The sequence below is a fragment of the Juglans microcarpa x Juglans regia genome, chromosome 5S, assembly GCF_004785595.1.
Source record: "Juglans microcarpa x Juglans regia isolate MS1-56 chromosome 5S, Jm3101_v1.0, whole genome shotgun sequence".
Classification (NCBI taxonomy): Eukaryota; Viridiplantae; Streptophyta; class Magnoliopsida; order Fagales; family Juglandaceae; genus Juglans; species Juglans microcarpa x Juglans regia.
The window spans coordinates 648,355-719,535 of NC_054603.1; the positions used below are offsets into that span (position 1 = coordinate 648,355).

Consider the following 71,181-nt stretch of genomic DNA (forward strand, 5'->3'; position numbering starts at 1 on the left):
AAAAAATGATAATAAGATTTAAATAAATAGATTAGGAAAATATTAAGAAAATAAGAGCACGATATTTTTGAAAAGAATAATATTATACGCACAATTCTCATCTTACTTTTATTCTATTATATAATATATGATACATTTATCACCATTATATAGTGAGATAAAAATAAAATAATAATGTGATATATAAAATTTTTTTTTTTAAAAAAGAAATTTACTATTCATCATCTTTACACATTACACTTATTTTTTTTTGAAAAATAATTCTTTAAAAATTAAAATAAAAAATAATGAATTTATTAAACAAAAATTTAATGAAATTTAATAAGTATGTTTATTTTATTTTATTTAAAAATTGTCTTCCCTCTTCCTCAATACGCCCCCAACAGCTTTATATGGTGGGCCCTCATCTTCAAAATAATCAGAGCCGGTATGAAAGAAAAACAGTAACATTGTACTTAGCTTCTCTCTCTCTCTCTCTCTCTCTCTCTCTCTCATTTCGCCCACCGCTTCAACCTCACTTCTACCTTTAGGGTTTCTATTCCTTACTGGGATCCTGATTCCTTCCCCATTCCTCAGATTTCATGAATAAAGTTCTGCCTCAATGTATAAGCTTAACCGGAGTTGATTCTGGTACTGTTCCGCTTTCCGATCTCACTCTTCTTGCACTGCTTTAATTCATTTCATTACATATATTCATGTATGTGTATGCATTTGTATAGGCAAGTTCTTAACAAATACATATACTGTGTTGGGACTTGTTCGAGGTTCCTTTGTCGAGATTTTGGTTTATGCAGATATTTTCAGAGTGTTTGTTTTTTCCTGGGCATGGATTAGCTTTGAATTTTCATTATCTGTCTAACCCATTTCTCCTTGATTTGGTTGAAGTTAATATCGATTAGTTTTCCGAGCGTTTCTGCTTTGATTTGACTCGTTAGGTTAGTGAATCCCGGATGTGATTCGTTTTAATCAAGCCTAACTGGCAAAAGCTAAAAGTTTGGCTGGTTTTTTGCTCCACGCTATTTCTGATCTATTTATTTGAGCGACCAATTGAATTCATCATCGGAAAATTTCGTAGGCGTCTTAAGTGCAAACGCGTCTACTGGCTTCTTCCTTTTCGTTGTTTTGCTTTTCTTTTCATTTTGTTTGCATTTATTTATGATTTGCTATTTTCGGAGCAGACTGCACGCCATATAAATTTTTGATTCGTGATTAGATCACCGGACTGACCAGATATTATTACTAAAGTATTCCTACTTCGTAAAAACCAAGATTGTATTTTCATTTAACATTTTGGTTAAAAACAAGTTATAGACGCTGCCTGGTTAGATTCAAGCGTCTCGGATCTGGTACTAGGACGAGGGTTCTGTAAATTTGATGGCCGCTTTTACGTGCCATCTCAATATTTTTTTTGTTGTGTAGCAGTGAAGGTTCTAAAAATGTGAGCAAACGGGTAATTAGTTTATTGATGGTGTATTGGAATTTCATGGTTGAATTCGAAATTAAACTACTTGAAAATGCTCGTGAAAGAGATGTTAATGTATGCCATCGATAAGTGCACCTTCTGTTATGGTCATCAACCAATCATATCTCTGTTTTTTTGTTTTATCATGTAGACTTTTTGTTAACTAATGTTATCTAAAACTCGGTTGTCATTTCAGGGTTTGGATGCCACTGTTGGAGCCAGTGAAAGAAGTGGACAGAATGGACCGGCTTTGAACTTTTGTGAAAAAAAGATTTACATGCAATGTGTTTTTAGGCAGCTGGCAATTTGTGTCTAAAATGCTTCAGGGACGAATATAATAAACTTAGAAAACTAAAATTACACGTTGTTTGGCACCACATCCAAACAGCTTGAGCAGAGTAACCCAGTAATGGGTTCATTTTCTGGTACTTGTGAAATTGTTGAAGCAGGGGAAGAGCTGAATTTCGCTCAACATTCTAGGAGATCTTATGACAAAGATCAGAAGCTTCATAAGCTAAAACTCGGATATAAAAATTCTCTTGAAGATGATATTAATCATCTTTTTGAGGCAATTAATCTTAAAGCTTCAACTAAGAGTGTAGTTCTTTCACAACACGAGGGATCGAGTCCTTTAAGGAAAATTCCCTTGAAACGACCAATTACGGTTGGAACGCCCCGTTCACCAGGAATGGGGAATTCAGAACCTGTGACTTTGAAGCAGGCATTAAGGGAGCTATGCCTTTATAAGGCATCAGAAACTGCTGCTATGAAACGGCTGTCAAAGTCAACCAGTTCTCCTGGAGTCTCGGAAGCCGGAAGGATAAAAACACTGTATGATGCTGTTGTAGTGGAAGCTTGTGGATCCGGTCTGTCCTTAGATGATGGTAAAGGGAGCGGGGTTGAAATATCAATCATGCCTGAAGAAACGAAATCCAATTCTTCTGGGAAGATGCCCGAGAATCTTCAAACGCAGACAATGAAGTCATCAAGCCAAGGTTCTCAGAATTCTCCTCGTTTTGCTGGTTTTACAACACAGAATAGTACTGGGAACATAGCAGTGCATAGTGGGATTATTTCTTCATTATGTAAATATGTGGGTCATGCACAAAAGATAGAGCTTGCAAAGAAAGAGAAGCATACATCTGCACCTTCCCCACCTTCTCCTAGTGCCAGTGGCCACCTATCAGAGCTGCCTGAAAAAGATCCTGCCTCGTCCAATATGACAAATAAAGCATCGGCACCAGATCTTGTACGGAAAGACAGGTTGAAAGTAGCACCTTCTTCTAGTTCACTTGTTGGCAATAGGGTAAGCAAGTTATCCAGGAATAACTCCCGCTCAGTCAAACCGGTTGTTAGAAACAAGAGTTCTGTTAAGAAGAAAATAAAGCAGAATCCAGGTTCTGCTGCCTGCACTTCCGGTTCATATAACAGTGTTAATAATGACTCGAATCCTGGTAAAATTCCAGTGGTTTGTGAGAGGTGCCAGTGCACTTTGAAGACTGAAAGTAAAGAGTTCATACCAGATTCTCTTATTTCCCACTCAACCAAATCTAATGATGAAGTAAACCCAAGTAATGGGAATTCTGTAGCAAGTAAGCCATGCATCGCTTCAAACAGCTGTAATAAAAGCAGAGCTGTTGTTATGAAAGTAAAGAAAAACATAAAATCAAAAGAGAAGGGAGAATTTTCCCAAAGTTCAAAAAGTAGCCAAGGTGAGTATAGTAGTAGTACAAGTATTAGTGATGAGAGTAATGTGAGTGGGTCTAATTGTGGAAACAGACCTCACATGTCAAAGGATGTGAGATGGGAAGCCATTCGTCACGTACAAATGCAGCATGGAGCCCTGGGTTTGATGCACCTAAATCTTTTAAAGAAGCTTGGTTGTGGAGACATTGGAACAGTATATCTTGCTGAGCTGATTGGTACAAGTTGCCTATTTGCTATAAAGGTCATGGACAATGAGTTTTTGGCTAGAAGGAAGAAGATGCCAAGGGCTCAAACCGAGAGAGAAATATTGAGGATGCTGGATCATCCGTTCCTTCCAACACTTTATGCCCAATTCACATCAGATAATCTATCATGCTTGGTTATGGAGTATTGTCCAGGTGGAGATCTTCACGTCCTTCGGCAGAAACAGCTTGGCAGGAGCTTTCCTGAACCAGCTGCAAGGTAGAATACTCGAATGATGGGTCCACTTAAACTTTGTTTGCTTCTATTTTTTCCCCTCCAGACATCACACACAATCAAGCTCTGAATTTAAAATGAGATATTTCCAAGAAACAATAATTAAGCTAACATATTTTAACTCATTATACATAGGCTAGTTGATATGTGTATTTACTGGATTATGAGTCTTTTTCAATTTACAATTTGGTAACTCTTGGAATATATGTGTAACGCCCCAATGGAAAGCCTAACTCACATGACCTATACTCTAAAAGTACTAGTCAATGATACAATTGCAACCACATTGGAACCATTATAAAAAGCGAGAACTTCTCATTCCCAAGCATTGTGGGATCTCATATACCATCTACCGTTACACATCATATGGGGTATCATAATTTTCCCTCTTAAATTTCTGACGTTCTCGTTGGGCTAGTCTATTGTAGGTGGCATGGCTCAAGTCCCACATTTCTGGTTGGGATAAACTTTGATACCATTTGTAATGTCTCAATGAAAGGTCCAAGTCACATGACCTATACTCCAAAAGGACTAGTCAATGATACAATTGGAGCCCCATTAGAACTATTATAAAGAGCAAGAACTTCTCATTCCCAAGCAATATGAGATCTCATACACTACCTACCCTTACATATCATATGGGGTATCACAATCTGATATGTGAATTAGTTATTGAGTACACTATTTTACGCTAGGTGGATTCTCTTACATGCTTAAAGTTCTTCATATCCTTATTTTTCGGTTAATTTGAAGTTAATGAAGCAACAATGATACTCATTTGGTGATCGATATTCACCTGTTTATATTATCACTCATTCCATGCACATTTGTTGATTCAGTATGGTAAAATTATTTAAACGGTTGCTGCTTCCTGTGCACTTTTCTATTTTAGTGTTTCTCTAGCCAATCCAACATGGATGCATCTGTGTCTGTCCGTCTCTCTCTCTCTCTCTCTCTCTCTCTGTTTTTTTTAATTGGTAAGTCACATGTGTGTCCAATGGATCTGGAACCCACTTCTTTGGGGAAAGGGAAGAAGTACCATTTGATTTGGAGCTGACTAGCACTAAACCGAGCCATTTTAGATTCAAAGGAAAATATGTCGTGCCTCCACCTTCAGCTGACAATATGTCCCTCTGCCATGTTGCATCTTGCTGACTTGCTTCTTCACTGCCACGTTGAAATTAAGCAGCATTATTGCTAGTGCTCTGAGATACTAAGATGCTCACTGCCACCAAGAGCACCTGCATCTAAATTAACTCAGCACCTTCTGACCCATCTATGAAACCGCTTAATTCTGCATTCTCCACCTTTAGCCATACTTGGCAGGATCTAATGGCCACTAATTCAGTAAGAATGTTTTGCTTATCAATGTCCACTGTTCACCAAATTATGTCTTTACCTATGATATGACTGCTTTTATGAATTGCTTCGACATCTGCTTCATCTGAAAATAGAAAGAAACCCTAAATTCTAGTGACACATTAATTTGTGTTAGATGCTAACTTCTGCCCCGCATCCTTATCATGAATGCTCGGCATGCAGAGCAGCTCTGAAGAGTTTCGATAGCTGTGCATATCAATTGGGCAACTGCATATCGAGTTTGGGTCCTCTGAGCCTCTATTTCTGAAGTATATTTGCATCTGTTTTGTTCGTGAGCATTGATGCTAGGATTTTATCTTAGCAAAATTAGGCCAAATGGAGACTTTCTAATAACTTTTCTTATTAGGATGTGTTTGGATAGTGAGATGAATTTTTTGGTTTTGGATGTAAGTATAAAATATTACTTTTTAATATTATTATTGTGTTGGCCATCTACATCCTTGAAAACTAATTTGAAGTTCCTCTGTAATTTCAGGTTTTATGTTGCTGAAGTCCTGCTTGCTTTGGAGTACTTGCACATGCTTGGCGTTGTGTACCGGGATTTGAAACCAGAGAACATTCTTGTTAGGGAAGATGGTCACATTATGCTCACGGATTTTGACCTCTCACTCAGATGTACTGTGAGCCCTACTCTCCTGAAATCATCTTCATCAAATGCAGATCCTGTAAGGATGTCCGGTCCATGTACAGGTTCTAGTTGCGTTGAGCCTTTCTGCATCGAACCATCCTGTCAAGTCCCATGCTTCAGTCCTAGTTTTTTACCTGCTGCTGCAAAAGAAAGGAAGTTAAAAGTTGATCTTGCTGCCCGGATCAGATCATTGCCACAGCTTGTGGCTGAGCCTACCGATGCACGATCCAATTCCTTTGTTGGCACCCACGAATACTTGGCCCCTGAAATCATCAAAGGAGAGGGTCATGGAGCTGCAGTTGATTGGTGGACATTTGGTATCTTTCTTTATGAGCTTCTTTATGGAAAAACACCTTTTAAAGGTTGTAATAATGAAGAGACATTAGCCAATATAGTGTTGGAGAGTCTCAAGTTTCCCGACAGCCCACTCGTCAGTTCCCATGCAAGAGATCTTATCAGAGGGCTGTTGGTAAAGGAGCCCGAGAATCGGCTGGGATTCGAGAAAGGTGCTGCTGAGATTAAGCAGCACCCGTTCTTTGAAGGCCTGAGCTGGGCATTGATACGCTGCACCATACCACCAGAGCTACCCGAGTCTTGCGAATTTGGATTTCCAAACACTTCTCCCCACGAAACAAAGAGCAAGTATTTGGGCTCCAAAGCTACTGAAGAGCACTGGGAGTTTGACTTGTTCTAGAGAAAAGCACCTGCTTTGGGGAAGAGAGGCTATGTGGGTTAGGTCAGTTCTTTATTCTCAACTCTCCTCCTTGTTGTACCTAGTCTGTTGCGTAAATGTAAATGTGCTGGTATATACTTGGGTAAAAGCTTGTCGGTTAAGGTAGAGAAAGTTGTAGCTGAGGATTTGATATACGTACGATGTCGTTCTCCGTCCAAACTCACGGAAATGTCGACACCATTAGACACTCTAATATCAACCGATCGAATGTCAACATTGAATAGACATTCATATTCGCAGCGAATACCTTCAGATGTCAATTTAGTTGCGTGAATTTCATGGATATGAGATCCTTAACATTCGTTAAAGTGAAATGTTGGGAGACATGTTTGGCAAGGAAGTGAAGATTTGAGTTTCTTCTTAGAATTGGTTAAAGAGTAAAATCCGGATGTCCATGACGTGTAACTCTTATAATGTTTAACGTCATCTTATGAATTTTCCAGAGAATATTTAGGATCACCTAGACTTTTAAACCTTAAATTCTAGGATGAAATTCTGAAAAGAGCAGAAAAATGCAGTTGACCTCCAATTTTAGCCTAACACTTACGCTAAAAAAAAAAAAAAAAAAAAAAAAAAAAAAAAAAAAAAAAAAAAAAAAAAAAAAAACAAAACAAAACAAAAAGAAAGATGCAATGATGATGTTGAAAAATGGATACATGAAAAACCTGTTACAAAAACTTTTACGAAGTGTTTGCAGTTGACTCATCCAAAAACTAATGCACTTCACCAGTTTTTAAGGCCGACCAAACTATTGTCGGTTGCACCACGGGATAAGATTAAGAACCATATTGGTGTAAAAGGAATATTGGTCATAATCACAACCCTTATCATCATCGATGACGTCAATTTTGCCGTTGAAATTGACCATGATGTTCAAATTGGTAGTGCCTATGCCTTTACCAAATCCTCTTGATGTTTCATGCTTGAAATTTCGACACTTTGAACCAAGACTCTCTCTCTCTTGGGCATTTTCCACTTTTCAAATAAAACCATAGCTGAAATTCAGATATTATTATAGTTATACAAGTCACAAAGAAGTTTCATTAAAACAAACTTATAAATTATATAGATTTTTTTTATGAAATATTTTTATGATTAAAATATTTTTTATAAAATAATATTGTTGTTTTATATATATATATTTTTTATTCGAAGATTTCTAACATTAGTTAAACAAATATTTATGTTTTAACTTGTGAAAGTTGTTCTAATAATTTCAGACCTCGACAGCCGAGATAACAATAATAGAGCACTAGCTTTATTTTTACAATACATTTCATTTTATCCGATGATTATAATTTTTTTAAATTTTATACTAATAATAATATTAAAAAAATATTTTTTAATAATATTTTTTTTAATTTTAAATTTTTATTTCAACCCGATTTAATTAGAAAATATAGCACCAAACTTTTTTTTTTTTAGAGAGAGAGAGAGAGAGCACCACCTGCTAAAGCAGTCCTGGAATGTTTCGTTCAATGATTCGCCACGTGGCTATATTCCGTTTACACACGGCTTCTTCAATTCTAAGCCAATGAATGATAAAAACCAGCCGTCCTATAAATATAAACAATTCCAAATATCTGGCCACTCCCATATTTCTGATACATAAATTTATCAAATTCTCTCTATTTGTCTAGCGCACAGCACAGAGCAAAAAAGCTTTCCCAATACTCATCAATGGCGGAGAAGAGCTTCAAGTACGTGATCCTTGGTGGCGGAGTCGCAGCCGTGAGTTTCTCGATCATCGACTCGTCTTTCATTTTCGTACTCAATTGTCAGATACTCTTGCTTGTCCTTCATACGGTTTCCTCGGTGCAAATTCCAGCGTTTTATATTTATATGAATTTTGGATCGCTTATTTTTATTTTTATTTTTCTGTTTTGTTCTCAAGCCTGTGGTTTTGGATTATGACTAATTTAACCTAACCGCGTGTTTGGTTTGTACTTTATACATATATGAATGAATTTTTCCCAATTGTATTTTATTTTTCTTTGCTTTTTCGGTCAACGCTATGCGTTCTAGTGGTTCGTAGGAGAGATGTATTTTTAAGAAAGAGAGGTTAAATTAATAGCGCTACCATTGATGGAAAATGAAGTAAAAGGGAAGACTTGGTCTTCGTTGTCTGTCGGTCGGTAATCTACAAATTGAAAAATTGGTGTTGGTTGTAATAATTTAGGCTTCCATTAATTTTTGTTTTCTTTTTCTGAATTATGCATTGTTGACATAATAGGGATATGCAGCTAGGGAGTTTGCTAAACATGGGCTTAAGCCAGGCGAGCTGGCGATCATTTCCAAAGAGGCGGTACGCATTCCTATACCTTTGATACTCAAGTAATTTATAAACTTGTGGTTGGATGTTTCCTGATTTATGCTTGCTTATGTTTCCAGGTGGCTCCTTATGAGCGTCCAACACTCAGCAAGGGTTATCTTTTTCCCGAGTGTAAGTAGCATTGTCTATGTGCTTAATTTGTTTAAGCTGAATCAAAGTTTGAGTATTGCACTTATGAGCGTCCAGCACTTAGCAAGGTAAATTTCCAATTTTGCAGCTCCACCAAGACTCCCGGGGTTCCATGTGTGCGTTGGGAGTGGAGGAGAGAGATTGCTTCCCGAGTGGTACAAGGAGAAAGGTTTTGGCTCACCCCTTGTTTGAGAATTTTAATTTATTAATTCATGCGTCAAATGGAGAAAGGCCTAGGTAACATGTTGTCATGGAAACTCTACTGATGGTTGCAGGAATAGAATTGATCCTAAGTACAGAAATAGTTAAAGCAGATCTTGCTGCAAAAACCCTGATAAGCGCTTCTGGAGAAACTTTCAAGTATCAGATTCTAGTTATCGCAACTGGTTCAACTGTAAATACTCCTGATGTTTCCCGAAAAACCCCTTTTTTGCTTGCCTTCTCTATCTGCCAGAGTAATGGTTTTTGCTGCTTTGCAGGTTGTCAGGCTGACAGATTTTCGCGTACCAGGAGCTGATGCCAAAAATATCTTCTACTTGAGAGAAATTGATGATGCCGATAAGCTTGTAGAAGTTATTAAAGCAAAGAAGAATGCAAAGGTCGTGGTTGTTGGAGGAGGATACATTGGCATTGAGCTTAGTGCAGCTTTGAGAATCAACAATTTTGATGTCAGCATGCTTGTTCCTGAAAGTTGGTGCAGTATGTAGTGTTTAAAGCACTATCGTGTATAATTAATTGGACAATTCAATTGATTCATTGTTGGAATTCTTTTGCAGAGCATGTTTTCCTTATTAAAGCTGTGTTTTTTTGCAGTGTTTAGACTTTTCACTTCTGACATAGCTGATTTCTATGAGAGTTATTATGAAAAGAAAGGAATCAAAATTATTAAGGGATCAGTTGCTGCTGGGTTTACCGCAGATTCAAATGGAGAGGTGAGTACTCAATCATATACAGTCTAAATGTAGATCGCATTATCTATGAGACAAAGGTTCGTTGGCAATGTTTTCCCTATCATTCAGGTAAAGGAAGTCAAACTTAAAGATGGCAGGGTGGTAGAAGCTGATATTGTTGTTGTTGGCGTTGGTGCAAGGCCCCTTACGGGGTTATTCAAAGGTCAGGTTGTGGAGGAGAAAGGTGGGATCAAGGTTAGTGTGACTTCTGAGAGCCCTTGTTTTGGTAATCCTAGAATGGAATTTCCGATTAGAATCTCCATCTCAACATATAATGATTGCTGTAAGATGTTTCGTATAGCTGTTTAAATTTAGCTTATCTCACTAGTTATTTTATTGCAGACTGATGGATTCTTTAAAACAAGCGTTCCGGATGTATATGCTGTCGGTGACGTGGCTGCTTTCCCTTTGAAAATGTATAATGACGTGAGAAGAGTTGAACATGTTGACCATGCACGCAAATCTGCTGAGCAGGCTGTGAAGGTGTGTATCTTCCAAAATACTGTGCCGTTTTCATTTGAGCCCATTTCATCATCAAGTTGGGTTCCCATGCTCCTTACCCACACAATCCCCGTTTTGCATGAAGAAATGCATGCCACTTAGATCATAAAAAAAATTTCCAAACATTGGGGATGACTTCCAACTCTGTATTGTATTCGTTCTGTTAAATCTTCTCGCTCTCTTCAACTCTCGGTAATTCTGCACTTATGTGCATATGGTTATATAAAAGGATTTGTTGTCGTATTGTTTCTGCAGGCCATCAAGGCAAGTGAGGAGGGGAAGACAATTGAGGTGTACGACTACCTTCCATACTTCTATTCTCGAGAGTTTGATCTCTCATGGCAATTCTATGGTGACAATGTTGGTGAGACGGTGCTATTTGGGGACAACAATCCAGCATCCCCAAATCCAAAGTTCGGAACGTACTGGATCAAAGATGGGAAGATTTTTGGAGCTTTCCTGGAAGGTGGGAGTCCTGAAGAAAACAAGGCTATTGCCAAAGTTGCAAGGGTTCAACCTTCTATTGAGAGTCGTGATCTGCTAGCAAAAGAGGGCATTGCCTTCGCCTCTAAGATTTAATTATTAATGGTCTGATCTTTTTGGCATCGGTTTTCTTCGATTTATTATGTTAATTACATATGGTTTGGCTGTGTAAGTTATTGGGATATATGTGTAATGGTTCTGAATATATGGTATTGTATTGCGGGATGAATAAGGTAAAATGGATGTGTTGGCAATGGAATGGGGATGAATGCAGGTAATGTGTTTGTGAAAATGACAAAGAAGGCTTTTGGAAATAGAAATGATATTAGGGTTCTTTCCAAAGAATCCCTTAACCTCCTAGCAAGAGTCCAAATTCAGGAAAAAGGCAGTTTGCTTTTTGACATTGCAGTGCCTTCCTTTATATTCACGCAGGGATACAACATAAGCAAATAACATAAAGGCACGTGTAAAGGGAAATAACAAACTTCGGAATGAAATAACAACAAAGAAAGCAAGTAATGCTTCTAGATTCTTCAGTACCCAAGATGAAATGGTGCACTTTAGTTATCTTTCAGCTATACGTTTTTGTCCCTGACTCCTTGCTCGACGTTGTGTTTTGATGTTCTTCAGCTATGCGTTTTGAGTTGCTTGTTGAGTCCAAGTTCTGAACCTTCAGCTCTCGAGTTCAGTTCCTTCTGGCTTTCCACTTCTCTTCTTCTCACTTGCGAACCCTAACCCTCTGCCCTCCACCTCCTTGCCATCACAGAGGACCATACCAATGTGGTTACGTATGCAGATGTTCCTTTTTGTTGTTTTGACTTGACTGTTAATGTTTTTGTCCAAATTTGTAGTGCTAGTTAGTTTCTATAAATTTCCCTACAGTCGAAGGAGGAGGTCCAAATTGGTCCTCTAATGCTCGATAGGATTCTATAGATAACTTTTCTAGAAGTCGAAGGTCGACGCTAAGTATCATAGATAGGTCTGAAAATCGAACTGGTCGGTTCGGTTTTGGTCCAAAATCAAGATTGACTGATTGACCAGGTACTTTTATCCTTAAAAATCGGTTGAAATCGATAGGTGTAGAGGGGTGAAATCGGTCAGACCGGTTTGGGCCATTTTTTTGGACCTTTCTTCTTGCCCAATTCAACAATTCTTTGGGCTTTTTTTTTTCCCTCAATTCATTATCCAATATCTTTTTGAGTTTTTTTAGTTGATTTCAAATTCAAATTTACTGAATTTTTAAAACTCAATTTAAATAGTCAATTCATTTTAATTTTAATATCATTTGTAATTTTATACTATTACTAACTATATTACTTATTACTTGCTACATAATTAAAAAAAATAAAAATAACTTCACTATATGTTTAGTATTACATAATACATATTACAAAAAAAAGGCAATGTCTTAAGCATAGAAAAATGCAAGTAAACAACATAACATAAATAAATGAAAACAAATTTTCTTAAACATAGCAACATTATATATATATATATATATATATATATATATATATATATATAACATAGATAAATGACAACAAATTGGGAGTGATCTTCATGTTTGCTGCTTTAACCTTCAATAGTTATCACGTATAATTGTCCGCCCAACTCTATATACAAATATTAATAATAAGAATAAAACATCAAATATTAGTGAATTTGAATTATGAAAAATATTAAAATTAAATTACAATGAAAACAAATAAAACATTACTTGATTCTACTATAAAACTCTCACATTATTCATAGCCTCTCAGATTTCAATAGTTGCTGACGGACGTCTTAACCAATTTTGAGTACAAATAAGTGTCAATGGTTCTCGGAACCAACGAACTCCGAAAAGGATCAAGCAAATGATCTCCCCATACTAAATGCTGACTCGGACGAAACTGTGGAAACATGAATGGCTAAGAAGTCTCGTGCAATCCTTGCGAGTATAGGATAGTTAGGCTTATTAATTTTCTACCAAGTCAACAAATCAAACGATGGACTGAGTGCCTCAAAACCATCTGATAAATATTAATCTACTTCTGTTTCGGCAATAGTAGATCCCATGATGGAAGGTGCTTTATACCATTCGCAGAACCATTTGGTCTCACGTTTGCTATCGCCATCATTCATGATTCTACATGTCGGAGGGGGTTCATGTTCTTGGTTACTCGTGGTAGAACAAAATGTAGCATTATACTCCGCATACAAATCTACTAATACCTGTCTCACACTTGCCTCCAACTCCTCAGCACGAAACTCATCATGAACTTTCATCAGGTGGAAACTAAGAAGCCCTAACTTTTTTCGTGGATCAAGCACAACTACAATTAACACGAACAAGTTCATCCTGTCTAATGACTCCCAATACTTATCATATTTTGTTCTTATATTTATGGTCGTACTTCTCAAACAACTATTAGTACTCACGCTCAACATAATCAACTCATTTTGGAGATCACAAATCTCTAAAAAATTGGTGTTGGCTGTCACATTTAAAGACTCAGAAAATCTATTAGTGACATCATAAAACATTTCAAAAAACTTAACAAACACCCCATGTCTTCCACTCCCTAGCTTTAGGATGCCCTATGTGCCCAGGCCAAGGCTATCATCAAAGTAAGAGAGTATATTATAATCCTCATTTTCCATTGGCTTGAAAGTCTTCTTAAACTTCTCAGCCGCCTTCAACATCATATATGTTGAGTTCCATCGTATCTGTATATCAAGACACAACATTTTTTGTTTCTTACAATCAATTTTTTCTTTTTTTGCACATCTCTTTGTCTATCTTGCGGGGAATGAATGCACATATCTAACTGCATTTCTAGCCATTGTGATGGTGTCATTGTACTCCTTCAAACCGTCATTCACAATAAGATTCAATATATGAGCACAACATCTCATGTGCATATACTTACCCCCAACACATTTCCAGCCAAAAACTATTTCAAATATGAAATTACAGTATCATTTGAACTTGCATTATCAACAGTTATAGTAAATATTCTATCAATGCCCCAATCAAGTAAGCACAACTCAATATATCTCCCAAAAGTATCCCCTTGATAATTAGGGATTAAACAAAAATTAATGATTTATTTATGTAATTTGCAATCTTTATCAATGAAGTGTGCAGTTAGACACATATAATTCAAATTCTGTACCGATGTACATGTATTGGTCGTCAACGAAATCCTCATGCCACTATTTTTAAACACTTTTTTAAGTTTTTCCTTTTCTAATTCATACAATTTCATACAACTTCTTACAACTATGACATGACATGGCACTTTAAACCAAGGTTCAAGAGACCAACACACGTTCTTAAATCCCTGTTCTTTAACAACTCTAAATGGTATCTCATCGATAATAATCATCTCTGCAATCGCCAACCTCATAGTCTCTTCACTATATTTGTGGGTTACAAGACTCTTTAATATACTTCCATCACTTTCTTCAACCCCCTCCTCAGTTGTTGCCTCACCTGTCAATGTTTTTTGGTACCTATCTAAAAGCTCAAGTTTATGAGAATTTTTAGGACATGAAGGCAAATGGTTTTGCATTGTTAAAGTTCTGTTCCTCTTTGAGTGGCAAGCGTACGTCTTGTCACAATAATTACATTTGGCCTTTGGATCATCTACATGATGACAACCCTCCACCTTCGTAAAATGGTCCCATACAATTGATGGATTATTCCCTTTCCGTTTCTTAGGTAATGGACAAGTACTATAAGTAGGGGCACTAGGGGGTTTTGATGTTTGGGTCTCACGCAAATCATCTCCCAAGTTAATGGTTGGTTCATCTAAATCAACATCAGTCTAAATCGACAAAGAATCCATCTAATTTATAAAACAAAACATAAATGTTACAAACTTACATGTGTTATACATAGTGCATAACACAAATTGTAATTACAGAGTAACTAGTTTGTAACATGGCAAACATCACAAGTCTATGACTCTAATTTAGGTTTTAGTTCATTCGTTTTTCCTCAATTTATATCAAACTATTTTTACAATACATTTAGAATATCATAAACTAACAATAATAATTTTTTTAATTCAAAATAAATATTAAATCGAACATATTAAGAACACTCACAGTGGGGATTCGAGAATAGCTTTCGAATTACTGTTCATACTTCACAGTTCCAATAATTCGCTCCAAAAATTTAATGTATGTCGCTTTGTACATAGTCATGCACAAATAAATAATTTTAAATTAGTCTCAGATCTTCCCATATTTTGTATAAATCTCAAACATAGAGAAAGGATAACAATTTGATTAAATCCACGGTCCACCAACAATCACAAGGATCAGAAAAGCAACAAAGATGTTTAAAAGTTAAATGATAAAATTATGAATCAAACTTGAAAAAAAAGGCCACTAGACGGAAAGACGGAGGAGAGGGAAAGAGATGAGAGTGCTCACAGTTGCCGCTCGGTCACAAGATGTCAGATGGACTATGGAGGAATTGGGAGTCTGAGAGAGGATAGATCCATTGGCCGTGACATGGTAGCCGTGGGGTGTGGGGGTTCGTCAGCGGCTGAGATTGAATGGGAGGCTGAGAGAGGAGCGAGAGAGTCTGAGTGGAGACTTGGAGTTCGGCAGAAGAAGAAGGGGAGAAATCATGCGATTCTTAACCCTAGCCCAGAAATGACACGTCATTTCCTTTAATTGTTTTTATACAGTTTAAAACAAAACAACACTGTTTCATTTTGCTGACTAATTTTTTATTTTGGTGCATTAGAGTTTGAAAAAATTCATATTTTATTATGAAGTTGTAAAATGGTTGTGTAGTGATTATTAATTTATTGTTTATATGAAACATTATTTATAGTGAAAACGAGTATTTTCTAAAGAATTAAAGGAGTGATTCTACTCGTCCGCCTTTACACCCCACACCTGGTGCCACACAGCCGAAACAATCGAAAACTGCTGCTCATCCTACACAAGAATTTCACAGACACCAACAAGATTTACTCATAATTACCTGCTAGTCTATCAAAACGTCTTCTCAAGGCCTTCATCTTCCTGGAAATTACTAATGTCGTAAGAGTTGTCTTCCACTTCATCTTCTTGCTAGAAATAGTCCTCTCCGACTTCTTTTTTTTTTTTTTTTTTATAAGTATTTTTTTTTTAACAGAAAATGGCCCAACATCATAAGCCTTTCAAGGTTTCTACGATTGATCGCAGAAAAGATTCAAAGAACCTCAAACCAAACAAAGATTAAAAAAATACCTAAAATTAATGCATATAAAAAACGTAGTGTTGCTAGCCCTACTGTTATTTTCTCCTCCCTATATATCAACCCCTTCGTCATGCATGATCTTTCCCCTATTCCGAGATCTTCCTTTCTTGCTCCATCTATAGCTCTCTCTCTTATTCTGTTTGCTGGCCTGCCCGTCTCTCTTTCCCTCATGATCCTCTCCGACTTCTTCTTTCCAATGCTCTTCAAAGTTGTAAAGAACGTTCAACAAGTTTTATTGTTGATGTTGTTGTCCGATGGATTCTTGATGATGATGATGTTTAGCCATCTTCCCAGAAGAAGAAATTTGGGTTTGATTTCATTATAGTTAAGTAGAGAAATGAAATCATTAAATCGGGTGATGAGAAGATTTCTTCTAACATAATGGAAGCCCGGTTAGTTTTGCCTGGTTCCGATGTGATGTGAGCCATCAGTAAATTAAAAGCATTCATGGCCTTGGGGTCTCTAATTTCTTTCGCTTTCTTCCTTTGGATTTCAGGGAAAGAGAATAAAAAGAAGTTCAAAAAAATAAAAAACTAAACGATTAAAATAAGACAAGAATGTAGGCCAAAACTTCACACATCACTAGTTTATGTTGAAAAACATCGTCTCGTGGATATTGCATGCAATATGGTTCTTTAACAAATTAATGTGCTTGGTCAAATTAAGATCGAACACATGACAGACAAATTAACTTCTTGATGCTCTCATTTTCAAAAGCCCCGGCCCTACGTACGTACTTCCCATCTCACGCGTTGTATAGACTATAATAACATCACTTTATAAAGCCCTTCTCTATCTCTATCTTTCTGTGTGGATGAAGAGTCGAAGACAACGACCAAAGCATTAGCTGGTCACTTCCACGTACAAGGACTATCTAGGTCATGTTGTTGATCTATGACCAGTAGTAGTACATCAATACACAAAGACTACGTACTTAATTTGAAGGAGCAAGTCAATACTTTTCCAAAAAGTACTCGATGAAAACATTAAATCATTTAATTTCCCAAAAGCTAGCTAGGTTTCCTTTTTAAGCTTTTTCTTGGAAGTCAAGTCTTGCTTTCCGTAACTCCGTTCAGGGTTCATCCACATTAGATAAGCATTTAATTAGTTACTTCATTTTCGCAATAAGCAGCATTAATTTACTCACACTCCATTTACACGTCACACACACGTATACGGCCTAAAACTAATTAATTACTAATATCACTGCCATTATTCTTTTCATAATTATACGAATTACATATATAGACGTTTGAACATTTTATCTGGCCATGCAATATTCTCTTCTTGTTTTTCTGATCTAATAAGGTATTATCAACCAGAAACTTTTTATTTTTTGAAAATTATTTATTAAAGCTGATGATCACATTAATCCAGCTTCCTCCCTGTGTCTCACGTACGCACATACCATTCCACTTCCAACTTGCGTAGTCGCCGAGTCAATTAAGCCGCAGAACTTGATCTGCATCTACATGAGAATACGATCGAAAGTGGACCACGTGAAAATCACAAAGGATCGCATGCATATGAATATTAATTAAGAAAATGATCAGTATAAATTTAATCCATACATGATTCCCCGCTAAAGCAACTAACTGAATTAAACTCCAAGAAACCAGAAAGTAGTAGTACCCTCTGATCAGCCCTCTCTCTACGACACAGTATCTTACAAAATGGATCATGCTCACGCTGCTGTTAAGTTGCAGAACATGTACCGGAGTTTTCGCCACCGGCGCATGCTAGCAGACACCATTATAATGGAGCTCTGGTAAGCGCACACATGCATATTATATGTGCATGTGTGTATATATATATATATATATATATATCTTTCTGTTTGTTTATTTATTGAATCCTAACTGAAAAATGAGGATGATAACGAAGGGGGCACGCGATAGACTTTGCCAGACTGAATATCAGTACGACTTTCTTCTTCCAATGCATGAACGAGAGAAGTTCCAATACTCGGTGGACTCGAATTGGCTTTAATGCTTCTGTGGTAAATCTCATGCATATGACTACATATATAGTACTATAATGTATGTAGGAGCTAGGGCTGAATATATAGTTAAAATTATCATTTCATTGTAACCAAAAAAAAAAAAAAAAAAAACACTCCTTGTTATAAATTTATAATCGGTGACAAGCTGCATTAACCTAATTTAAGTTTTTTCATGTGAAAATGGAACTTTTTGGGTAGGTGGGCAGAGGTGTGTCTGAAAATGACAAAGCGCAAATATTGGCTTTTCAGCATTGGATTGAAGCTGTAATAGTTTCTGCCCTAAGCCCTCCCTCTCCTCTTTGCGTATACTAGTTTTGACCATCGATCTCCTATTTCCTGGTATCACTATATATATGTGACTTCATCCATACTCATCATGGTATTTTGAACCGTAGATTGATCCACGGCATCGTTATGGACATTGCTTACGTTTGTACTACAACCAGTGGTGCAGGTCGAATGCTGGTAATCAGCCCTTTTTTTATTGGTAAGCCATTTCCCCACTTAAAAGGAATAGTTACTCATACCATGCACGCATGTTGCATATGAATTGCATGCAAACCGTGAGTGCAGCGTATAATTAAGCTTTTAGCGGACCAAAAATATATGAATTAAGAACGATTGCTATATATGCTACCAGAAAACCGACAATAAGCCAGAATAGGAAGGGAAAAAATTGTAAGAAACCTCTTATAAAATATTTCGTAAATTAAAATCAATTCGAGGGCGCCATTGTTAATTTGTTAGGAAGGCGCGCTTATGGTAGTAAGGGATTGCGGCAGTTCGTAGCTCAGAAGTTTTGATATTTTTGACTTTGCAGGTTGGATGTAGGAGATGGAAAAGTGATCGATCTCCCAGAATGCTCAAAATCAGTGCTTCAAGAACAGTGCGTGAAGTATCTTGGACCTGTATGTGTGCATCGATCCGCATGCATAAAGTCAGATCTACTGTGTATTAATTTGCTTGATAAATGAAGTACTTGAATTAAGGGCCATATGAACTGATCTCAGAGTGATTTGTTTTTTTGTTTTTTTAATTTTTTTTAATTTGGTGGAATTAGCTAGAGAGGAACCGATATGAATACATCGTTTCTGGGGGGAAAGTTGTTCATAAACAAAGTGGAGGCGATCTTCATACACAGCTTGAAGGAATATCGCGAGGCCGGGACAAGTGGATATTCGTTGTGAGCACCTCGGGGAGACTCTACGTCGGTAAGGTAAGAGATTATATTATTGCAAACCTGAAAAAGGCATATATATATATATATATGTATACGTGCGTGACAACTGACAAGCTGGTTAATTTCTAGCTACGTGTCAGTACTACTGCAACAGCTAGCATGTCATGTCAGGCACCATGCGTACTGTATATAATATGCTGGTTACATTTGTTATAATATCAAAAAACTAGTTACTTCTGAGATTCCTCTGTGATGATAATTTATACATGAGTACAACTCCCACTAGATCTCTCTCTCTCTCTCTCTCTCTCTAACACACATGATATTTGTTCATATCGTAAAGAAAGAAAAAGGCAGGTTCCATCATTCTAGCTTCTTGGCTGGAGGGGCTACAGTAGCTGCTGGAAGCCTAGTTGTAGAGCACGGAATTCTTAAGGTACGCGCAGTTCATACGGATTCATATATACATGGTTATTGGCGGTGCAAAATAAAGGGGCTTCTAAATAATGTATTTCATGTGTTTTGGTATGGCATATATCTAATCTCCTTAATTCGATTATTGCTGTGATATGTTTCAGTACATATCTGGATATAGTGGACATTATCGGCCAACGGACGACAGCATTTACCGGTTTTTATCCTTTCTTGGAGAACATGGAGTGAATCTTAATGGAGTCGAGGTAACTCTCGATCGACGTCTGTCTCATGACCATATTGTCTTCGGTTCCATGTATATACACACACACACACACACACATATATATATATATATATATATATATATATATAGTCCTGAAAAGGTTAATCCCAGTTGACAACCCAGAATATGTATGGATGGGCCTATTAATCCTAAAGGAGATCCATCAAAATCCTGAAAATAGTCGTTCCTTGATTCAAAGCTGGACTGTTAATTACTTTTTCCGGCATGAGTCACATGATACATGGATTTTAATCATTATATATCCGTGTTCGTGATAATATTAATCGTGTCCGTTCTTCGTAGTTTAGGTGCCATCAACTACTGTTATTTTATATATATAATGTGGCTTTTTCTTTTTTGCATGTTCTCAGATAGACAGGGTTACACCTGTAATTGCATGACTGTACGCATAGTGTATGTGGCGCTGGAGAGGAGTATGATCGTCACGATAGAGCGAGGTCCACAATTAAAGGGCCGAGGGAGATTGCTGCATGGAGTTCAAATAATATGTACGTACGCACAACATGGTTAATTAACTAATTAATTAGTGCAAAAGTGTTCAGAGACTCTCCAGATGTTTTATTAATAAAATTCAGTTTATGAGAGATCGTTTACATGCATATGTAAAGGCCAGCTAGCTAGCTAGCTCGGGCAGGTCAACATGTACGTACGTACTTCTTCAAGTGTGTTATAGTCCGATCGAGTCCGACTGGCTGTTTTGCAAAATAGCTGGTCTCCAAAGAAAGCTTTTAATTCTGAGTAATTAATACATTCGATCCATTCTCTCCGTCTGAACTCTGAAGTATAGAAATAGAAAATGTTCAGATAACAAGTAGTATGAAATCATTACCAGTGCTGCTCAAAGTACTTTAGGGCCTAGGCTGCTCTCAAATTAAGAAACTATATTAAGGTAAGCCCACCAAACCCAAAATCCTCAAATATCAGCCCAATATAATGGATCATAGGAGTCGGACCACTGATTGACTGGCCCAGCCTCTGACCACTGTGAAACGACAAAAACGGAAAAGGCACAGCTGTCGCATACAATCTTTAACCAGAGGATTACTTTTTGAAGTGTGGTCCAGTGCGAGATAACACGCACCCCCATTTCTATCCGTCTGGTATCACTATAAAGTACAATGTTACAATGCCTTAATTGTATTTTTTTCTTTTTAAAAATTATTTTAAAAATATTTAAAAAAAATACAAATTTTTTAATAATCACTTTCTTAATCTTTATATATAAAAATAAAATATATGAAAAAAAATATTTAAGAACATGAGAGTGCATTTTACTAAAGATTCGTTTGTTTTCAAGAGTTGAGATGAGATAAAATGAGATTAAAATTAAAAAGTTAAATAAAATATTATTAGAATATATTTTTTAATATTATTTTTATTTTAAAATTTAAAAAAATTAAATTATTTATTTTATTTTATATAAAAATTTAAAAAAATTATAATAATAAAATAAAATAAAATGAGATGTTTTTTAAAAACGACCAAGCCTAACATAAAAGCGTAAACTGAAAACTGAAACGCACTAGAATCAGCAAAATACACGTGGGCGTCATCCAAACAACCACGTAAACCGACTCTCACTTTGCATTGTTTTCCTATGCCTACGGGTGAGATTTTGCACGTGCAAGGTCGCCTACGTGGCCAAGCCCGATACGTGGCGCTCAGGGATACCGGGCCGCGAGTTTGCAAAGATGTCTGGTCATGAGCTGTCGTGACACGTGTCAGTCCGACACAGTCTCTAAAAAAACCAATTCCCCGAAACACAAACACACACGAACTCTCTCTCTCCCCAATACCTTACTGTTCTTTGAAGGAACGGCCAGTTCTCTCTCTCTCTGTCTCTGCATTTGAGCCATGGGTTCGGAGAGATGTTATGTTTGGAGCTCGTTGTCATGCTCATCTGCTTCTACGACGACCTCTTTGACGTGTGCGGCGGATGGTATGGTGAAGATGGAGCTGGAGGCTGCAGAGGCTCTGGCCGATTTGGCCCATTTGGCGGTGCAAGAGAGTGCTGGCAGTGGCTTGCGCAGGAAATGGGGGAGCAAAGGGAAACGGGCCGCGAAGCGAGTCAAGAGTGAGTCGCCGCCGGGTGACTCCGCGTTTAGGTTGAACCTGCTGGACTCGGTGCCAAGCTGCTCGGATCTGGCTGAGGTAATTAGTTTGAATTAGTTCCTACATACCAACTCTGAGTTCTCGTCGCTCTTATTGGTTTTGTCCTGTGTTCATGTTCGTGTTTGTCGGCTGCGTTTGATTTCAGTAGTAAAAGAGCTCTGAGCTGTGCGGTTCCAAACTTCCATGTAGTTATTTCCTTAAATTTGGTAAATTGTAAATAAGGGAAGTACAAAAAATACTTCAATAATCAAATTTATGATTTACATAATTCAAGGACGGGGGGTAGCTTCTTGGCTATATTTGATTTATATTGTATTTAGTGTTGAGGAATAATCCACATTACTGCCCGTGGACAAGATCTTGAGTATATTTATAAGGAATAGGTAATCATCTCTTTTGTAGAATCAGTTTTATAAGATGAGTTAGATCCATGAATTTATTTATAGTATTAGAGTTTGCCACGGGACGAATGGGGCCGACACTACTTATCTCATTACAAGGACCAGGAAAAATATTGGCCTGCACGTGAGGGAGGGTGTTGAAGAATAATTTCACATTGCTTGTGGACAAGATCTTGTGCATGTTTATAAGGAATAAATAATCATCTATTGTAAAACCGATTTTATGAGATGAATTAGTCTCATGAATGTCTTCATTTAGTTAGAGTTATTCTATTTTGAGCGCACCATCCACATGAATTAGATAGTATGTAAAATTCAAATTTTAAAATTTATCAAATTATTTCATGCAAGCATTTTATTGCGGTTTGAGAATATAATTTTTCATTTAGTTTTCATCAAGGGCCTGATAATATATAGATTCCAAAGATAATATCCACATTTAGAAAAACACTAACAAATACTCTTTCTTTTCTATTTTTGAATTTGACACTTATTATACTCTTACCCTCTTTTAAGTTAGTAAGAAGCCAAAAAGTGAATAAATAAATAAAAGTTAGTTAGAACCCTCTTTTGTATAATATGCCTTTAAATGTAACAAAAAAAAAAAGTGGAACCGAGATGATTTTGTATTTCTATTAGAATTTTGTAATAGTACAGGTGAGGGATACATCATAAGAACTTGAACTAGCCGCACATTTCACTGAAAATTATGGAGGAGTATTAATTATTAAATGAAAACCAATCAGATATGAAAAAGTGGAAATTGAAATGATAGAATCCGGCCTTTCCCTTTCATGGAGGTAAATAAATATACTTACTATCCGATTCACTAGGGGAGGTATACTGAACACAGACCCACTAAAGAAAAGACACATTAATGAATATGTTTCTACCTTAACTCATCTATAGGGATTCCATGGGAACGAATCTACAGGGCTATCACCTTCTTTGGCCAGATCTTCTAAATCTGAAAAGACGATCAAACTTAGCAGTTGAAATTTCTTGTTTAAAATTTCTGAATATTGAGCTAGACAGCTAACAAAGATGATACAGAATGTAGCAGTCCCAATTTTTCGAACAGTTCTCCTCACTTTTGTTTTATCATTAGGTTGTTAGATTTATATGTCTGTATTTGGTTGGCGAGCTAAGTAAAATCTGGATTGAAATATCTGTGGCACTGTCGTCACCAAGTCGCACTATTTTGTGCAGGACTTGAGAAATATTTTTGTTTATAGCAGGATCGAGCAAATGCAAGTCAGCAGCAATGTGAAAAGATACGCCCAATTGTGTTCATAGAACAAGAAAAGGCTAAGCAGGTTCCCGGCATTACAGAAGTGAAGCCTGAGCAGGATTCTGAATTGGCTAAACCAACTCCCAACTGCAACAGAAGTTATGCACCATTTGTTTTTCGTAAAACAAGACGAAAGTTGACTGAGGTAGTACAATTTTTGAGCTTTTCTTCAGCAGTGCTGTTCTGTTACTGCATCTTATTGAGCCTTTCCCGTTCAGGCTGAAAAGGAAGAACAGAGAATACGCAGGGTATTGGCAAATAGAGAGTCAGCTAGGCAGACAATTCGTCGTAGGCAGGTAAGCAACTAGAAATAGAGATAATGACCTTAGTGAGATCTAGCCTTATCCTTAATATAGGCCGAGAACACTTGAAATGCATTATTTATTGTTATTTTTATTTTTATCGTTATTATACTCCAAGTGGCACTTCTTACAGGCATTTACTGTATCTTTCTAAACTTATCCAGCATTAATAATGGACAGCCATTGTTATTCTTAAGTGTTCTCATTATGTTTTGGTAGTAATCTAGTAATCTACACATTGATCTTTCTATAAGCCTCATGCTTCAGTTATTTAACATAGATGATTCAAATCGCTTGACTTTGTCGAAGATTAGATATACAGTATGTATAATTGATTTCATGCTAATTGAAAGACATTCCTTATGTTGTATTACATCATTGCAATTCTTCCAAATGAAACACTGAAACATATGTTGCTACAAAGAATACCTAAGAAAGCCCATTTTACGTCACAAAATCATGAAAATCAAAATCCGGTATATGAAAATTGATGCCCTTACAAAAAAAATGGACTCTTTGCTTTTAGCCGCCACAAAGCTAAATACATGATTCATTCTGGATGCCAGCACCGCAAGCTAAATACATGATTTGACCTGCTTTTGGGTGCTTAAAGTAGGTGAAAAAAATGGTTTCTTTGTTAAGTCAAGTGAAAATATGCTAGCCATAATGTAAAAGTATAAGATGTGTCATCACCAATAAAAAATTACCAAATAATTAAGTTAGCTCTATAAGTGGTTTAAACGAAGTATTCCTTCCTCTAGAAGAATAAATAAACCCTTGCCTTTCTTATCAAACACAAACTTTCTAGTAATTATGTGTGAAAGCACAGGATTGCATTGATACGTTAAATTAATCACATCGTGCATACTGCATCATTGATGAAACAAATGCATTTATTATGTGGTAATGACTAATTTTTGTATTAAAAAATACTGTTTTGCTTCAACTAGACCTTAATCGAAGTTTGTTTTTTTTCTGAATTTCATGATATGGGTCCTGTCTGCAATGCTTTCATATTAAAGTTTTAGTGAGAATCATCCTCTTACTTTTTTCCCCTCCCTTGGTGGGCAGGCTCTGTGTGAGGATTTAACCAGGAAAGCTGCTGATCTAGCACGGGAGAATGAATATTTGAAGAGGGTAGGGAATAGTCCCCCTAATATATTCTTATATATCTTCTTTCACTTCTCTGTTTCTCTCTGATCACGGAGAAGGGCAGTTTACACCTCTTTTTTTTTTCTCTCTTTCTCTCTCACTTGTGTAAGCATCATCCCATTAATTTCATCATGTTTTGTGACATTTATAATGAGAAGGACAAGGAGTTGGCTTTGAAAGAGCATCAGTCCTTGGAGACCACAAATAAACACTTAAAGCAACAGGCAAGTTGTTGATATTTTGGGAATGTTTAATGTTGTAAGAATATCCACATATTTTGACATGCTCTCTGATTTTGCAGATGGCAAAGGTAAGAAAGGCTGTGGTTGAGGAAACTCCAGGTGATTATTCAGCAGATGTGGCAGCCTCTCTCTCTTCATCCAGGAACTGTCCGTGGCACTTGTACAACCACCCTCCATTACTGCCTGTTCTATGGCCTTCTGTCATTCAATCTTCAAATCGTGTTCAATCACGACATGGGAGGCAAAGTGCAATTGTCATTCCGTCAAACATGCCCATGCCAGCTGCTTGTAGGCCTGATACCTCTCAAGAACAAGAAAACCGCATAGATGTCAATGGGAAAAGAGCACCATTGTATGTATTGCCATGTCCTTGGTTCTTCCCTCTTCCTGGTCCTGGGAACAGACTCCAACCTCTGCCCTCTACTGGTATGAAATATGAACAAGGCGAAACTTCTCGTAGTAACCATAACTCCAGTTCATCTTCAAAATCTATTGCACATGTAGAAAACCGCCATTGCTCTTTACCCATTGAAGTAAAGACAGAAGCTTCAGGCTCATCAGAAGCCAGGCCTGCTAATGACTTGAATGAGACCCCAATTGGGTTCCCTCTGGATGGAGTTAGCCAGCATACAGGAGCTAACTCTGAGGAAATTCTCTATACACCTGCATCACTAGATTGTTCCCGACCTGCATCTACCATCAAGCACGAGAACATGTCCCAATCAGCCTATGCTCCCAATATTGAAACAACTTCTACAGCCCGTCTTATTGCAAGTGCTTTGCCAGAAAAGCAAGAATCAGCAGTTTTCCCAGGTAAGAAGCTAATTGATGCGGTTGCTGCAGCAGGAGTGAGAAAGAGGAGGAAGGAACTGACAAAGCTAAAGAATCTCCATGGTCGTCAATGTCAGATGCATTGTTGAGATTAAGTCAAGGTGAAAAATAGCAAAGTAGGTTGTGTATTTCTTAGTTTTTACACGGGCTTAGTGCCTATTTCTAAAGAAACCCTTGGAGCCAGCCTGCGGCACTTATCGATGACAATAGAATTCCTTTGAAGAGTTGCCAGCATGTAATCTGGTGTCCGTTTCTGAGACCGTTGCTAGGTTTTCTTTAGGTGAAATGTGATGTGAGCGGAAAATATGTTTGGGTCCACGTGTCAATCTTCAAAGGAAGAGAAAAGAGTGGTTATTCAAGAATGTGTTATTTTCCGAGTGGTTGATTTATTCAGGGAAATGCTGCGAGGAAATGAGCATGTTTAAATTGGAACGATGCTGTCATTTGCGATGGGCATCCAAAGAAAAAAACATGGTTCTGACGTGTTGTAATTATACTTAATGGCTTGTATTCCTTCTGCAGCCAGATCACGAGAAGAGTTAATTAATTGACGAGGTTGACTTTATGGTATTTAACCTCTCATTTTGGTTTATCCATACTGTTTCCATGTTCTGCAGGATTCTGGATTTCATTTTGTTATTTCTTTATAGGTAAATGAAGGGAAATCTCTCTCATTCTTAGAGGCATCTTTTTACCAATTAAATCATGAGTTACAGTAGAAAAAATTAAATGAACGAATTGGAAAACTAATTAGCAACTTGGTTACAGAAAGTGAAGCGGCTAATAACTAGCTACACGCATGACTACCACTAAACAGACTTATGCTAATGGCCTATAAATAAGGATATGGTTCGTCACACTGTGCTTGGAGTCATTCCACTCAAGTAAAGCTGACAGTAACTGCTCAGTTCCATTCCGCTTAAAACTGCCCTTCACTACGACCTTGAAGTTCATCTGTTCGTGTAACCTGCTAAACTTCAAAGTTGCTGGGGAAACTCTAATAGAAAGACCTCTTGGTGATGTCACCTTTGCCTTGTACACTGAGTTACCATTACCCATGTTGGTCACAGTCCGGTGGAAGGTGGCAAAAATGTCTGAACTCGCACCCATTAGCTGTGCATGCATTGTAGGGTAATTAAGGCCGTCAGTTCCTTGCGCAGGCTTAAACTCTGAGCAGTTACGTTTCTTTTTGCCTCCAAAAAGTAGAGCGAGGGATGTGCCGTTGTAGCCTTCCTTGCACAGGAAACTGGCATAGGAGCTGATGGAAATGTTATAGATGAGACCAGGGTGCACTGCCTGGACTGGATTTATCTGTCCTGATCCGGATCCCAGCGCGGCATCGTCGTCTTCAATTCTCATAGGGATGGCTACATGATGGAGGTGGAGAGAGAGAGAGAGATCAGAGGCATTAGAGATTGATTTTGACAATATTTTTCAAAGCATACTGTACTGTCAAAGTCGAGGAGAGATTGATCAAACAAACTTTTCACATTGCTGAGGCAACAAAATAGACTCAACAAATAGATTTTTGGTAAAAAAAATTTCGTTGCCGATAGATTAGATTGAGGCGATTTCTTCCTTTGTGGTGTCTAATCTGCTGCTATAACAGTCATCTGATCTAACTCAAGACAGATGAGCTATTAGCCATATTCCACAATATCGAACAGTTAATTGGACTTTGGAGAATTCGGCACTTGCACTTTTCTTTTCAAATGGATTACTTGGATTAATATATAAGATGCAGCCAGAATTTGGTTAAGAGAAAAGCAATTAATATTTAATTTACTGATTATAACTTGAAGGAAAACAAAAGGAACCGTAGGGCTAGAGGTAGATATGAACAGGCCAAACAAGTGACTCAAAGGAGTCCAAAACTTCAGAATATTTAGTTTAGGATCCGAGGTCTTACCAGTAGTCATGAGAGCAGACTTGATTGCAGCAGGAGACCAGTCAGGGTGGAAGGACTTGACATAGGCAGCAGCTGCTGCTGCGTGAGGGCAAGCCATAGATGTTCCTGATATTATGTTGAACACAGCATGCCGCTTATCAGTTGGGTCCCCTGTTACTGATGCCAGTGTTGAATAAGCAGCTAATATGTCTAGTCCTGGGGCAGCGATGTCAGGCTGTCCATTGGCAATTAGTAAATGAGAGAGAGAGAGAGAGAGAGAGAGAGAGAGAGAGAGAGAGAGAGAGAGCGCTGTGGGAGAGATATTACTTTACCTTAAGGATGTTGAGGTTGATTGACTGAGGGCCTCTGGAGGAGAAAGAAGCCACAAAAGGAGCACTGATGTTAAGAGTTCTTGTCTTTTGTATTACAGCCTGAGGGTTCCTGCAATCAATTCAACCCGAGGTACTAGAGATCAGTGGTCAATACTGTGAAGACCCGTCTTTGGTATTAGTCAGTAGTCAGGTTGGTTATAACATATGTCTTTGAGCATTTCTTGTAGGGTCGGGTTAATGGTGATATTTTCAGACACGGGCGTTGATCATCTCTTAGGAGATAATCTGCTGAGGCAGATATTTCGTTTCAAGAGAATCCAATGGTCAAATCCAGCACTACCACATCCCTTTATAGCTGCAATGGTGCCCTTCACAACAGGTATCTGTTTAACAGATACAACTCTGCTCACAATGACCAGACATCTTCTACAAAAACTCATGGAAAGCATACAATTCATTCTCTCAAACTAACACCTACTAAACAAACAAAGTTGTTCGCAACATCTGTCGTGGATCAACATCTTCCATGGGCCATATTCCTTTTTTTCTTTTGTTTTTCTTTAAAATAAGGTTTATTTTGTTTTTTGAAAATGGGTAGTGACTATATATATATATTTATAGTAGCACAGTTCAAGGAAAGTAAAAGCTGTATATTGATCTATTATGTGAAGGTGCACGGTATTGAAATTAACAAACATACTTGGTGGAATTAATGTACTGATCAATCTTTTTGCCATCCTTGGGGAGGACAAATGTCCCTGGGACTAGAGTGGTGAAGGCTATATCCGTCTCTTCATCAAGCACCATGATCGTTCCGGCACCACCTAACTCTTTGATGGTGTAATCAGGGCCGCTGCTTCCCTGACAGAACACGATCTTTCCCTTCACCTTATTCTTGTCTAGAGTCCCATAGTCACAGGCACTATCATGATCATTTCACACTCAAATTATTAATTGGATTCATCATCAACTTATAATTAATTATAATACTTTAAGAACCATTCAAAAAGTACGTGATTTTTAAATTTCAGCACCATTACAACTCAATCTGAAATCTCATACCTGGCATTCCCATAGAAATCTCCACTGATATTAACTGAATGGGCTCCACTTGTTAAAGGGTACGTCTTTTTCTTTGGGGTAAACGTATTTATAGCAATTCCCTGCCAACAAACGAATAAAACAATACCCTATAAGTGATGATCTGAAGCTTATTGCAAACACGGATCGAGAGAGAGAGAGAGAGAGAGATAGAGAGTTACAGAAAATTTCTCGCCACTACCCAGATTAACCTCCGTCTTGAATTGCCTATCAATGCCACTGGCAGCCACGGTCATGATCCAGGGAGCAACATTCTGCACCGTATAACTGTAAGGCCCATCGTTCCCGGCTGAGCACGAAGTCAGAATCCCTTTCTTCATAGCATGAAAAGCTCCAATGGCAATCGGGTCCTCAAAGAGGTCCCTGGGCGGACCTGCTATAGAGACCGATATCAAATCGACCCCATCAGCAATGGCTTCGTCAAACCCTGCCAAGAGATCCATGTCGCTGCAACCGACGGACCAGCATACTTTGTACATTGCTATACGCGCTGATGGTACGCCACCACGTGCCGTGCCTTTGGCTATGCCATACAGACTGGCGCCCCTGACATGTACGCCGGCTGCAGTGGAGGAAGTGTGAGTACCATGGCCATCGTTATCCACCGGACTAGGATTCCCCATATCAGGGTCGCTGGCGTCCAGGTTGAAGTATTTTGCACCTATCACTTTTCTGTACGTAAGCCCACGAGAAAAAAAAAAAAAAAAAATTTGAGAAAAACTATACATCAGGTACGTGGCTGGTTTGGATGACAGGACAAAATATAAAATTCTCTTCTCATTTCATCGTTATATTTTTTTCAAATCTCCGTATAAAATATAATAACAAATTTAATTTTTTCAAATTTTAATCTAACTTTTTTAAATTTTAAAACAATAATAATATTAAGAAGAATACACGTGGCGTGCTAAGACTAGCAGAATGACTCAGAACAATAAGTTTACCTATTGCAGCTAGTGAAGTTGGCACCCTTGACACATTTGCCCTTCCATTTAGCTGGGATTGGCCCGTAGCCTTTATCGTTAAAACTTGGAGATTGAACCCAAATTCCTATGAAAATAATAGATCATAAAACGTTAAAGTTGGTTAATTTTTGTCTGAGAGAAACTCCCGTATATCTATGGTGTCGAGGAGGAAAATATTTTAAATACCAACCTGTATCCAACATGCCAACAATGATATTGCTTTCTATTACGGAGTTTCTTTTTTTCAATGTTGTGGGCATTCCCAAGAAATCCCAAGATCTCGTTGTATGAAGTTGGCGCAATGTGTTTGGAAACACCGATACAACTCTTTCTTCATCTGCAAGTCAATTCAAGCTTATATATATCTAGTGTATATATATCAAAGAAAATGATAACATCATCAATCTTGGGACTTGAGATCTCGGGCTTAATTTCTTTTTATATATACAAACCTGATAATCTCTTTACTTCCTGGGGCAATAGCCTGGCTGCGAACCCATTGAAGCTCTTTCCATAGCTATATATTCTGGATTCTCTAGCTACTTTCTCACTGCAAAAATTAAATATCAGTTAATAGTACTGCAGAATGATTAGAAATTTAGAATTGCTCACTGAAAAGAATTTAACAATATTGCAAATAGTTTGAAGCAAGGTTCCGATCCAGTACTCTCCAATCGCCGTGGAAAGCAGGTTGTGGTGATCGTCCATGGCCGAAGTTTTTGCTCCAGGCCGGAGTTCTCCCATGTACACGATGTACGGCTGTTGTTAATCAAAAGTTAGTTTTCAAATTCATACTGTTTTTTCAACGAAGAGAGAGAGAGAGAGAGAGAGAGAGAGAGAAAGAGAGAGAAGGATTCAGCTACAGTCCAGTTGGTCAACCAATCACTAGTCCATTCCATGCATGCAGAGAAGTGCTCAAACTCTAAAGATGTACGTACGTACCTTTCTTTCATGGGCATTTGGGCCACGGGCCAACGATATCGTTACGAGATGGAGACTTAACACAAGCACCAGCATATTTTGCAACATCTTTTGTTGTAATATCGACAGTCTCTCAAAAGTAAAGGTAGTAGGTGGTGTTTTCCTCAGAGTGATTGGGAGTGTAAGATCAGCTTATATATAACTGTACATCACTGCTCCTGCGTTATATATGATGCTACGTACGTAGTTCTTACCTCACTGATCTCTGCGAAAAGTATGCTGAGGAACCAGATCATCTTGACTGATGAACGAACATAGTGGCAAGAGAATACTTTCTGTTTCAGATCGAGAATATGGTGGCTTAGATTTTGGATCTTCGGTCCATAAATAGCAAGCTAGATTCATTCGCGTGAAAGTGAGAAAGCAACTAACCAAGAAAGAGACTTTTTCACGGCCAGCTCCCACTTCAACTACGGCCAATAGTACTACACACAATTAATTAGGTACGCACGTACGTATAACTTGCATGGTCCTGCCTCAAAATAATCTAAATCTTATATGTTCTTAATTTATCACGTAAATTTCTTTAGTTATATATTGACAGACATTTTTATATAAAATGAGTCATTTGAAATTTATCACGTAATTATTTATTACTGTCTAATATTGTTCACATAATAAAAGAGTATGGATTTTTTAATCTTAAATATGTTTTATTCTCCATAAATCATATACATGCGGCCCAATATTTATAATGAATGTGATAATTAATGTTCTTCATTAGTTAAAAGGACGTTGAGATCAATTTACATATTAAATATTCTTATTTTTTGTTCTACATTCAAACTTAAACTTACTGTATACTTATATACACTTTTAACTAATCTTTGATTTTTTTTGTATCTACAAATTTTTATAAGAGAAATTATTTGTATAAGTCTCAAATAGAACTCAAAACCCTTATAAAAAAGTACACCGCATCTAAAAAAACGTAGAAAAAACTATTTTTTATTAGTGCACGAGACCCATTATTTTATAAATAACTTATATAAACTCATCTATTTGAAGTTTGTATCCAAGGTTACTTTTTTTATAAAACCTTCTGCCCCAATGCATAAATCCTGCATACAAACAGTCAATGATCAGTAATATTACAGTTCACGCTTGACAGTACTACCAGACAGCTAGCCAACGAGTTTAATGTTGTACAACAATATCCATATCGTTATACGTACGTTCAGAGCCAATTACTCCTATATATGAACGGTTTCCACAGATGTATAAGCACCGCCGGTCAAGACGGTTCCTCCTTGATCATCAATTGAGTATCCGTACGTGCAATTAGTCAAATGGTTACATTCACGAATTATATTGGCAGAAATTATTTGTATAACGAAAAAAGAAAAAGGAAGATCTAATGTACTTTAAGAACAGCTGCAGATCAAGAAAATTAATTTGTACTTCCCTTAAATGCTAGCAGCTTCCTCCGCATGAGCATTAATTAATAATGTTTTTCCAAATTACGATCTGCATTCCTATCTAGCTCAATCGGATTTATACAAATTATTATTGTATATATAATTAATTATATATTAATTATGCATGCATGTAACCGAGCTGAAAAATCGTGTCCGTGGCCCTGAAGTGATTACCATGCATGCACCAATGATCGACGGGGAAACCGTAACCTTGGGGCCATTGCCGCAATCCTCAGCACGCCGAGCCCGTTGGATTCTCTGCTACGTTCATGGTCCTCATCGTCGTTCATTTGGCACGTTCATCCATAAAAAAATCTTTCCCCCATACGCGCGCGCGCCCATGGTGATTCTCAATATATATTCTTTCTACTTCTCGGGGTTTTTTGGGGTTTTGCGTTTCGAACCTAGAGTACCATTCCCCTGGCATGCTGAGGTGTAACAGAAAATGTAATGCCCTAGCTAACTTAGCTAGGTTAATTAATAACCACATAGCGAACTTTACTTGATCTCCATTAATGTACAGAGACTGTTATCAATGGAAAAGAAAAGGAATTCGAAAGATAGGCCTGACAGTACAACATCTTTTAAGACTTTAAGTTTAAACACATGACACACACACACATATATTTATATATTGGAAAAGTGAACGAAATCGGCCACTCACTTTGGCAGGGAGGGTATTCTTTATATATTAGATCTAGTTAGTAGCTAGAATAGAGAGTGGTTCACTTTAGCACGGAAAAGTGAACCACTCGAAATTATATATTCAACATGTTTAAGTTAGTAGAATATTCATGAAGATTCTTTCTTTCTCTGTTCTTTTTAGTTTTAATTTGAAGGTGTGTCGGATTACGCAGGTCCAAGCTCCAAACAAAATGGTATAATATAGGCGGAAAGAGAAGAAAACTCGAGTGCAAACAATCTCCTGACCTTAAGATCGGTCCTATAAATATATATATATATATATATGTATATATATATATATATATATATATATAATTGCGAACAAAAGTTCAAAGATAGAAAAAAAGAAAGTTACACGATCACGCGATTCACGCGATCAGATCGCGCGAGCAGATGCATACGGTCAGATTATTGGCTTTCTATGCATGATCATCATGCATCATGCGCTATTATATTAGCTCAATTAAGATCATTCATTGAATCCCAAAAAAGCCATACAAGACATGAGATCATGAGAAAGATCTTGCATTAACTACTTACTCTATTTTTCTTAAATAAAAAGAAAAAACATGCATTTAGAAACAAATAATTGCTGTTAATTATATATGTTCAAATTAACGACACGTCGATGGATGGCACTTCGAACCTAGACGATCATCAATCACAATATGATATATATAAGGAGTAACCATTAAAATATTTTTAACGGTTTTTGATTCCTTACTCAATTTATCAATAATACTATTATATATAAATCTTAAATATATAAATCGCATACAAACTCTTTATAAAAAGTGAATCTAAAAGTACAGATTATTTCTCATTCATCGATCATGTCAGACGACTTTTCCCACCCAATACTTCTCCCCAAGACTTCATCGGTCCAATGGTTACTTTTAATAAAAGTAGGAATATTGTAGGATTTGTAGCAAGTCCTGATCGATCGCCAAATAACCTAACCTAATTATGCGGACGTTTGTCAATTTTTAACAAAAACTTGACAACTGCTTCTAATTATCACTTCAAGAAAAAACCGTTTATGCGGCTAAAAAAAATTGTGGCCAGCAACAATTAGACAGCAAAAGCGGTTTCTTTTATTGTATCCATGTTTTTCTTCTATAGAGCGAAAAAATTACTACTAAAAAGTCTATTTGCTACTATAATATGCCGCCGCAAATAGAATCGTCAGATACAACCTCGACATAGCACGTTATGAATCTTTGACGACAGCTATATTTGCGGCGATTGTTAACCGCAGCAAAATGTCATGATAAAATCTTACGCGAATTCCCCTTCTTTCTTTTTCCCATTATTTCTTTTCCTTCTCCCCATTTTTTCTTTTCCCCCAGCTCGATACTCCCTCTCTATTCTCTGTGAGTTTGTTGCCGCCCTTCCTAAGCCATGCCTGCTGCCGTGCCATTGCCACCTCGCTGAGGAGGTGAGTCTCTCAATCCTCCATCTGTTTCTTTCTCTATCTTCTGCTCTATATGTGCGCATATCTTTCTCTCTCTCTCCCTCTCCTTTATCTCTCTCCATCCGTTTCTCTCACTCTCTATTTCGCCCTAATTATCTCTCTCTAGATTTTATCATCGTATGTGGGGGATCTCGACCAGAATGTGGATGAGGGGCTGCTGCTCAATGAATGGGTCTGTGTTTTTCAAATTTTTTCCCTCCCATTTTAGGTATATGTATTGCAAGCATTTCATCTGAGCAAAGTGTTATTGCCTTCATCTATGTTTATTTTGATTTCATAGATTTGGAGTTCCTGTGTACTGTTTGGGTAAGTTTGCTTTTTTTTTTTGGATATTCTCCATGATTGATTGTGAATCTACTGTTACAAATTGATTGTGAATCTGCTACGAATTGCAGTGCTTTATCTACATTAGAGACTTTTTGATGTTGAAGGATGGGTTTGGATTAGTTTTTAGACACTGATTTAGAATTGATTTGGGGTTTTTGGAGTTTTGTCGAATGTTGTTTTGGGAGATATACATCTGAGAGTTCATGAAAGTGGGTTTTATCTGGTTTTAGTTAATATAGGGTTTTATCTGATTTAACCCTTAAAATTTTCTCAAAGGAAACCTTTGAAAATATACTATTTTTACATCTTCTATGAAAGTAATTCCAATAAATAACAAGGACATGAAGTGGATACTAATGAACATGGGAAGCTACTGCATGCATCTGCCAAATATTTAATATAATTTCCTTCTCCATGGATTTTGGGATTGTGCTAGCTCTAGCTGCAGTGAAATATTGAATTCACATGTAATCAAATAAATGCACGCTGAGGAGGGTAGTAATCTCTAGAAATTAAGGTTGTTGCCCATTACTACACTTGATCAGGCTCATGTGCAGAAATGTAATTTCTAGCAAGCATACACTTGGGTTCTTGGTGACTTCTAGGACCCTCTAATCCGTGGTTTGTGTGTACTAATCTTTGTAGAGTTTAATGCCACTCTAGAGCCTCATGTTTGGATCCTAACATAATTTGGCTCTAACAGAGAGTTTTAGAGTCTCAAAATGTTACAACCAGCCCTGTGGTGGTGGAATTTCACCCAATATATACAACTCCAATACATGTTGAGGATATTTAGGAAATTTGAGAGACATTACAAGGATGAAGATCAGGGTCTAAATAATGACTTCTATTGGGTCACAATGGTAACTAGTCGCACTATGGTCTCAGCATATTGGACTGCTGTAGTATTACAACACTGTCTAAGACCTATTGGAGGATTGGTTGTATGGAGAGATAAAGGCCGTAATTTTATCAAATAAAGAGTAAGTAATACCATCTTTTGCTACCCAAATCATGGGGCACCACAAATGACAAATGATGATGTTCTCACTACTTCCCAAAAGCAGAACATGATCTTGAGGATGTAGCCAAACTACCCTCGCTAAGGAGGTGAGTCTCTCAATCTAATTTTGCTGGTTTGGATCTTGAGACTTTCATTTTACTTTTGTTTTCTCTTGTAATTCTTGTATAATTTTGATGATCTTAAGGATTTTGAACAAACAAGACTTTGGTTTAGGCTCTATAGTGTGTAATATATAACAAAATAAGTTGGTTTTTTTTAATGTTTGTATCATTCAGTTTTTATGTTGGAGCCTAAAGTTTTATGTTTGTTTTGGTTGGACTCATTGCATTCTCTCAGACTTTTTCATTCAAGAATCATAAACAAGAGGTTCAACATCTAAAAAGACATGCAATTTTGTTGGTTTAATGTTTGTATCATTCAGTTTCTAAGTTGTCGTGACTATATGTGAAACTCATATGTGCACATTATAGCTTTGATGTTGTTTCTTTTATTCATCCATTGCATTTGTTTACACAGAAATCATGTAGACCAGATGCTAATTTTGAGCCAACAACTAATGGATGAAATAAATTTAACCGGAAGCAAAACTTATCTAAGATTGCATTTGGTGAATCTATTGCAAACATATTTCTAAGGATGTTTTGTCAATGATACGGATGAAATCTATGGCATGTCATGTTTGCATCTTTAACTTTTATATGATGTTTACTTTTTAGAGGACATTTAGTTTTATTCTTTTGGTTAATTTTTTTTTGTGCTTGGATTTTTATTGATTTTCCTTGAAATATAAAATTAGTGCATGGCTTGGATTTTGATGAATACGGTTTTATGCATTTATATATATATATATATATATTGGGATAATTGTTCTTTGCAGTGAATTAGGATTTGCCGCAGATATTTTTTTAAATGTTTATCATTATTTGCAGTGAATACTACTCGCCGCAAATAATTGTTTCTGGAAAACTAAGCTAGCAGCAAAAATGCTTCTACCTCTCGTAAAAAGTATTATTTTCGATGAAATGTTTTCATGGCAAAAGATATCCTATATGACGAAATCCAAAGGTCACCTTAATTGATCAACACATATGATTTATTCTCGGCCAATTTGCCGCGAACGAATTTCGGTTGGGTGAAATGTTTTGCGGCAAAAAGTATGCTTTTTGCGGCGAATAGTACTCACCCCAAAAGGGAAAATTTTTTGTAGTGCATTTAAGAAATTAATATGACTAATTAGGTAGCTAGGGATCGTTGATAAATTAAAAATCAAGTGGAAAAAAGAAAATCAGAATATGATCTAGGGACTAATTATCATGTACCTAACCTAAGTAATAATTACTCTTGAATTATATATATATATATATATATATATATATTAAAAGTCTGCTCTAATGATTCCAATTAAGGTCAATTGTTTGGAATTATTTTAAGGCAGCGTTGGGTCTAAAATTTGGGCCAACTTGTACATAGGGTGGTAAAATTCATCAATAGATATCCAAGGCTCAGGCAGTCTCACATATCAATGTAGTAATTGGCATTCTTTCATCTTTAATCAATTGGTTCCTATGGTTATATAGATGTACTGAAGCTCAAATGGAAGAGATTGTTGAAACAAGAGAGCAAGTGTTTAATAAAGTCAAGAATTTGTTGGCTCAAATTATCCACACAAAAAAAGAATAAGTCATTCATTAAATGCTCAGATGATGTGATTTTATAGCAACTAGGTCTAATGAAGACGCTTGTACAGAGAAAGAATATTCAGGGTTTGAAGTGGATGCGCCGAACACATGGTTTTGTGAAACTTAATGTTGATGGAAGCAATCTTGGTAATCCAGGCAGAAGCGGAGGTGGTAGTATTCTTCGAGATGCGGATGGCAAAATGATCTTTGCTTTTGTTAGGTTTTATGGTATAAATTTCAACAGTGTTGCTAAGATCAAAGCCTTCTCAGATGGTCTCAGATTATGTGCTCAGATGAATATAACCCACATTGAGGTTGAATCTGATTCAAAACTTGTGGTTAATTGGTCGGAAAAAGATGGGTAAGTTCCTTGAAAGAGTTAGAGGTACTGAAACGAGGCATGATTGACAGCTCAATGGAGGGTGGTGAGGCTACATCTTACTTTTAGGGATACAAATCACATTGCTTACAAATTAGCCAAAATGGGCACTAAAGGTATGGCCTTCTTATTTAATAATAAAAATAATCTTTCCAAAAACATTATGAGAGCTATTCGCATGGATCCACATGTTTCCTTTTAATTCGCTATCAATAAAGGTATGCTACAAGTTTTCTTTATCTTGATTTTCATGCAGGTATGTTATCTTATTTTGGTTTTTTATTTATTAAAATTTTGCATTTAATATTTTATATAATGTTTTGTGATTTTACTTTGGGTCTTGTATTTTTTTAATACCTGAATTTGAATATATTTTTTTATTATTTGTAATCATCAGGCGTTCGGTTGATTTTTTTTCTATTATAAATTAGAATTGATATACTCTCATCTTCTTAATATATATATATATATATATATATGTATGTATGTATATTAAAATCATTTCACATCTCCAAAAAGGATTGATGACGACTTGATCATGAACCTCTGGTCCGATTAGATCAACAATTCTCAGTTGAATGCTAAAGTCGCGTATCCTACAAAACAAAGATGTGATCTGATGAGTGGCCGGGATTCAGGAATATTTGTCCTCTGTAATCATGAGGCCGGCACACTAGTACTCTAATTAATTAGTGGCAGGTCTCCCGAAAATGAGAGGCTAGTGATGATAGGAGTTGGATACCTGGTCATGTCACGTACATTTATGCATGCATGGGCCATTATTGTATCATGATCATCATCATGTAGTTAGAGGATCTGTTTCCGTGTAGCATCCAATTAATTACAACTTTACAACGTACAAAACTTCTAATAGATTATAATCAAACTGTTTTGTTCTGGCCAGGGATTAGTACCGACTTCACTTAAGTTTCAATGATAAATTCTGGAGTAATATTAGAGAGAAATTATTATAACAGTATATATTTTACACTCATTACATGACTGCTTTTAATTTTTTATTTTTTTATTTTATATTTAAGATATGTGTGGTCTAGATGATGCCACATTAATATACAAAATGGTTATTCTTAACAGTAACTTCTATCCATATTTATTTTAAATTCTAGAGTTACCAAATTATAATCAATATATGGCTAGCATGCGGAGGCTAATTCGAATTTTAATTGTTTGGTGAAATGCCAAAAGCTAGCTGTAACTGGCAGCATGCATGTAGTCGTTCTACATGCCAGATACGTGCGCATATTATATATTCCCAGATAATAATCTCATTGTAACACGTGTGTGGAGCATGAGATAAAGATACAAAATTTTCATCTCATTTTATCTTATCATTACAATTTTTTTAAACTCTCACACAAAATATAATAAACAATTCAATTATTTTAAATCTCAATTCAATTTTTTTAAATTTTAAAACAATAATAATATTTTAAACTTTCATCTAAAATAAAAAATTCTCATCTCACAAACCTAGGGTCTTCGGTATTCATTAGTGGGGTTGCAGTAAACATAATCCAAGATTAAAGTTCCAAACAACAATTAATGATGCGTTTGGATGTTAAACTGAGTTGAGTTAAGTTAAGTTCTCTATGAATAGTAATGAGTTGAGATAGTGTAGTGAGTTATGTGGAGCTCACCTAAGATGAGTTTAAATGTGTTTGTATATTAAGATGAATTTAAATGTATTTAGAAGAAGTTAAAAAAGATTATGGATCACGTGTGTAAAGAAGTGAGTTGAAAAAGGTTGTGGTCCTGTAAATTTTACGTGTAAAGAATTTTTGAATTGAAATTAATTTAATAACTTAAAAGTTGAGTATTTAAATATTAAAAAAAGTCTAAAGCTAAACCAAACTCAGCTAAGTAATATATACACACGCACATACATATACACAAGAATCACACGATCGAGTACACGCTTTATATATTAATTTATATATATTCATATTCCTCGCAACCTAATAAGTCAAATTTTGGAGCTTATGAAGTGCACTAAAATTGGCAGAACGTCTAAAAGATTCCATGAAGGAATGTCTTATATATCTCTACCTGCACTGTCAAGAAACACCAGCTACACAATCATACGGTACAACAAGATAAAAGTCCGGCCGACTCCAACCTGCAGACGTGTTTCTGGTACTTGATATATGTAGCCCATGAACTTGACCATAAAATCCCACGTCACATTTCTCTCATACACTAAAACCTGATACTTCATTGTTGCTCAGCTACACACAATATTTTCAATCTTCAGGAATAAAACTTAATACAGATAGATATATTTGTGAATTATAAAGGTGTTTCTGATCTTTCCCGTACCAAGACCGGTAGTCCGCCTCTAAAAGAGGAGGTGAGCCCGGGAGAGAACAGGGGAGAGCGGCCCGGTGTCGCCAAGTCGATGTGGAATCTCCTAACCAATGAAAGAGCGAGACATTTTAGCTCCACCAGAGCCATTTCTTTGCCCAAACAGACCCTAACTCCAGCTTGGAAAACTGGGTACTTAAAAGGGTTTGCTGGAAAGAATACACCATCCTTCAACCACCTTTCTGGCCTGAATTCTAAACAATCTGGACCCCAGATTTCTTCAATCCGACCCATTGCGTAGGGATGGTAAGTAACCCTAGTGCCTCCCCTCACATACGTCCCATCAGGAAGGACATCATCCTCTTGACAAAACTTTGAATCGTATTGTATCGGAGGATAGAGTCTCATACTCTCATAAACTGCAGCTTGTAAATAATGGAGCTCTCGCAGCTGTTGGAAGCTTTTGAGCTCCTGGTTTGCTCCGATGACTCGGTCTGCCTCGAGCCGGATTTCTGACTCCACGTGCGGGTGGTTTGCCAATAGCCAGAAGAAGCTAGTCAAGGCTGATGCAACAGTGTCACGGCCAGCTAAGAGGAAGCTTATGACGATGTCTCTCAGATATGGTTCATCATTTACAGCGCCCATGAACCGGGACAAAAGATCTTTATGATTGGAAAATCCCAGTGTCCGCTTCTGCCTTATGACCTCCTGTGCCAAGATGTTGATCACTCTAACAGCTTCTCTTAATTTCTTCTCACTGCCTATATTGAGCTTCCGTTTGATCTTCCATAAAATCGGGGACACAGACATGGCTCTCTCAGCAGACAATTTTGATGCAAGGTCAAAGGAAACAGCGAATTCAGACATGGGTAGTGACAACTCGAGGCAGCTAGGGTCCAACCCAAATGAGAATTGGCATATGCAATCAAAGGAGAATCTTCGAAACACGTCTTGTAAATCCAAAACTCCATCCTTTTTGCCTGCAACCAAGTATAAAAGAGGGACAAGTCGGCTTTTAATCTCGCAATTGAAAATATTGAATGCATACGATACTATGGAGGACTTGTTGAGCTCTAGATTCGCCATCTTTCTCTGGAAACTCCATAGGTCCCCGTCCACGTTGAATATACCTCGACCCAGAAAGTCACCCAAGATCGTGGAGAAAGGTTTGCCTTTTGGGTAATTCTCAAATCTTGTTCTGAGCATATACTCGACATTATCGGGGTTAGCAGTGATCGTGTTTCGGAGAACATGTATGTGGATGGTTTTACTAGGAGAGTTTTTCAGAAGATGAGCGTACCAATCACAAAGATTATCAAATTGTTTGGACCAATTCGACGTGAGATAACTATGACAAATCTCACAGTTGCACCAAGGCTTTAGTCTAACCAGGTAGAGCAGGAGAGAATTGCATATTACGAAAGAGAATACAAGAAAACAATAGCGGGGTTGAAGAAACTGCGAAAACCAGGAAGCTTCAACTTCAAGATCCATCAACAGAAGGAAAAAAAAAACGAAGGAAAAAAAAAAACAAAGTAACGGGGGAAGGAGAGAGAATAAATTATACCGAGAGAGACAAAAGACGGACGGGAGGTTTATGTATTGGACGCTATAATTATATATTGTCGGAGAAGTGATTGAGTTGATCAGCGGTATATATATATTTTTTCGTTTGCAGTGGCCATCATGTAAAACTAGAAAATAGAAAATAATAATAATAATAATATAAGAGCAAGTAAAACCCGTGCGCAAAAGAACAGATTCAATTATTTCTCGAGTAGTATTACTGTGCCGTCCTGCTGTGAGGTGTGTCTATTAGTATAAATTTTATTTTATTTTTTATTTTTTTAATATTTTTAAAAACTAAAAGATACATTAAATATTTTCTTAATTAATAAATAAATAAATAAATTTTAAAAATAAAATAAATATATGAGCACTCAAAATGAATAAATAAAATGAAGCGGATATATTAATAATATTGTTTTATTACTAGATGCCACTTCTGCGTCACATAATGTAATTTGGGAAGAATGACAACGTGATTTGGTTGATCTTATCCGTACCAGTTTGTCTCTTCCTTATACCACAGAAATTGGGTGCATATATATATTAGTAAACGTAAACGGATATTTTGTCGATACAATTCTAATATTATCAATTCTGTAAACTATGACTATATATCCATACTAATTACATAGATCAAAAATTGAAGAATTATTATTTTCATTAGTTTTAAAAAATTGTTAGAAATATTAATTAGAACAAAAATGAGAGATGGTATTACGAATTCCTCCAATTCTAATATTATATTCGTTAAAATCTATACATGTAAATACAATATTCTAACTACTTCACCACCTGCATGGTACTCTTTTTAAGATAGCAAATGTTGTAATTTATTTTTGTTAACGTGAAGAAAACAAACGCATGCCTACTACATGAAGAAATTCCTCATCATACAGAGTTATTTTCATTGAGACCTTTTGAGGTCAGTTTTTGTACATTCCAAATCACAAAGTATTGCGGCATATTTATAGAGACTTATTACATGTCAGAGAATTATTCCGGCTAGAGAATATTTCATAACAGAATTTGTTACAAGAGTGATCCAGAGAATTTCATTGTGCCTTTCCCTTTCTGTTGTACCGTGTCACTGCTTCTAGAGCCTTCGGGTATTTGTGTGTTTTCATGCTCTGCATTATTCTTCAAGCGGTACCATGGCAATGGTGAGACTTGATCGCAGTAGATTGAACCGAGTCGTTGAAAGTGGTTTTGTGAGAATATCAGCAAGCTGATCCTTGCTAGAAATAAAGGAGACTTTGAGAGTTTTGGCAGTCACTCTTTCACGAATAAAGTGATAGTCAAGTTCAACATGTTTAGTTCGAGAATGCATAACAGGATTCATAGATAGATAAGTGGCCCCCAAGTTGTCACACCATAATGTTGGGGGATCCGAAAGAAAAATACCAAGTTCTTTCAAAAGAGATTGTAACCACAAGACCTCACAAGCTGTATTTGCAACAGCTTTATACTAGGCCTCAGTAGAGGAACGAACAATTGTAGGATGCTTTTTAGATCCTCAAGAAATTATATGTTTACAAAAATAGATGTAGAAGCCTCCTGTGGACTTGCGATCATCAGGGCAACCTGCCTAGTCAGCATCGGAGTAGGCCGAGAGTGTAAGGGAAGAAGAAGAGGAAAAATGAAGACCAAAATTTTCAGTTAGCCGTAAATAACGCAAAATGCGTTTCACAGCTTGCCAATGAGAGACACAAGGATTATGTATATACTAACAAACTTTATTAACCGAGAAGGATATATCTGGCCTAGTGAAAGCCTGATATTGAAGACTACCCACTACACTTCTATACAAACCAGGATCTTCAAAAGAAGGACTATCTAGTGCAGTGAGTTTCAGAGTTGATGACATGGGAGTCAAGACAGGTTTGGACTTATGCATATTAGTGCGAAGAAGGAGATCTGAAATGTAACGAGACTGAGACAAGAACAAACTATAGGCAGTGCGACAGACTTCAATACCTAAGAAAAAATGCAGAGGTCCTAAATCTTTGACAGGAAAATAAAGTCTAAGAGTAGTGATAAACTCATAAATAACAGAAGAATTTGTACCAGTCACAATAATATCATCAACATAAATTAAAATGTAAATGGCAGTGGAAGCATTTTGAAGAATAAAAAGAGACGAGTCAGACTTAGAACTCTGAAAATCGAGTGTGAGAAGTCGATCACTTAGTTTTGAAAACCAAGCCCTGGGGGCTTATTTAAGTCCATAAATGGACTTTTTCAACTTACAAACGTGTGTAGGCAGATCAGGATGTACAAACCCTGAAGGTTGCTGCATGTAAACAGATTCTTGCAAATCACCATGTAAAAATGCGTTCTGTATATCTAGTTGATGCAACAGCCACTTGGACGACACAGTAAGGGAAATGAGTAAACGGATAGTGACAGGTTTCACTACTGGGCTAAATGTATCAGTGTAATCCAAACCGGCTTGCTAATGATATCCCTTAGCCACAAGTCATGCTTTACGACGTTCTAGGGTACCATCAGCAAGTCTTTTTGTTTTAAGAACCCACCTAGAACCTAATACATTGAAAGAGGAAGAGAAAGGTACCAACTCCCACGTTTGATTGCTGAGAAGGGCTTGAAATTCGGCCTCCATGGAAAATCTCCATTCAGGATACCTAGAGGCCTCAGTGAAGGAGGTAGGCTCTTCTGGAATGTTTGTGGGTCTAGAGACAGTGAGAAAGAGAGACGGTTTAGTGGGCCAAGGTACCGTGCCGTCGGATCGTTGAAGAGGAAAGGTCTTGTGAGCTTTGAGACGGGTAACCATCGGACGAGAAGGCTGAGGTGTGTTTTGATTTGGACGGCATGAGGTTTGTTCGGTGGGAAGAGAGGTCGGTGCAAGAATATCAGGATTAGAAGGAATGGGAGCAGATGAAGGAGAAGATAGAGTTTGCGATGGGGATGATTGAGATGGATCGAGTAGGGTTTGAGAGTATGGTGAGATGGGTTGAGAAGAGGATGGGCTTGAGGGAGAGTGGACTTTAGTGATAGGAGGAGGCCCAGGAGCGGAATGAGGAAGAGTAGGTGAAATGATGTGCAGAGGAAGTGATGGGCTGGACTGAGGTATATTTGGAAGAGTAAAAGAGTGAGGCCCGTGTGATGGGGAACCCATGCTGGGTAGGTGGGCAAATAGGAATAGAATTTCATCAAACTTCACATCTCGTGAAATATATACACGGCCTGACGGGATATGCAAATAATTGTAGGCTTTATGATCTGGACTATAGCCCATAAAGACACAAAGTTGGGACCTAAGTTTTATTTTGTGTCTATTAAAGGGGCGCAAATGAGGCCAACAAGCCGACCCAAAAGTCCTCAAAAATTTGTAATCAGGTATTTTATGGAATAATTTTTTAAAAGGAGACATGTTATTAAGAATAGGAGTGGGCATTTGATTAATTAGAAAAACTGTCGTTTGGAATGCGGTAGACCATTATTTGGTAGGAACTGACGCATGTGCTAAAAGAGAAAGTCCGATTTCGACAATATGATGATGACGTCTTTCAATGCTACCATTTTGGGCATGTGAATGAGGAGCTATGATTCTCTGATTAATCCCAAATTTTTTTAAGATTGCGGAGAGGGGACGAAATTCACCTCCCCATTCTGATTGCACAGAAATTATTTTAGAGGAGAAACAATTTTGAACATAATTCAAAAAGGCAAGAAAAACAGTTGAGACATCAGATTTAGATTGAAGAGGAAATATCCAAATGTATTTGGTAAAGTCATCTACAATGGCTAAATAGTAGCGAGAGCCCAAAGTGGATATTATGGGTGCTGACCCCCAAACGTCCATAAACAAAAGTTCAAAAGGTGTGTGAGATTGTGAGGTGGAGGGGGGTGGGGAAGTGCATGTGATTTTGCTTGGGAAGAAGCTGAACAGGATGTGAAGCTCTTGCTACTAGTTGTTGGAAGCTGAAAGTTTTTAAGTGTAAATGAGGTAACACGAGAGGATGGGTGACCAAGCCGGGAATGCCAAATGTTTGGAGTAGTCCGTTCATCCAAGTAAGCTTGTGGAAAGACAGTGGAGTTAGTGGCAGTGGCATCAACCGGAAGTACATAGAGCCCATCTTCAACGGTTCCCTGAAGAACTACCTCCTTGGTTTGTAAATCATTCACAAGAAAATGAGAGGAATGAAATTCAAAATATAAAGAGTTATCAACACAAAATTGATGCATAGACAATAAGTTACGGGAAATAGAGGTGATGCAAACCAATGAGCTGGACATGATGATCATACAAGTGGGAATGAAGCTGAATTTGCACAAGACCCTTTGTCACTTCCTAGTGGCCCTGTTACAAGACTTAGAGCCAAACGTTTCAAGGAAGCACTAAATGGGCTAATCCAAGAGAATTGGGCTGATTCTAAAAAGATCAAGATGGGCTCAAATAATATTCAAGACTTAGTCCATGTCATCAAGGCAATTGAAGAGGCTAATTAGCACGTAGAAATATGATGAATGATCTGTCCATTAAAGGACGTGAATTTGTTAAGTTTCAAGAATATTAAATAGGTGAATGAAGTTGGTCTTGTCTGGGTACCTGAAATACATTGAATTTAGTCATTTAGTCATTTCTGGCTGCCTCTAGAAGTCCAAGAGGCCTAAAAATCGTGGGACTTGTTATGTTAATATTTGTGTTGCTTTTAAAGCTGTAGTTATGACTTTTCCTATTCTTGGAGGGTTGTTCCAAGTATATAGAGGGGTTATTTCGAGTTTTAATATCAGATTTGAAATTTCAGAAGCTTATTTGTCTTTGTGAGGTCTTGTGTTCCTCTTGGTTCTTCAAAGAACTCTTTGAACTTATCAAGTTAATCTTGTGGTGTTCAAGCTCCAAACTTATCACCTTGATTCTGATTTCTTGGTGTGGCGTTTTCAATCCTTCGTAGTCTTGGTTTTCATCTAGTTGGGTGACTGGTCAAGGCTCAACAAATCTTGTCAATACGATCTTGGGGTTCCAAGCCATCATTGTTATCGGGTTTCATCACAATTGTTGGTGGAGTTCATATCAAGAGAGAACATGAAGAAGTTTTCTAAGTAGAAATTTGCCAGAGGTAGTGGGAAGATGCACTGAACCAATGTGACTGATTGGAAGAGAGGAGCCATCTCCAATGCTAACTTGATCAGGTCCATGATAAGCTGCTGAGTCTAGATTTAAGTTGGAGAAATCTGCAGTAAAATGGTTAGTAGCTGCAGTGTCAGGAAACCAAGCATTCGGTGGAGCTGAGGGAAAATGAAGGGTGGTTAAGTGAGCAGCAAGTGAAGGAGGAGGGGCTGCTTGGTATGTTTAGTTGAAACGGTGCCAGCAACTAACTGCCGTATGGCCAGGTTTTAGACACAGTTGACAAACCATATTGGACCGAGTGTCTGACTTAGGAGTAAAGAAAGGAGAGGGACTACAACCCATCCCCCGACCGCTTGGGCCACAACCACGAGTGCCTCGACCACGAGAAGGTGAGGGAGATTTGAACAAGGTGGTATTGGCAGCCAAAGAAGTATTGGAAAGAAGGGATTGCATTTGGTGAGCAAGCCTTGATTCGTGATTGAGCAAAAAACTATATATCTGCTGAGGAGTTAAAGGTTCGGGTCTAGTAGTGAGAGAGGTGACTATAGAGTCATAGTCAGTACCCAACCCAGCAAGGAGATACACAGAAAATTCAAAGGGGGGAGAGGTTGCCCTGCGGCATTGAGAGAAGAGGAAAGATTCGTGGCTTTTTGAAAATAGGTGGAGATGGAATCAGAACCTTTCTTGAGAGTGGTTAACTGGTATTTGGTGTGCATTATATGGGCACAAGATTGTGCAGCAAAAAGGGAGTGAAGAGTAGACCATACTTCTTTGGCCATGGTGCAATCAAGCACCTGGGAAAGCACTTATTCAAAGAGGGACGCATTTAGTGCAGACACAATGAGCTGGTCTTGAAGAAGCCAGCGATGGTAAGCGGGATTAGGAACGTTATTTGTAGTAGGGGAGGGTATAGGTGTAGTGCTGTCGAGATGACCAAAAAGCACATTGCCTTTGAAGAAAGGGACGATTTGAGCTTTCCATAGCAAATAGTTTTCTATGGTCAGCTTAATCGTAATGAAGTGAGAGACGAAGTTGATGATGGAAGGAGGTGGTGGGGTGGTTTCGGTGGTTTTGTCTGAGCCAGAAGTCATGTTTGGTTTGCTGGAAAAAGGAAAGAAGAGAGGAAAAAAAAAAAGGAAGGAAAAGAGCTAGACATTGGTCTTTATGAGGCTCTTGATATCATGTTAACGTGAAGAAAACAAACGCATGCCTACTGTATGAAGAAATTCCTCATCAGATAGAGTTCTTTTCATTGAGACCTTTTGAGGTCAGTTTTTGTACATTCCAAATCACAGAGTATTGCAACATATTTATAGAGACTTATTACATGTTAGAGAATTATTCCAGCTAGAGAATATTTCATAACAGAATTTGTTACAAGAGTGGTCCAGAGAATTCCATCGTGCCTTTCCCATTCTGTTGTACCGTGTCACTGCTTCTAGAGCCTTCGGGTATTTGTGGGTTTTCATGCTCTGCATTATTCTTCCTATTAATTTTTAATCAATAAATAAACTTATGCCATGGTTATATTACCATTAAGCATATTATAATGCCCATTAATTAATATAAATCGAGGTCATACACCAAAAGTCAAAACCATGGTCTTTTTCATTTTATATATATATAAGGTGAAATATTCAAAAACCCCAGATCAATTATCACCCATTTTTCAATTATCTTTAAATTAACCATTTACCGCACAAACTATTATGAAATCACAATGTATCCCTTTTTTTAAAAAAAAAGAAAATAAATATATAACAACACAACGAAATAAAAAAGATTGATTTAGAGAATTTATTAAAAATAAAATATTTATAATTCTTAATTTTTCTAAAATGTATACATTTCTTAATTATTTTTTCTTGATTATTTTTAAATTTACTTGTAAGTTTTTTGAAATATTTTAAGATTTTGTTTAAAAAAAATTTACTTATTATTTTTATTTTGCAGCTTAATTAGAAAATTTTGGGCTTTTATTTCTTGAATGTATTTTAGTGCTATATATTTATAGGTTATTTATTTCTCAGACGACTTTTTGCTGCTATATATTAATTTATAAAAGACTTTTATTGCCCGATGTCTTGGTGCATAGGGCCAGCTTCCTATGTACACTGCATCTAACCCAAGCATGGTTGTCAATCATGTTTAAAGGTAAATAAAACACGACGACTTCAATAATAAAATAACCCATGCATGGCCAACTACTTGGCGATTGCTCAAAAATATTATCCGCTAAATCATGTGATGCACAAGCAAGTCCCATATATATATATAATAATAAATATCAATGACAAGTCATTTTAAAGTATAATTAGTGCATATATATTATAAATAGAGCTTGCGGTTTAATTTCTTGAGTACTACTAATAAAATTAAATTAAAGCGACCAAATAATTAACATCATGTGGCGCGCGCACTACATACTTGGACTCTTTAATTTCTTGCAATATCATGATCTGGTCTTCTTTGTGTGGAAAATAACGGGGCATGATTTAAAAAAGTGAAAAGATACGTGCAATCGTAAATTATACAATCGTTACGTAATTGTTTTGAAAAAAATAATAAAATATAATATTCATATAAAAAATTAATTTTTTAATAATAAATTTTATTTTTTTTCAAAACGATTACGAAGCGATGGTATAATTTACTCTTTAAGAAACGATTGTATAATTTAGTCTTTAAGAAACGACTTTACTTTACTCTTTAAGAAAAGAAACGAGATCTGGGGGCGGCCGGGGCAAGTACTGCTCCCTAGCTGCACTTTAGTTGAATCATGCATCAAATCGTATTAAATTTATTGATGCATGAATCACGGAGTCATAGGTTTACTCAGCATTCCATTTGGCATGTCCCCCGCTCTTGATCTGGAGTACACATGGAGACAATTAAACAAAGCTCACGGTTCGATCTCTGATATTCAATATATCTACTCGAGTTCATGTAGCCGATTCCAATATATATATATATATATATGTGAGTAATTGTAACTTTTTATTTTCACATCTCATATTTATAATTTTTTTTTATATGAGATTGTTTTTTATAGAGTATAAGAATATTTTTAATAGAGTATAGAATATAGGACAGTAATAATGATTAATACATAGAATTTTTCATATATAGATTTGTGTGTGATCGTAGATCAACGAGGCCCAAAAATAAAGCTGAAGATAGATGGATATATAGCTAGGTTAGCTGCATGGTGCGAAAAATCATTACCAAAAGATAGAAAAAGGAATATATATTATATACTTAATTTGCCGTGCCTAATTTAATTATGTGAATAAATTATTAAATACTCAATCTCTTGATGTCACTACCAGAGTTATTGCGCAGTACTAGTACTAGTAGTACTACGTACGTATTTGAAGTACTAGGGTTTTTGACAAACAAGTCCAACTTCGTCAGAATCCATCTGCAACATATATAATTATATGAAATATTATGTATAGAAGTCACTGTTTATTGAAGTCAATTTTGCATACATTAAGTATCAAAATATACACCACATGTTTGAGAAGGAAAACGAGAGAGAGAGCAGAGATGAGAGAGAGAACGAGCGAGAGATGAGAGAGAGAGCGAGACGAGAGAGAGAGAGCGAGACGAGAGATGAGAGAGAGCGAGACAAGAGAGAGAGAGCAGAGATGAGAGAGAGCGAGACGAGAGAGAGAGAGAGAGCGAGACGAGAGAGAGAGAGAGTAGAGATGAGAGAGAGAGCGAGATGAGAGATGAGAGAGAAAGCGAGACGAGAGAGAGAGAGAGAGAGAGAGAGAGAGAGCAGAGATGAGAGAGAGAGAGAGAGACGAGAGATGAGAGAGAGAGCGAGACGAGAGAGAAAGAGCAGAGATGAGAGAGAGAGCGAGAGCAGAGATGAGAGAGAGCGAGCCGAGAGAGAGAGAGACGAGAGAGAGAGAGAGAGAGAGAGAGAGAGAGACCGAGAGCAGAGATGAGAGAGAGAGAGAGCAAGACGAGAGAGAGAGCAGAGATGAGAGAGAGAGCGAAGATGATGAGAGAGAGTTGATGAGAGAGAGAGACGGGAGAGAGACGCTGGTGAGAGAGAGATGAGAGAGATAAGCCAAAGGAAGAAAAAAAACAATTGGATAAGAGGCATCCACGTAGTGTGTGCATTGTGTGCACCACTACAGTGAATGTCGTATAGCACTTCTCTAATTATATACATGCTTAAGGTGCAATATCGTTGATTAGGTAGGCATATATATATATATATATATAATGTTTAGCCGGACCAGATGGAACAAGCTAAGCTAGCTGCAGCAGACATCATGCAACGGATCTAAGTATAATGCTCCAAGGAGTATAAAAGAGAGTGTGGCAAAGACTGTAGAACTGGAAAAATATTTTCTTTTCAAAAGCTGGAAAAGAAGTGTTGATAAAGGTTGTCCTACAAGCCATACCTACGTATACCATAAGTGTTTTTAAATTGCCACAGAGATTATGTCATGAGATTGAAGCACTGTTTGCCAGGTTTTGGTGGTCACAGAATAAGGAGAAAGGGATACATTGGTGGAGGTGGGAGAAAATGGGGTTGAGTAAAGCAAGAGGTGGGTTGAGTTTTAGGTAGATTGAAAATTTTAACAAGGTCATGCTTGCAAAACAAGGGTGGAGAATGCTGAAAGATCCTCAATCCCTTGTGGCAAAAGTTTTCAAAGAAAAATACTTTAAAAATACTCAACTGCTGGATGCTCATCTGGGAGAATCTCCTTCTTTTATTTGGAGGAGTGTTTGGACTGGTTTGGAGGTGTTAAGGTGTGGTTTGATATGGAGGGTGAGGAATGGTGAGTCCATTAACATTTGGGGTCATAAATGGTTACCAAAACCAATTACAGGCCGTGTTCAATCCCAAATTAAAGTACTGCAAAAGAATGCTCGTGTAAGTGATCTTATTAAAAAGGAGGGTAAAATATGGAAGGAAGATTTGATTAGACAGATCTTCGATGAAGATGAGGTAAGTTTGATATTTTCAATCCCTATTAGCCGAATGGGGGCTGTGGACAGATTGATTTGGGGGCCTGCAAAAAATGGTAAATACTGTGTGAAGAGTGCTTACCACATGGAGTTGGAAGTGAGTGGAAGATTGTATGGGAAGACTTCTGAAACTGATAAAGAAGATATAATGTGAAAATAATTGTGGAATCTGGATGTAGCAAGGTCTGTAAATTTAAGCATTTCTTGTGGAAATCCGCAAATAACATCTTGCCTACCAAGCTAAATCTTTGGAAGAAGAACATTGTAAAAGATCCTAAGTGTCCTATATGCCAGCAAGAAGAGGAAACAATTATACATGCTATTTGGAACTGTCCAGCATCTTTGGATGTTTGGGCTGAGAAGGGAAGTCCAGCAAAGAAGTGGGATACAGGAAGGGGTAATTTTTTACAGCTATAGATAGAGATGTATAGAAAGTTGAATACAAAAAATATAGAGAAAATGGTAATGATAATGAAGAATATATGGCAGAGGAGGAATAAGTTTGTTTTTTTATAAAAAATTCTTAACCCTACAAAGGTTGTACATAGGGGTGTAAATTTAAACCGGAAAACCGGACCGAACCGGACTGGACCGGACCAGACCGGTTGGGCCGGTTTTGAACCGGTCCGGTCCGAAACCGGTTCCTATATTATGAAAACCGGCCGGAATCGGTCCGGTTTTGGTTCCGTAGTTTCCGGAACCGGACCGGTTGAAAAAAATATATATAAATTAATTTTATATATTATACAAAATATTTATATATATAAGTTTTATATATAATATATAATTATATATTAAATTTTTATATATAATATATAATTATATATCGTATATGAAATAATTTCATATCATAATTTATAAATTATAACATAAAATGTTAATCTTAAATATAAACATTTATAATTTGTTTGATCATATGTTATTAATATAATTATATATATGATAATGTTATTATAATTTATAAAATAAAAGTTTAATTTTAAATATGAAAATTTAATTGATCATATGTTTTAAACATAATATATATATATTAAATTATTAATAACATTTTATCATAAGAAGTAACACTTTATTATATGTTTTTTACATTTAAAAAAAAATTGAAAAACCGGACCGGACCAGATCGGAAACCGGTAAAACCGGATGTACCGGACCGGTTACACCCCTAGTTGTACATATATCCATTGCAGGTCAAGAGGAATATATTGAGGCAAAAAGGAAGGGGGATGGAGGGGCAAAGGTTGGTGGTGTTAAAAGAAGAGTTTTGGGATGGAAAAGGCCAGAGGGCAGGAGCTTGAAAGCAAATTTTGATGCGGCTCTAAATGAGACACTACAATCAGTGGGGATTGGGATTGCTATCAAAGACTACAATGGTGAACTGGTTGTTGCAAAATGTGCTAACAGAAGGTATACCAGTTCTTCTATGTTGCAGAGAGTATGGCACTATGGGAGGCAATGGAGATGTGTAAGGAATTGGGTTTTTGGGATGTCTATTTTGAGGGGGATGCAAAGGAGGTGGTTGAGGCAGTGATGAGAGAGGGGGAAAATGATTCCTGGCATGGTCAGATAGTTGAAGACTTGCAGCAGTGTCTGAAATCTTGTGGCTCATGGAAGATTGGTTTTAGTCATCGTGAAGGCAACGAAGTGGCTCATCATTTGGCAAAGATGACATTGTATTGCATTAATGATCAATATTGGTTAGAAGAGGGCCCTGAGTCTATCAATGTGCTGGAAAATGACAAGTTGTATAGTCAAACTGTTACTTGATTAGTTGATTATCAATGAATACAAAGAGGTTTATTTCAAAAAAAAAAAATTGGGATTTGCGTGGGTGCATGAGTACTAGTACTGGTCGATCGCTTTAAGACTGAAATTTTAGGAGTAATCGGCCTTCCTTTTGCCTCATATACATTTAGTACTATCAGGTAGTATTATTACATATATGATGGCCTTACAAGAAAAATAGATATTTGTGATATTTTTTTTAATAAAAAAGACTATTTACGACAAAAATAAACTCATTTTAACTAGAAATAGTTACTAATTCGCTGAAAATAACTGGTCGCAAATAAGTAATTTTTTTATAGTGTCGAGACTCAAGAAAGAAGAGGCCGTAGGTGTTAGCTAATTAATTATAATGTGCTTAATTAAACTGATCAGGCCAGGGTTCAATAATATTGAAAGGAAATAGAATCCTTTCAATTATTTTTAACATCCAAAATAAGTTCATTAACTAATTATAACATGCAATTTTGAGATCCGATGGTAGTTTAATTTTGTGCTTTCTGATATTTGATCGATCGGCGGCACAACGTGCATTCTCTCTTTTGTTTTTTTCGGACAATTTACGAATGATCAACGTACATATAATATAAATTGAAGAAAAAATACAGTCATAAAATTTTTTTTATGTTCTATATATATATATATATATATATATAATATATATATATATATATATATCCTTTGTTAACAAACTAACCACTTCTAAGTAATTTGTAACTAATAGCTAACAGTAGCTAACAGTCCTTCTCCGCATGGACAGAATTGGTTTACCTTATTTGCGGATATCATAAAAGTTCTCCTTGGTAAGTGGTTTTTTGGTATTTTGTTTCTTGGGTTTTCTCTCTTGCGGGTTCCTTTCTTGTACTGCTTCGACTTGTTCTGTTTTCATATTTGTTTTGTGTCCTGAATGGTTTAGTTTTACGATGCCTGGGTTTTGGTATCTTGTATACTTGTATCCCCTAGGTATCTTGTTGTAACCACGGTTTTCTTCCGCCACAAGTGAAGGCAATCAATAAAATTTGGAGTTCCGTAAAAAAAAAAAAAAAAATTCTAATACAGATCAAAGGTTGGAGCTCGATCGGAAACTGAAAATGGGATAAGATCATCTCGAATCTTCAATGATGAACATAATCTATTGGATGGCTAATATATAATTGGAACGAGATTCCACCACGAGTGGAAAAAGTCCACAAACAAAAGAAAACAAGGTTTCAGTATTTTAATCAAACCCATATTCCGTGTTCAATTTCTTCTCTATGATCTGTACCAATTTCTACAAGTAACTCTTGCACCACATATCAGGACAGGATGTACAATTATTTATATAAAATGTAAAATGATTAGTTTTGGCTGCTGACTTCTCGAATGTTAAAAGAGACAACCATTTGAGGAATCAAGTAGCCAATGCATACTATATATGTATACAAATTATCATATATGATGCATGCAGTACTGGTGTAGCCATCACGCCATCCATATATGTCGGCCACTTTTGACGGCCGCCGTAGCTAATGCACGTACGCCAATTAAATATCTCATACCGGCGACTATAATTGCAGGCTCGTCCACTACAACTAGTGTTTGGCCGCCCCCATTCTTATCATCACTCCCACATCATGAGGAATATTAGCTGCTTAATCAAATATTGCAAGCTCAACGAGGCTTCGGTGGGTTCTTGAACCTTGTACATCCAGAGCTAGTGCTATATGATTAGTCCAAGATTACAAGTCAATTTGTTCGATTCCCGATGGTGACTGAAAGAAACTGAAGAGGGTAACCGAATATCAAGGATCCGAATGGGCACTCGAGGGGAACGTACGTAGGGTCTTTAAACACAGCAAGGCCCATTCTAACACACGATCTCTATAAGTAGGGAAGCCCAAAAACTCTTTCGATCGAGCCGATGCATGGTTTTTTTTTCCCCATATATACGGAGTGATTTATAAGCCCACGTCCCTGGAAATAAATAAATAAATAAATATTAGAGCGATGCTACTCTGTTGCTCAAAGTGTGCCGCTCAGAGTTTACCGCTTAACCTTATCATTAGTTTAAAATTTTTATTTTTTAAAAAAAAAAATTTATTTATATTTGTTTACCATTTTAAAACATTTTTAAAAAATATAAAAAAAAAATATCAATATACTAATAGTTACTTCCTTAACTATTAAGTGAAGAAAAAAATTTTAAAAAAATAAAAATACATAATGTGTTAAAATAAGGAGACAAATAAAGTGGATAAAGTAACATTTTTCTAAATATTAAGCTTGCAAAAACAAAATTTTTTAAAAAAAAACAAACGTATATAATCACGAAGGTGGTGTCAGTTGTACTAGCCGGAGTACAGATAGCGGCGGACCTACCCAAAATCTTTTGAAAAATCAAAATATATCCTAGTTTTTAATCATAATTTTATAACTACAGAAAATTACACCCCAAAAACTTTATAATTCCTATATGCTCTGTAAAATTTTATAAAATTACAATATATTTAAAAATGTCTCTTCAATTTTTTCCTAGTTTCAGAATTTTGTATAATTTCTATATATTATTTATTTTCAAGAGTGTGGTCTCACCAAAATTAAATCAAAACTAAGTTTAGGAGAAATAATAAACTTATTAATTATATGAGTCCCAAGTTTTTTGTTATACAATAATATTAGGTTTCTTAATATAGAATCTAAAGTAAAAATATAAGAAAAATCATTTAAGGTTAATGATCTATATGAAAAATAGTTGAAAGGTTTTATCCTCTAGAATTTATTGAGCAAGAAAAAATTTATTTAAGGTCTCAATTATAGTATTATATGCTTAATGTGATATAAAAATATCTAAAGTTTACATGATACATAATAAACTAGCTTACATACTAGAACAAAAGATGACATTTTAAAAAATCGCTTGATAGTTTCTATGAAAAAATAAATTCTAAATATTTTATTACAAAAATAATAATGGATATATATATTATTTCACGAAGCATTATCGTCAAAAATCTAAAACATATATTAAGACATTGTATTTTTAGAATTTTATTTTTTCGTGTATATTACAAATTATCAAGATCTAATTTCATATATAGGTATATTTTTATGATTTTTGAATCTTAATGTGTCACAAGTTAGGAACACCCCCCCCAAACTAAAAAAATTCTTGGTTCCGCCTCTGAGTACGGTCATGATCAACGAACGCATCAATAGTGGGCATAATGAAAACAGAATCCGACGTTGCAAGTTTAGTTGTTCAACGTCTCCACGAGTACTTGTTGCATCGATCGAGTTCATAAAATTGTTTTCAGGATATTTAAGATCATAGTAATGGGTTCATAAAGTTATTTTGAGAACTTATCTATCTTATCATTTATCCTATTTATCAACTTGCTATTTGAACAGAAAATAAAAATTAATAAGACTTGGCACTCCATGCATGCATGTACAGCATGTAACTAGGACCTAATAAAATGATAATTTTCTTTCTATTATTACATATGATTTATTTAGAAAATATTTTAGACAGAGGACAAGTAGAGCATCGCGCCCTTATAGCATTATTGGTAAGAGAAATAATAGTTGCAGTCGTGAATGCGCAAGTGCCGTACAATCACTTTAAAAAAAGTGAATAATAGAGGACCTGGCCACTCTTTTTTAAAATAACTGTACAACGCTTAAGCACTTTACGACTGCATGTTGCATTACCCTATTGGTAATTATGCCAGAGGAGACTATACAAAACCTGCAATCTTGCTTAATACAAACAGAAAAATTATATTGAGAAATTAGAAAAACTATCATAATTAATTGAAAATTACTACAGACACAAAGAGATTATAGAAAAATAAATTCACAAATAGATGTTGTTTCATAAGATCATTTAAATTTACTTTACAGTAAAAGTAATTTTACAATCTGATGTATTATATGAAGCCACATCAGTTTGTAGTTTACTTTTGTATAATTTTTTGTAGCTCAAGTATTTCTCTAATTATATACCACCACGCCCGCACAACCCCCCCCCCCTCCTCCCCCTCCTCCTCCTCGCCCCGGGGCGGGTGTTTTCCCCTAGTTTTTCTTTTTTTTGGCCGAACTCTAGTAGTAGTGAAAATATTGTTCAAGATTGGCTTGCAAAGCTGAATACACGGCACGCCATCCCTCCTGCGAAGGATGAGCTACGTCCCAAAAGAAAGCTGATTTGGGATTCTCGCAAATTGTATATTTCTTGGCTCCATTTTCATCTACACTCCCGCAGAAATATTCTTTGCTGACACCCAAACAGCATGGCTTCAAGGCGGGTTCTCAAACTTTATACTTCCTGCACACACGTATAAAAGATCGAGTACTAGAATCAATCTGTATGAGTTCTGAAAGTGAACCAAAGTAATTGAAAAGACACTCGAGGGGCATGCAGTACTGTTGTTAAACGACGATTGGTCAATGCCCAAGCTAGCAAACACACCAATATTTAGCAATATCATATATATGGAAGCTAATTGCAGCCTACTATTTATCTCAAATATAATTAATTAAGCACATGTATATATATAATAATATTCATCTATATCTATAAGGAGGCTAGGCATGGTTGTACGTGTTACGTACGTACCTTCGTTCTTGAGGGCGGACGTGAACGAAGCATAAAGATCAATAATGAAAAAAGGAGAATCCTTTGTTTCGTTGTTCAGCTTTTCCACGGCTTGCTTCAATAGAAGATTGTGGAAACTGACGAGCGAGTTATAAGTATCATTGCATTGTTGGAATGAGGATGTGTCTGTGATATAAGGGATCAGACATGATCCCCAAGGCTCTAAACCTGTCACGGCTATTTTTTTTACTCCCAAGCCATGAATTCGTTTCAAGTTGATAGCAAGTTGATTGACCACTGTCGTAATGAAAGATTGCAATCCCTAAAACAGATCATCAATTTAATTCAGATTAATATAAGGTTCGATCAGCACTAGTACTACTAGTCCTACTATATTAATATAAATTAATCGGTTTTTTTATCACATCTTTTAATTATTGGTATTAATTAATAGGAAATCAATAATTAATCATATGTAATGTGATCTCTGTAGTCTGTACGTTGTAGTGAAAGTTTTGGAATCACACGAAGAAAATAATTAGCATGCAGGAAACAACGAAATTGTTGATATGGTAATAAACATTTCCACTATGTTTCATTATCTTGCAAGGATGGAAAATCCTATATTCAGTATGAGACGGTGACCAAATCCAAACGCAATATGGCCACAAATTAGTCGTCGGCCATTTAAGTCTCTCATTGGGACGTGGATCCCAGTACCTGCTGCCTACTTATACCTAACCCACCCACTAGCCCATGTCTTCATTTGATTACACAAATATAATGAGATAAAATGAAAAAATTATAAATAATAGTTAAATAATTTGAATTCAGATTTTTATAGAATTTTGAGAAATAAGAGAGAAATAGTTGAATAAAAAACTTATAAAGTTAAAATAGGGTTAGATCGAATATAATTTTTGGATTTAAAAAAATTGAATTATTTTGTATTTTAAAAATTTAGAAAAGTGTTAATGATTAGATAAAAAGTTTAAAATTGAAAATTGAAAATTGAAAATTAGTTATATGAATAGTATTTAAATGTTAAGATGAGATGAGATAACAGGATGAGAAGGTTTGCCAGGTTTGTGAAACCATTAATTAAAACTTAAAACATCCCACCAGATCAATTGAATTTGATAGAAAAACAGAGGAAAAATAAAGGTTAACTATATATAATATGCATGGTTCCCTCAAATTATCGTTAAATATTATTAATTATCTTTAAATATTTTATCGGTATTATTTTAGTACTCCGTTTAAATGTTAAAAAACAAAACTGTTGGAGAAAAATTAAAAAGTGAATTCAACACCTGGAATGAGGATTCTAATTTGGCACCTGCACTATGACGTACATGATAATATGTTAAATTACCAATTTACCATTAGTCTATTTCACGTCTGATCTAAAACATAAATAATGAATGGGCCGATCACGTTGGATTAATTTCAACGTATAATATATATATATATATATATATATATATATATATATATATATACATACATACACACACACAAACACTTCAATGGAGTTATCAAGAAAGATTAGGTTAACTAATGCATAGGATCAGTTATGAGTATTTATTTGTAGGTAGGTAGAATATTTCTCACCTCATGAGCAGATCCGTTCGTGCGAAGGTAAGTAAAGTGATCATTACCAGCGAGACTGACAAAGGACATGGAGAGCTCTAGGTCTTTAGCAGTAAACGCGTTGTCTCTGAGGAGATGTTCGAGGGAATCGATCTGGATTGTCATGTTTGGGCCGGAGAAAACGGTATCAAATACACCCGTGCCTCCATAAGCAAAATTCACTCCGGATTTCAACAATGGAATCCCACTTGATGATGATTTCCACCCTTCATATGGAATCGGAGACTCAAGTCCTAAGAACTTAGCTGCATGCATGCATTAATTTATACAATTAAACACAATAATATTAGAGATCATGCTAATTAGTGTAAAATAGTCCTGTCATCTGTACGTATATGCATGCAATATTACAAACAGACCATGCAGCGTACGTGTCAGCCTAGCTTTGACTGTACCCCTATAATAATTTTGGAATTATACTACATAGTCACTTTTTCGTATTTCGTATATACTCCACTAACGTGATTGATTAAAAAAATTATTTTATATTCAAAAAAATGTCATGCATTCAACATATCACATTAGTAGAGTGTACAATAAATATAGAAAAGTGACAGCAAATAGGTTTTTTGATAATTTTGTTTTCCAGAAGAAGCACTGAGCCGACATCCTAGCTATATATAGTATAGCAGTAACATGAGATGCAGATCAAAGAAATAACCAAATTATGCATATGAGAGGGACACACCAACGTAATCGGTAAGGACGCGGCCATCGGAGAAACGACCAGCTGGTTTTCCAGGAAAGTTGATGCCGTAGGGATATTTCCAAGCGACTTGAGTTTTATTGGTGTTGCCTGTGTCAGCATAAGAATCTCCAAAGACGAAGAGCTTTAGCGGACGAACATTAGAGGGTACATGATGATGATGTCCTTGCACCGCTTGTTGCCGGTCTGGAAAAAGTCCAACAAGTACATATACATATAGAGAATATTATTAGCGAGAAGTAGTGATCAATTTTGACGACAAATACGAAAGGGACAGTCTTAATATGGCGTTGTAACCTGAAAGAATGGACAAAAGGAAGTAGCAGAGAACAGAACAGAGGAGCTTTTGCGTGTCCATTATCAGAAGCGCGCGCCGAGCGTGAAGCGTTGCACAAATTAATCGAAGTTTGGTGGAAGTAGATGCAAAAAATATATTTGGAGGACGAGTTCGCAACGAAGAAGATATTGGCCGGATGCCAAAATTCCTAATGCTCGTAGTGTGTGTGTGTATATATATATATATATATATAGCGGCCGTGAATTAGCATAAGTTTGCTGGTGGGGTCACCGGCCTTCGAGAATATTATCACGCTGATTAAGTTGACTTCACAATTTTATTTATAAACAAGATCGAGCCGGGGCCCTTCACAATGACAGTACGCACCTATATGAATGGAATTATTTACCGCCATGCATGCAGGCATCACATTCTCCCTGTTGAGCTTAACTACCTTATGTTTAATATATTTATCCACATTATGTGTACATGTGTATTAGCTTATATATGAAAATTAATTACAGTGCATTTTTAAAAAAATATATATGGAATGTTCCCCAGCCCTTACCAATGTACGTACTTTATAAATCCAGAATAAAGTTTTATCGACCCAAATTGAACGGTTTTTTTTTTTTTTTTGGGTCAACGTCGACTTAACGTTGATTAGTTTCTGCCGATTATTCAAGTACTTTTGAAGAAAAATACAAACTAGCCAGCTGCTTAATTATTTATTGGGAGTACGACTAAGAAGATACATGCAGTACATATTAGGATTAATTCAGCACGCCTGCCTTTGTTGAACAATCACAATCTATGTAACATGTTTAAGCACGGCATGATCTCATGAAACTGTCAACAAGACTATTCCTAAGAGAATAAATAATTCTATGATCACCCTTACAGGAACTAAGAAGCTACGAAAGTGAACGACCAATGATATATATATATATAATAGCTCCAGCTGGGGGAATGAATGACTGATCATCGAGGAGGCCAGCGAGTACTATATATCAACGATTCAATTTCATGAGACCACAAATTGCAGCAACGCACGTAGAACCGTTCGTGAAAGTAGGAAATTTTTTCTTTTTTTTTTTTTTTTTCGTTGACCAAGTAATACTTGAGTACCCCTCTTTTTCTTTTTTCTACAGTATTGGTAAATAAGTAGAAATTAGCATGACTTGCCTTATTAAAACTATTTTTTTTAATGAAGTGACATAATTATATTGATTAATTCCAAAATAAGTTATAAAAATAAAGATAGAGGGAGATCTGATTCGCCTTTTACAATGCGAGTCGTTGTATTTGTAAACTCTCGTGTAAACTAAGGTAAAATCTCAACGTTGTCTAATTCTACAAACCAAACCACGCGGTATTCTGCCAACTGTGGCATTATTATAACATGAAAGTAGAAAATAAAAGATGCTTATCTAACAAAAGAAGTTGACTTGCAAAAGCAATGGGGCTGTAAATATTTAAATAAATAAAGCACAAATTCACATCATTACAGTAATATTAATGCCGATCATAATTAATCAGTACAGAGAGTTCTGGCCGGTTGAGGTTGTTACTGGCCCAATCAAACTTGCAGCCGCTTTAAAGAAGATTCTATTCAAGGAAATAAAGTTTGACGGGTTCCAACTCATGACTAGACTTCGGAGCATTAAGAAGATGATTAATTATTATTTGAAAATCTAGATTCTTTCTTTTTTATAGGTAATCAATTAAGTTAGTTTTATTCATGATTAGAAAAAGGTAGAGGCGCCCCAATGTTTTGAAAATGCATCATGTAGATTCTTCAATAAAGTGTTTGCCCTTTGCAAAGAAGACTAACAATGGCTCACTTAAATTCTGTCCACTCCTTAAAAAAAATAATGGTGTTGGAAAAAATAATTATGGAAAAAAAAAAAAAAGTAGCTCAGCCTATTGGTTTGGATTTGATGGTCAATATATAAATGGTGTTCCTATATATGGTTGTGGTGCAGTCATATATGTCAACAGAAGCAATTTTCCTGAATTCCCTGATCATCCATCATTCAGTATTGAGGCAGCATATATTTATACACTTTACAAGAGAATCAAAATCAGTTACAAGAGAATAAAGTGAAGAATAAAAATAATAGAAAATGTAAAACTTATTCTAGAATATTTTAGAGGTAATGTAAGGCAGTAGATTCTATGCTAATACGTCCCCTCAAGTCCAGTGAGGTGTCAGCAAAAGTGAGACTCGTACGAAAATTAAAAAAAAATTCTAAGACCAGCATGGTTTTGTAAGAACATCAGCTAGCTAGTCTTTTGAACTGCAGAAGGAGACTTGCAGTGTTTTTGAAACAACTCTATTATGTACAAAATGATAGTCAATGTCCATGTGTTTGGTTCTAAACTGATAAACGAGATTTGATGATAGGTAAGTAGCCCCGAGGTTGTCACACCATAAAGTGGGAGGTTGAGACAATAAGATGCCAAGTTCTCGGAGCATGGTTTGTAACCAAATTAGCTCAGCATTAGTGGATGCAAGGTACTTGTACTCAACTTTCATGCTTGATCTAGCAACAGTCTTTTACTTCTTAGAACTCCACGAGAGAAGATGTTGGCCTAGAAGTACATAGAAGCCACCATTGGAGCGTCTATCATCTGGACATCTTGCCCAATTTGCATCCGTATAAGCTTGAAGAGTAAGACTAGAAGAGGATCTAAAAAATAGACCATGATTAAGTGTGGCCTTGAGATACCGAAGTATCCTTTTAAGAGCAGACCAATGAGATACCTTGGGACAGTGCATAAATTGACATACTTTGTTTACAGCAAAGGCTATGTTAGGTCGCATTACAGATAGGTATTGCAACCGTCCTATAATACTTCTGAATAGAGTACAATCATCAAATTGAAGGGAGTCAAATTGAGAAAGTTTAAGGGAAGCAACTATTGGAGAAGTTATGGGTTTGGCATGAAGCATATTGCTCCTAATTAACAAATCCTTGATATATTTTCATTGAGACAAAAATAAGCCAGAAGTAGAATAATCAATCTCAAGTTCAAGAAAGTATAATAGTCGACCAAGGTCCTTAACAGGAAAGGCAGTAGCCAAATCACTAATGAGACTATCAATAGCATGCGGTTGTGAAGATGTGATAACCATATCATCAACATATACCAGAATAAAGATGTGCATATCACCATGATTCAAAATAAACAGAGATGGATATGCACGAGAGACAGAGAAACCATGCCCAATCAACCAAGAACTCAGTCGTGCAAACCAGGCTCAAGGAGCCTATTTTAAGCCATAAATAGCCTTGTTCAATTTACACACATAGTGAGGATAATTTGGATCAATGAACCCTTGAGGCTGCTGCATGTAAACTGTGTCAAATAATGAACCATGTGAAAAGGCATTTTGAATATCTATTTGGCGTAGAGACCAACCCTGACTAACAGTTAGGGATATTATCAAACTGATGGAGGTCGATTTTACTACAGGACTAAAAGTCTCATGATAGTCTAAGCCCGATTGTTGATGATAGTCTTTGGCTACCAATCTGGCTTTTCTAAGTTCAAGAGAGCCATCAGAATTTTATTTGGTTCGGTATACCCATCAGCAGCCAAGAATATTAAAGGAAGGGAGAATAGGTACCAACGTCCATTTCTGATTTTGAACAGAGCAATATACTCTTAGCATCTTGCCATTCAAGAAATTTGGAGGCAACCAAAAAACTAGAGGGATCATTGGGAACACTTACCGTGGTGCTGAGACAGTGTCGTAGTGGATAAGAAATCGTGACATCTGTGACAATTCTTGGTCTTGAGGAATTAGTATGACTCCGAGTGATGATTGGGGGATCTCGGTGGAATGAGAGATGAAGAATGAGAATTATTTTTTGTTGTGACCGAAAGAGAAGAATGAGAACCGGGAGTAGGAGGAAAGGAATTAGGGTTTACGGGAGGAGAAAAGGTGGGGCTTACGGAAATAGAAGAGGAAGGGGCAATTGTGGGCATTGGCTTGGGCCTAGAATGGAAGATGTAAAGAGAGGAAGAGGCGTGCGTGTCTGGTCTGGGTTAAGATCGTTAGACAAATTTGACAAAGGTGGAGAAGTGGGCTTTGAGTGAGAAAGAGGAAATGCGGTTTCATTGAACACAACATCTCTGGAGATATAAAGTATGTTGGACTTCAAGTCGAGACATTTGTATCCTTTGTGAATGGTGCTATAGCTTAGAAAAACACGAGATAAAACAAAAATTTAATTTGTGTTGATTATAGGGACGTAAGTTGGGCCAATATTCACATCCAAATAACTTTAAAAAATTATAATATGGATCCCTATTATAAACACGTGAGTATGTAGATTGATTTTTGAGAATTTTTTAAAGGATTAAATTGATGAAGTAAACGGCAGTTTCAAATGCTTCAACCCAAAATTTGGTGGAAAGAGATGCATAGGCTAATAGAGCAAGCTCAGTTTCGACAATATGTCGATGCTTGCGTTCTACTAGGCCATTTTGTTGATGAGTATGCGGACATAAGAACTTATGTGTGATTCCAAGTTTGTGACACAATGGGGTGAGAGATCTGAATTCATCACCACCATCAGTTTGAAGTACAAGTAATTTGGTATTGAATAATCGCTCAATAAAAGGTAAGAAGGTTGAAACCACTTGTTGAACATCATATTTTAATTTTAATGGAAAAAACCAAGTAAAGCAAGTAAAGTAATCTACAAAAGAAAGATAGTATTTAAAGCCATTTCTAGACACTACAGGAGATAGACCCTAAAGATCTGCACTAATAATTTCTAAAGGCCTTGTGTATACGGCCCGACTAGATGAATAGGGCAGTTGGTGGCTTTTTGCTAGTGGGCATTCAGAGCACTGGAACACGGGTAGAGTGGGAGAAATAGACAAGTAGTTGGCGTGCAGAATTTTGAGACAAGTTGAAGAGATTGGTGCCCCAGCCATCGGTGCCATTGAGGAAGAGATGTTCTTTCACCAAGACAAGTTGAGGCAGGTGATGAATATGTTCTTGAAGGGAAGACGTATAATCCATTACGCGTGGGTCCGGTGAGGAGGATCTTCCTGATCCGATTGTCCTTCACGGAGAAATGAGTGGCATGAAATTCAAAAAAGCAAGAGTTATGAGCACAAAATTGGAGAACCGAGATAAGATTTGTGGAGATATTTGGAACATGAAGTAAATTATGTCGAAGAAAAGATGAGGAGTTTGAAGTAATAGAAGAGTCCCCAATGTGTTGAATGGGAAGGCACAATCCATCACCAACTCGGATTGTCTCATTACCAGAGTAGTGTTCAGTAGATAGGTTGAGATTGCTCAAATCATTTGTGATATGGTGGGTAGCAACTGAATCTGGATACCAAGTGGTGTTGGAAACAGAGCTAGGTGTGGTATAATTCGCAGAGAAAGATCTGGGCACCTCTATTTGATAGGCATGATCGAACCTGTGTCTGCATTGGAGGGCAACATGCCCTGGTTTGTTGCATACTTTATGGGTGGGACGCTGTCCGTCATGTGTTTGATGTAAGTTGCCTGAGGAATATCGACCACCCCGAGAAGTTGAAGATGAACTACTATGACCACGAAAACTATTGAATCTACCTCTGCCTTGTCAACCACCACGGAAACCACTTTTGCCACGTTGATCTCGACCACCATGTGCACTGTAATTAACAAATGGCTCAAAGAAATTTTTGGCAGTGTGAGTTAGTCTATTTTCATGAATTAATAGGAGCTGATATAGTTCATGAGATGAGAGAGGTTCAGATCTTATAGTGACAGAGGTAACAAAAGATTCATAAACTGGCCCTAAACCAGTAAGTAAATAGGTGACAAATTCTTTATCTGGAAATGGGTTACCCGTTGCAGCCAATGTATCAGCAAGAGTATGAACATTTCCAAAATATTCAGAGATAGATTGATCTCCTCAAGAAAGATTGGTGAGCTGAAAATGAACCTGAAATTCTTTTGCTTGACAGTGTGAGGCAAACATAGATGAAAGGGAGAGCCAGAGTTCTCTAGCAGTGTTTGAAAAGAGGACATGGCCAATGACAAAATCTGAGAGGGATGAGAATAGAACATTGAGTACCAGCTGATTTGTGCGCATCCACAAAAGAAAATATGGGTTGGTTTTGGGTAGGTCATTTGAGATGGAAGGTAAAAATTGTTCTAGACAAGGAAGGGTTCCATCAACATATCAATAGAAATCTTGTCCTCTGAGGTATGTCAACATTTGGACTTTCCATAGTAAATAATTTTTTGTTGCTAGCTTGATGGTAACAACATGTGAGAAGGAAGAGATAATGGAAGAAGTTGGCTGTGGAGGAGGTGAGAAAACAAGTGCAGCCATGGATAGAGGAGACTGCTAGTCGAGCAGCTCTGATACCATGTCAATAGAAATAATTTTCCCGAATTCCCTCATCATTCATTAATGTATTGAGGCAGCATATATTTATACACTTTACAAGAGAATCAAAATCAGTTACATGCAAGAAAATAAAGTGAAGAATAAAAATAATAGAAAATGTAAAACTTATTCTAGAATATTCTAGAGCTAATATAAGGCAGTAGATTCTATGCTAATTATATATATAATTACTATAGAACCTAAAATGTACATGTATGACTAATGAATTAATTATGTAATTCGTCATCATGGTCACAATTAAAATCAACGCACAAGTTGAGATCATCATGTAGTATTAAGATCATATCTCTCTCTTCTTAATTTTACCAGTAATTATAAATTTATTTTGCATAATTGAACTAGTTCATGTTGTTTTCTAAACCATGGTCCGACACGAGCTTCGATCAGCTTTTTTGTTTACTCTAATAAAGTTGTTCAAGACGAGTACTGTCTTTCAAATCTAGATACACAGCACGCCATCCCTCCAATGTACGTACGTGTAGATAGGATGCGATATTGCGGCACAAAAGAATGCCGATCTGCAGGGCTCCACACAGGCCGCCCCCATTCATATTTTCACTCCCACGTACAGGAATATTAACTGTTTATTATATGATCATGAAATGCATGCGCAACAAGCTGCTAGGCTTCGGTACTGGCTTCTCAAACCTTACACATCCAGAACGTCTGCTGTATGATCAGTCGAAGATTAATTACTAGTCAATTTGCTCGATTCCCGATAGTGATTGGAACTGAAAGCAATTGAAAAGGGGAAACCGAAGATCAAGGATGTGAATGGCCACTCAAGGGGTACGTACGTAGGGTCTTTAAACTCGGACAAGGCCCATTCTAACACGCGATCTCTATAAATATGGAAGCCCAAAAACTCTTTAGCCGATGCATAAAAAACTTTTTTTTCCCCATGCATTTGGAATAATTAATTTATATATAATTAAGCCCACGACCTTGGGAAAAAATATTAATTTTGCAAAAAAAATATATGTAAAAAAAAAAAAAAAAAAAACATGTATGTGTAATCACGAAGGTGGTCTAAATTGTACTGGCCGGAGTGGAAAATTAAAAATTATTTTTAGGACTTATTTATCTTATCATTTATCCTATTTATCAACTTGCCATTTGAACAGAAAAGAAAAAAGAAATTAAAATAAGTGTCATCACCCGACCCCCGGCCCATGCATATTGTAGGTACAATATAGATCAGGGCCTAATTATAAAATGATAATTTTATTTCTATTATTACATATGATTTATTTGGAAAATATTTTAGACAGAGGGCAAGTAGTACGTGATCAAGATCGCGCCCTAGCTAATAGCGTAGTACTAATTGGTAATTATATATGCCTGCAGAGGAGATTATTCATTATACAAAGCTGCATGGCCTGCATTATTGCTTAATATATAGTTATTTATTTTTTGGCCGAACTGATGTATATGATCTAGTACTGGAGAAAATATTGTTTAAGAGTGGCTTGCAAAGCTGAATACACAGCACGCCATCCCTCCTGGGAAGGATGAGCTACGTCCCAAAAGAATGATGATTTGGGATTCTCACAAAGTGTATACAGCTTGGCTCCATTTTCATCTACCCTCCCACAGGTCAAATATTCGGCGCTTACAGTACTAGTACCCAAACAGCATGGCTTCAACGGGTTCTCAAACTTTATACTTCCTGCATGCATGCATCACACACGTATATATATATAAAAGATATATATATATATATATATATATATATATATCGATCAGTACGTACGTATACTAGATTAATCAATGATCTCTATGCATGAGTTCTGATCAAAGTGAACCAAAAGTAATTGAAAATTAGGCTCACACCCAAGGGGCGCGCAGTAGTGTTGTTAAATATATATATATATATATATATATATATATATATATATATAGGATGGAGGTGGTGGTTAATCATGTTACCTTCGTTCTTGATGGCGGACGTGAAGGAAGCATAAAGATCAATAATGAAAAAGGGAGAATCCTTTGTTTCCTTGTTCAGCTTTTCCACGGTTTGCTTCAATAGAAGATTGTGGAAACCGAGGAACGAGTTATAACTCTCATTGCACTGTTGGAATGAGGATGTGCCTGTGAAAGCAGGGAGACATCCAAAAGGCACTATACCTGTCACGCCTATTTTTTTTACTCCCAAGCCATGAATTCGTTTCAAGTTGATAGCAAGTTGATTGACTACTGTCGTAATGAAAGATTGCAATCCCTAAAACATATCATCAATTTAATTCAGATTAATATAAGGTTCGATCAACATTACAGCTACTATAATATATCATGTAAACGGTTCTTACCACATCTTTTAATTTTTGGTATTAATTAATACGAAAGCAATTATTAATTAATCTAAAATCATATGTATTAATATATGTCTCTTTTGATAACATAAGTTTTTAGTTGGCCACTTAGCATGACATATAATATTGTTGTTGATTGTATGCCATATATAATATTAATATTTAAAATATATATATATATATATATATATATATATATATATATTAGCTAACTGCATCCTTTTAAATGGTCGGGTCGGGCCCAAACACAGCAAGGGTTGCTCAGGTTGCAGGCCTAGGTCCATGAGTAAAAACATTTCTGTTGGAAGCTCTGGAATCATACGAATTGAGAAGAGTAATGGTATAAAGGTTAGTTGTTAATATGGTATGATCAAAATTAATGATTAATCATGGTACTCAAGATAACAAAACATTAATTTCCACTATGTTTCCTTATCTTTCAAGGATGGAAAATCTTATATTCAGTATGGGACGGTGACCAAATCCAAACGCAGTATGGCCACAAATTAGTCCATCTCTCTCTCTCTCTCTCTCTCTCTCTCTCTGAAGTTGGATCCTGGTACCTGCTGCCACCTAACCCACCCACTAGGGCCATGCATGCGTATAACGTTCAAACAACGACACGATCGAAAATTAAGGTTAGTTTTGAACAGTAAATTGAGATAAGTAGGAAAGAAAGTTAAATAAAATATTATTAAAATATTATCTTTCATATTATTATTATTATTTTAAGATTTAAAAGAGTTGAATTATTTATTATATTTTATGTAAAAATTTATAAAAATTATAAAGATAAGATATGATAAAATTTATAAAAAATTATGCACGAACATTTATGCACAGTTACGTAGAATATTTCTCACCTCAGCAGATCCGTTCGTGCTAATGTAAGTAAAGTAGTCATTACCAGCGAGATTGACATATGACACGGAGCGCTCTAGGTCTTT

General features: G+C 36.5%; 6 protein-coding genes, 1 long non-coding RNA gene and 2 pseudogenes across 9 annotated transcripts; 5 read left to right on the plus strand and 4 right to left on the minus strand.

Moving 5' to 3' along the window:
- Positions 1–419: 419 nt before the first annotated feature.
- Positions 420–6,631, plus strand: LOC121268572 (serine/threonine-protein kinase D6PKL1-like). The gene is made up of 3 exons (XM_041172898.1): positions 420–630; positions 1,659–3,631; positions 5,502–6,631. Exons 2-3 carry the CDS (start codon positions 1,872–1,874, stop codon positions 6,346–6,348), a joined length of 2,607 nt encoding a protein of 868 aa, XP_041028832.1. The 5' UTR covers positions 420–630; positions 1,659–1,871; the 3' UTR covers positions 6,349–6,631.
- A 1,363-nt stretch (positions 6,632–7,994) lies between these two features.
- On the plus strand, positions 7,995–11,074 carry LOC121268574 (monodehydroascorbate reductase, seedling isozyme-like). 2 transcript variants are annotated; one of them, XM_041172899.1, is made up of 10 exons: positions 7,995–8,118; positions 8,621–8,692; positions 8,779–8,830; positions 8,937–9,017; positions 9,124–9,242; positions 9,328–9,547; positions 9,662–9,780; positions 9,868–9,993; positions 10,141–10,281; positions 10,555–11,074. In XM_041172899.1, exons 1-10 carry the CDS (start codon positions 8,068–8,070, stop codon positions 10,876–10,878), a joined length of 1,305 nt encoding a protein of 434 aa, XP_041028833.1. In that variant the 5' UTR covers positions 7,995–8,067; the 3' UTR covers positions 10,879–11,074. The 2 variants fall into 2 exon arrangements, with proteins under 2 accessions (XP_041028833.1, XP_041028834.1); XM_041172900.1 differs by having other exon boundaries at positions 9,328–9,538.
- A 6,626-nt stretch (positions 11,075–17,700) lies between these two features.
- LOC121267907 (IQ domain-containing protein IQM3-like) lies at positions 17,701–20,310 on the plus strand. The gene is made up of 9 exons (XM_041172011.1): positions 17,701–17,795; positions 17,912–18,026; positions 18,228–18,293; positions 18,425–18,516; positions 18,850–18,937; positions 19,090–19,245; positions 19,553–19,645; positions 19,788–19,889; positions 20,281–20,310. Exons 1-9 carry the CDS (start codon positions 17,701–17,703, stop codon positions 20,308–20,310), a joined length of 837 nt encoding a protein of 278 aa, XP_041027945.1.
- A 1,378-nt stretch (positions 20,311–21,688) lies between these two features.
- On the plus strand, positions 21,689–26,843 carry LOC121268576. Of its 2 annotated transcripts, none has more exons than XM_041172902.1 (6): positions 21,689–22,081; positions 23,679–23,879; positions 23,953–24,030; positions 25,108–25,173; positions 25,347–25,412; positions 25,490–26,843. In XM_041172902.1, the coding sequence occupies exons 1-6, from the start codon at positions 21,785–21,787 to the stop codon at positions 26,348–26,350; spliced, it is 1,569 nt and encodes a 522-aa protein (XP_041028836.1). In that variant the 5' UTR covers positions 21,689–21,784; the 3' UTR covers positions 26,351–26,843. The 2 variants fall into 2 exon arrangements, with proteins under 2 accessions (XP_041028836.1, XP_041028837.1); XM_041172903.1 differs by having other exon boundaries at positions 23,682–23,879.
- A 69-nt stretch (positions 26,844–26,912) lies between these two features.
- On the minus strand, positions 26,913–31,668 carry LOC121268575 (subtilisin-like protease SBT4.15). The gene is made up of 11 exons (XM_041172901.1): positions 31,490–31,668; positions 31,215–31,306; positions 31,000–31,097; positions 30,738–30,884; positions 30,527–30,632; positions 29,744–30,254; positions 29,544–29,644; positions 29,182–29,403; positions 28,482–28,590; positions 28,171–28,384; positions 26,913–27,628 (listed from the first exon to the last, which is right to left on the minus strand). Exons 1-11 carry the CDS (start codon positions 31,574–31,576, stop codon positions 27,081–27,083), a joined length of 2,235 nt encoding a protein of 744 aa, XP_041028835.1. The 5' UTR covers positions 31,577–31,668; the 3' UTR covers positions 26,913–27,080.
- Positions 31,669–40,457: 8,789 nt separating this feature from the next.
- On the minus strand, positions 40,458–42,447 carry LOC121268577 (cytochrome P450 94C1-like). Its single transcript, XM_041172904.1, has one exon. It carries the CDS (start codon positions 42,327–42,329, stop codon positions 40,821–40,823), a length of 1,509 nt encoding a protein of 502 aa, XP_041028838.1. The 5' UTR covers positions 42,330–42,447; the 3' UTR covers positions 40,458–40,820.
- Positions 42,448–47,244: 4,797 nt separating this feature from the next.
- Positions 47,245–54,246, plus strand: LOC121268578. The gene is made up of 5 exons (XR_005941189.1): positions 47,245–47,255; positions 47,643–47,648; positions 48,403–48,409; positions 50,438–50,442; positions 54,017–54,246. It is a non-coding gene; the product is annotated as an uncharacterized LOC121268578 (long non-coding RNA).
- Positions 54,247–58,349: 4,103 nt separating this feature from the next.
- Positions 58,350–61,690, minus strand: LOC121268581 (annotated as a pseudogene).
- Positions 61,691–69,127: 7,437 nt separating this feature from the next.
- Positions 69,128–71,181, minus strand: part of LOC121268580 — a 5,058-nt pseudogene continuing 3,004 nt past the window's right edge.

Excerpts from the sequence above, each read along its gene's own strand:
- LOC121268572 (XM_041172898.1), top strand. The coding sequence starts at position 1,872 with ATGGGTTCATTTTCTGGTACTTGTGAAATTGTTGAAGCAGGGGAAGAG. Across the intron at positions 3,632-5,501 it reads TTTCCTGAACCAGCTGCAAG|GTTTTATGTTGCTGAAGTCC; the intron begins GTAGAATACTCG and ends CTGTAATTTCAG.
- LOC121268574 (XM_041172899.1), top strand. The coding sequence starts at position 8,068 with ATGGCGGAGAAGAGCTTCAAGTACGTGATCCTTGGTGGCGGAGTCGCA. Across the intron at positions 8,119-8,620 it reads TTGGTGGCGGAGTCGCAGCC|GGATATGCAGCTAGGGAGTT; the intron begins GTGAGTTTCTCG and ends TTGACATAATAG. Across the intron at positions 8,693-8,778 it reads CGATCATTTCCAAAGAGGCG|GTGGCTCCTTATGAGCGTCC; the intron begins GTACGCATTCCT and ends TTATGTTTCCAG.
- LOC121267907 (XM_041172011.1), top strand. The coding sequence starts at position 17,701 with ATGGATCATGCTCACGCTGCTGTTAAGTTGCAGAACATGTACCGGAGT. Across the intron at positions 18,517-18,849 it reads AATCAGCCCTTTTTTTATTG|GTTGGATGTAGGAGATGGAA; the intron begins GTAAGCCATTTC and ends TTGACTTTGCAG. Across the intron at positions 19,890-20,280 it reads TGAATCTTAATGGAGTCGAG|ATAGACAGGGTTACACCTGT; the intron begins GTAACTCTCGAT and ends GCATGTTCTCAG.
- LOC121268576 (XM_041172902.1), top strand. The coding sequence starts at position 21,785 with ATGGGTTCGGAGAGATGTTATGTTTGGAGCTCGTTGTCATGCTCATCT. Across the intron at positions 22,082-23,678 it reads GCTGCTCGGATCTGGCTGAG|CAGGATCGAGCAAATGCAAG; the intron begins GTAATTAGTTTG and ends TTTTGTTTATAG. Across the intron at positions 24,031-25,107 it reads AGACAATTCGTCGTAGGCAG|GCTCTGTGTGAGGATTTAAC; the intron begins GTAAGCAACTAG and ends CTTGGTGGGCAG.
- LOC121268575 (XM_041172901.1), bottom strand. The coding sequence starts at position 31,576 with ATGTTGCAAAATATGCTGGTGCTTGTGTTAAGTCTCCATCTCGTAACG. Across the intron at positions 30,885-30,999 it reads GGAAGTAAAGAGATTATCAG|ATGAAGAAAGAGTTGTATCG; the intron begins GTTTGTATATAT and ends ATTGACTTGCAG. Across the intron at positions 30,255-30,526 it reads AACTTCACTAGCTGCAATAG|AAAAGTGATAGGTGCAAAAT; the intron begins GTAAACTTATTG and ends GCTTACGTACAG.
- LOC121268577 (XM_041172904.1), bottom strand. The coding sequence starts at position 42,329 with ATGGATCTTGAAGTTGAAGCTTCCTGGTTTTCGCAGTTTCTTCAACCC.